Genomic DNA, 72089 nt, shown 5'->3' with positions numbered 1-72089 from the left:
GCCGGGCAGTGGACCCGTTGGGCATCCACATTCGAGCCTCTCGGGGGCCTCTGGGTGGATCATGCAAATCTCCCCTGGGGGTCAGGAGCACAAGATTCACCTGTTTGCGGACAACCTTCTCCTTACCCTTGCTCAGCTGGCGGTTCTGCTCCCCACTGTCATAAACAACCTACACTCCATCGCAGATATCTCTGGCTTCAAGGTCAATATGACTAAGTCATTTATTCTTAATCTTAATGGTAATGGTAAAAAATGGTAATGTAGTTTCTTATATAGCGCACGTATCACCACAAAGGGTATCTCGGCGCTTGCTTTGGGAACCCGTCCTGGTTTTTCCCTGTGGGATCGCCCAGCTGGGCACCCCCAAGGTGAAAGCCAGGCATCCCGCCACGGGGGCCGTAGTGGAGATTGAGCAAGCTATTGCCCAGAGTTACAGAGCCTGAACCCCTGATTCAAGTAGGCACCGAAGCAAGAATTATCAGGTCCGTGGACATTTGGGCTCCAAACCCTGCCGCGTCGGGAATTGAACCCTGGTCCCGGGCTGACCTCTGCTTCTGGGTCTGCCTCCTCTATCCGGTGAGCCACACTTCTCCACTTCTTACCCTCCCCACTTTGGTTTTATCCCATCTGCTATCAAACACTTTCCCTACTGTTGCACTCATTGGAGTGGGAATAGTAATGTATTCCCCTCCACTATCCAACACTTTCCCTACTGTTGCACTCACTGGATTGAGAATAGTAATTTTTACCCCTCCACTATCCAACATTTTTCCTACTGTTGCACTGCCTGGAGTGGGAAAAGTAATCTTATTCCATCCGCTATCCACGCTTTCCCTACTGTTGCACTTGCTGGAGTAGAAATAGTAAATTATTTTCCATTCGCTATCCAAATTGTTCCCTACAGTTGCACTTGCTGGAGTGTGAATAGTAATGTTTACCCCTCTGCTATCCAACATTTTCCCTACTATTGCACTCCCTATAGGGGGAATAGTAATTTTTGTGTCTCGGCTATCCAACACTTCCCCTACTGTTGCACTTGCTGGAGTGGGAATTGTAAATTCTTCTTCTCCGCTATCCAACTGTTTCCCTACTGTTGCACTCGCTGAAGTGGGAATAGTAATTTTTACCCCTCTGCTATCCAACATTTTCCCTACTATTGCACTTCCTAGAGTGGGAATAGAAATGTTATTCCCTCCACTATCCAACACTTTCCCTACTATTGCACTTGCTGGAATGGGAATAGTAAATTATTTTCTGTCTGCTATCCAACACTTTCCCTACTGTTGCACTTCCTGGAGTAGGAATAGTAAATGATTCCCCTATGCTATCCAACACTTTCCATACTGTTGCACTCATTGGAGTGGAAATAGTCATTTTTATCCCTCCGCTATCCCACACTTTCCCTACTGTCGCACTTAATGTAGTATAGAATGTATCTTTAACTACTAATACATATTTTGTAGTAATTAATTTTAGAATATATATATATATATATATATATTTATTTTTAATATTACAGGTGTATATATATTAATATATATATTCACTGACAAAACTATAGGTTTTACACCAGTTATAGTTAGCTGGAAATTTTACTGACATAAAACCATTGAAATTCCCACGTTATAGTTAGTTGGACTCACTATAACTTCGCGCCTGCAATGCACTGCTGATGACGTCACATATTACATCACTCATGACATGGTCAGTGACATCACTCATGACATCACTGATGACACCATCCTTGTGACAGAGTGACAGACCTAATTTCAGTGTAATATAACGCTTGAAACACATATTCAAAAATAGAAACAAACATTTTCAAAAAAATGGAGATACCCAAACCAGTAACAACAACCAATTCAGTAATTCCACCATCTATATACACATCCACTCATTCACCAACAGTTCTATATAGTCACTCATATATATACTCACTCATCATATGTAGTGATACACCTATACATCCTGTTACACATCAGCAGTCATCCAAAAGTTACTCACACACATACTCACACATGCAAATAAACTATTGAACATCCATTTATTTGCATATACATTTATACACACACTACCACCTTACTTCTAAGGAAACTTACACATACTTACTCTCTTAAACAATCACTTATAGAAACACATACTTATTTAAACAGGAACTACAATCTCTCACTATATATACTATACTCACCTATATACATCAATACTCACATATACTAGATTGAAACATATGTCGTTACTAATGAAGACACTAGTGAGACAGTCATTCACTCACTAACACACACATATACACACTCATCCACCCATACAGTCCTGCACGTATGCTGTCTTCAAAACACATACAAACAGTGAGTCAGTCACCAACCCCTGCAGCCACTTATACACAAAGAGAAACACTGATACAAACATTTAAATATTTAAACAATACTCGCTAATATATGTATTCACTAAGATACACGTAATAAGCCAGTTAACCAACCAATTTTTTTTAAAAAAAACATCCATTTACACACTTATTTAAACATTTATTCTTCCATCGACCTTTACAAATACATATATAAAACAAATGTATTTTTCAGAAAGACACACATTCACTGGATGGTGTCATCAGTGATGTCATGAGTGATGTCACTGACCATGTCATGAGTGATGTAATATGTGACGTCATCAGCAGTGCATTGCAGGCGCGCAAGTTATAGTGAGTCCAACTAACTATAATGTGGGAATTTCAATGGTTTTATGTCAGTAAAATTTCCAGCTAACTATAACTGCTGTGAAACCTATGGTTTTGTCAGTGAATTTAATAGGTTTTTTAAATGCTAATTCCTAACTATAACTGGTGTGAAACCTATAGTTTTTTCAGTGAATTTCAAAGGTTTTTTAAATGCGAATTCCTAACTATAACTGGTGTGAAACCTATGTTTTTTTCAGTGAATTTCAAAGGTTTTTTTAATGCTAATTCCTAACTATATAAGACCTGAAAGCCCACCAGGAATCTCCAGTATGCGCCAGGGGACTGCATTGCAGAGAGGTGTAATGAAGCCACAACCCTTTTTACACCTCTCTGCAACGCAGCCCCCGTGCATGTTTGAAGAGGGGGAACTAATTCCCCTTGTATATTGGGGGCCCCTGGGGGCCAATTAGCCCACCTGGAACCTCCAGTATGCGCCAGGGGCTGCATTGCAGAGGTGTAATGAGACTATGCCCCTTGTTACACCTCTCTGCAACGCAGCCCACTGCCGCGTTTGCAGAGGGGGAACTAATTCCCCTTGCTTACTGGGGGTCCCTGGGGTCAACTAGTCCACCAGGAGCCTCCAGTAGGCGCAAGGGAGCTGCATTGCGGAGAAGTGTAATGAGGCGACACCCTTGTTACACCTCTCTGCAATGCAGGCCACTGGCGCGTTTGCAGAGGGGGAACTAATTCCCCTTGCATACTGGGGGTCCCTGGATCATATCTGCCCAAACACCGATATTCCGAACGATTGTAAATGACTTTTCTTGAGAAACATTTGGATTTGGATTATCATGTCTTATACTTTGGAATTTTTGAAAGACTGACTTTGAGGATGCTATAAATTACTCAAGTCTGCCCGAATTGTGTGGGTAAAATTGATACCTAGTCTCTTGGAATAAGAATATACTTATGTCTCGTCTAACATTTGGAAGAAATATCTAGTTATATGACAACAGGATACCAACATAACTTGAAGGAAATAAGAACGCCCTGAAGAAGTTCTGTTGTACAGAACGAAACGTTTCGGCTGGCTGTGGTACATAAACTTAAGGAAAATAAAAGCATTTGAATATACACCAAGATTCAGCGCTTCAATAAGGACTCTAAGTGATATGATTTGATTCGACTCATTGTGAAAGTGGTGCTGTGCCAAACTTTGGAATATTCTCCACTACTCTCTACTACTTACTCTCTCCTACTCCACTACTCTCAAATACTCACTGTCTACTACTCATTCTCTACTACTCTACTACTCTCTACTACTCTCTCTCTACCACTCAATCCCTACTACTCGCTACTCACTACTCCCTACTACTCACTATCTACTACTCTCTACTACTCACTCTCTACTACTCTCTCTCTACTACTCACTCTTTACTACTCACTACTACTCTCTACTACTCACTCTCTACTTCTCACTCTCTACTCCTCTCTACTCACTCTCTACTACTCTCCCTCTACTACTCACTCTCTACTACACACTCTCTACTACTCTCTACTACTCACTCTCTACTACTCTCTCTCTACTAGTCTCTACTACTCACTCTACTACTCACTCTCTACTACTCACTACTATTCTCTCTGCTACTCATTCTCTACTACTCTCTACTACTCACTCTCTACTACTCACTCTCTATGACTCACTCTTTACTACTCTCTTCTACTCACTCTCTACTGCTCTCTACTACTCACTCTACTACTTACTCTCTACTACTCTTTACTACTCACTCTCTACTACTCACTCTCTACTACTCACTCTACTATTCACAATACTACTCTCTACTACTCACTCTCTGCTACTCTCTCTACTGCTCTCTACTACTCTCTACTACTCACTCTCTACTCTCTATTACTCACTCTCTACTCTCTACCTCTCTACCTCTCTGTTCTTCTCTCTCTACTAATCTCTACCTCTCTACCGCTACCTCTCTACCTCTCTACCTCTACACCTCTACCTCTCTACCTCTCTCTACACGCACACATATACACATATTTGCATATATATATATGCATATGCATTTATATATATATGTACGTGTATGTATAAAAAAAACAACAAAACATTTTTTTTTAAACAGCTACTTTTAAAACTGTCATTCTTTTTCCCCATGGTACGCTCCCCGGTGCGCGTACCGGGCGCTCCCCCCGCAAAAATCTAAATTTTTTTTTTTTTTTTGCCCCACAGGGCCCTTTTATGGCCCCCACATCAAACCTAGGAGGTCAAGGGGGGGTCTACTCTGCCCCTTATGGTAATTTCCCTCTTTGTTTTGGCCACCTCTCGTGTCTCGATCCTACCGAGACACAAGATGGCGGCCGCTCCGGACTGTTTAGAATGTTTACAGACACCCCAGAGCGTGGCGCGCCCGGTGCGCGTACCGGTGCGCGTACCGGAGCGCGGCTATAGATATATATATTTTTTTGAACCTTAATTACTCAAAATCCACTGGAGCACATATCTTGAGACATAGCAAAGGCACATCGGGCTACCAGTCCCTACAATTTTGCCAAACGCACTACATTTTAAAGACATCATGCATGTGTTGGGGCTCACAATTCTTACGAATGAGCCCACACATACAGCGGGCCATGTGCTGGACTGCATCTGCACAAATTTGAAGTCAATAAACGTCTCTACGCCCCTACTCCAAACGTGGACTGACCATAAATTCATTTCCTTTTACCTTAAAACGGAAGAAATGAAAACTTCAAAACCAGCTAAAGTTAGAGATGAGAAGCCAACTCCTTGCTGGACCAAAATCATTGAGCACCCTGACCTACAAAAATTGGGTTAGAGAGAATAAACCAGAGTCAGTAGGAAACGCTACTATTGACAATCTTAGTTATGATAAATGGATGAGAACCATAGGTGAGAAACTGACGTCAGGAAGAAATAACAAAAAATCCACATCTAAACAGGGGAAAACATCAGCTCCCTGGTTCACAGAAGAACTGAAAGACACACGACGCACAGTTCGTAGACTTGAACGTAAATGGCGTAAACAATACGACGAGGTAGATCCGGTCAACTTTAAAACTGCAAGACATAATTACCACGCACTTATAAAAAAACTAAAACAACCTATTTTACCAAAAGAATAGAAACCTCACAGAATGACCAAAAAGAAATTTTTCATATAGTCACCAGTTTCCGAAATCCAAAAATACTATCTCACGAGATACCACCATCACAAAGTTTCTGTAACGATATTGCAGATTACTTTGAACAAAAGATTGTAAACATCACCAAAAATGTTCCTGTAACTATGGAAAATAAAGTACACAATTCGCAAGAAAGTAACCCTGAGATAACAGTTAGATGGAATACTTTTGACCCGATTGATAAAGCAGACACCCTGAAAATTCTGTCAAAAATCAAATCTGGATCGCCACTTGACCCATGCCCTCCCTCACTAATCCAGGCCATTAAAGAGGACGTAACCCCCATGATCAGCGACATCATCAATGCCTCACTAAAATCCGAAGAAGTCCCCAATGCGTGGAAAACGGCCATTGTAAAGCCACTACAAAAAAAGGCTTTACATGATCCATCTGTCCTAACTAACCTACGCCCGATCTCCCAACTCCCTGCATTGTGTAAATGCACTGAAACCCTGGTCAATAGACAGTTAACAACGTTCCTGGAAAACAAATAACATCCTACACCCCAACCAGGCTGGTTTCAGAGCTAACCACTCTACCGAATCAGCCCTGCTATACACAACAGAAACCATAAGAACTGCACTAGACCAGGGGGGCAAGGCTGTCCTTGTCCTCCTTGACTTATCGGCAGCTTTTGACACAGTGTCCCATACCATCTTATTACATCGCCTAGCTGAGGCAGGTATAGGGGGCACTGGTTCACAAACTTTCTGTTAAACAGAAAACAATTCTATTTAAAGGAGAAGGAGAATGGCTCAGGGGTACCTCAGGGCTCCAGTCTGAGCCCTACCTTATTTAACTTATACATGGCTCCCCTGATCAATCTAATTGCATCCTTCAACGTAAATACGGTCGCATACGCCGACGACACCCAACTGGTCCTGACTCTGGACAAAGATACAGCTAAAGCAGAACGAGACCTAAAAGAGTGTCTGACGGCGACTTTTAAGCGGATGCACGAAAACCATCTGAAATGCAACTCTGCAAAGACAGAGATCCTTCCATTTGGAAAATATAATCTTTTTTCCCCACTCACCTGTTGGCCACCTGATGCGGAGGCTCCTACCGATACCATCAATGCCACGCGAAACATGGGCATAAAATTTGATAATCTGCTCTCTTTTAAGCAACAATCCAAAGAAATAGCAGCTGCCTGCTTTAACATCATGAAAGGACTACGCAAATTTTTTGACTATCTACCATTGCCCGCCCGCCGAACAGTAGCAGTTGCCTTAATAACATCCAAAATTGACTACTGTAACTGTCTGTAAGCAGGAGTTACAAAATCTACCCTACACAAATTACAGACTATTCAAAATGCGGCAGCGAGACTAGTCCTAAGGTTGCCTAGAAGATCATCAGCATCAGCTGCCCTAAACAAGCTGCACTGGCTTCCTATTCAGAAGCGGATCCTATTTAAAATCATTGTGATCACTTTCAGATGTTTTCACAAACGGGGCCCAAAATACCTAAATAACAGATTTCACAGGTATTATCCTTCGAGAGAACTCAGATCAGCCACAGCCAATCTGATCACTGTCCCCAAGTTTAAACTTGCCACCAAGGGGGGAAGATCATTGGCAGTTCTTGGGGCCAAGGCCTGGAACACACTCCCCATAGAGCTCCGTTCAATATCCTCAGAACAGACTTTCAAAAAATCCTTAAAAATTTGGATCTACGGACTCCCAGAATCCAAATGCAAAACTATGGTCTAAACTATTCTCAAATTTCCCAAATGCAGTCGAAACATTGTACAACCTGTCAGCAATGAAGACAAAGCGCCAGGATGCTCCCTGGAGTGACAGAGCACTATACAAAAACCACCAAACATCAAAAATCAAGTTTGGTGATAATCCATTCAGCCGTTCGGGCTAAAAGTGAAATCGACCGCCCTATGGAAATTAACATGGGGAAAACGCGTTTTAGGACCCCCCTTTTATCTCGGCCCCCGTTTGACGAATCCCCCCCAAACTTGCAGGGAAGGACCGGAACGCCGCGAGGCCATTTTGAGGAAATTTTGAGGCAGATTCATCAACCGGCACCAAAGTTATTCCAAATAGAATTTTGAGATTTAACATTGAAAAAAATCCTAACTATAACTACCTACTGGCGACCGCCAGTAGGTAATATATATATATATATATATATCCCATGTGACCAAGGCCTCTGTGTAGGACGAAACGTTATGCCGAGGTGGGCCCTCCACGCCACTAAATAAAATCACTGCTCACCTGCACTTGGGTCTTCCTCTCTTCTTCTGCGCCGCTGATATCCTGAAATTGGGCTCCTGGTGAGAGAAAGCTGAGATTGTGCATATATATGTATATATATATATATATATATATATATATATATATATATATATATATTAATTAAACACACTTTCACCCCACGGAGAGAGGCCACTGCACGATGATAGTTCGAACTCTTTTTAATTGCAGCTTGCCAGCAGGGATTACAAACCAGCACACAGCAGAAAATAAATGTTGCCAAACGCGTTTCAGAACCCATGTTCTTTCTTCAGTGGCAAGGTAAAAGTTACTGCAGTTGGGAAAGTCGGCAATATCAGTTTTTTTAGTCCTGCCTTAATAGGCGTGGCCAAACACATGGCCTGCTGGATCTAGTAGTCAAACATTATTTCTCCAGTGAGTCCGTTATTTTTTCATTATTTCCCCAAAGCATGAATTTTGATTCCAAGTGGCACCGTGGCAAAGGTTTCAATCACCTGCTGCTGCTTTACAGATGCAATTGCGAACATCCCGCTGTAAAGCGCCGTGCATCCACTTGAGCAAGCACCGAGTGGCGCCTGCCTGGACCCGTAGGTACACGATGAGCCTCTCCCAACAGCAGCTGGGCGCAGCTGCTAATTCAATTAAACACACTTTCACCCCACGGAGAGAGGCCACTGCACGATGATAGTTCGAACTCTTTTTAATTGCAGCTTGCCAGCAGGGATTACAAACCAGCACACAGCAGAAAATAAATGTTGCCAAACGCGTTTCAGAACCCATGTTCTTTCTTCAAAAAGAAAAAAGATCCAGCAGGCCATGTGTTTGGCCACGCCTATTAAGGCAGGACTAAAAAAACTGATATTGCCGACTTTCCCAACTGCAGTAACTTTTACCTTGCCACTGAAGAAAGAACATGGGTTCTGAAACGCGTTTGGCAACATTTATTTTCTGCTGTGTGCTGGTTTGTAATCCCTGCTGGCAAGCTGCAATTAAAAAGAGTTCGAACTATCATCGTGCAGTGGCCTCTCTCCGTGGGGTGAAAGTGTGTTTAATATATATATATATATATATATATTTTTATATATTTATATATATATATATATATTTTTTTTTTTTTTTTCACGTTCACAGCGCGTAGCCAAAGCTACGCAGATGCACTCTTCTTCGGTAGATAATAGACCACTCTAATCACCGTTTGCGCTTTCCAAAGATGTTTATTGTTTCAATTTCTACATGTGAAATACGGACAAAGGAACAAACCCCAACGCGTTTCAGCGAGGCACTCGCCTTGGTCACGGGTAGTTTTAGTGAATGTGCTCAAACAATAAATAAAGTTACACGTGAAAAATAGTGAAAATAAACAAGGGACTCTCGCCCACACTATCGCGGCCATCTTAGAGTGGTGTAAGTGTACTTATTATGACATCAGATCGGCTCTCTTAATGTCACAAGTGTGAATGATTTCCTGTGTTTATCAAACATAATTGATACTAGTAATGGGGAGCGGTTCACATGACTCCAAAGACCTTCTAAGTCCCAAATTAAATGCATAGTTAAACTACGACATAGCATGTAGTAATCAAGTTTGCATAACGTTGTGACTCGTATCCTTTTGAGAAGTCATAGCATAAATTCATAACATGAGCAGTATATCAAACTTGTCAAGTAAAGTAAATCATCCCCAGTGGGCAACGTTCATTATGATAACATTACTACATGTAGTTTGATATGCTGCTCATGTTATGAATTTATGCTATTGGAGTGGTCTATTATCTACCGAAGAAGAGTTCATTTGCGTAGCGGTGGCTACGCGCTCTGAACGTGAATTCAGTTACAGGGTTACCTCGGCCCCTGCGATGCACCGCTGTCCTGGTGTCCCGGCGGCTATGCGGAGGATGTGAACTTCATATATATATATATATATCTATATATTCACTGAAAAAACCATAGGTTATAGACCATATATAGTTAGGAATTCGCATGTACAAAACTTTATTTTACTCACACAAAACCATTGAAATTCCATATATAGTTAGTTGCTCTAACTATATATCACGCACCCGCAATCCACTGCTGATGATGTCACATATTACATCATTCATGACATGGTCAGTGACATCACTGATGACATCACTGATGACATCTCAAATGACATCACTGATGACATCACTGATGACAACATCCAGTGACTGTATGTTTCTGTAAAGTTAAAATATGTCTTACATATTGAAGAATGAGTGGATGTATAAGTGTCTGGATAAAGGATTTAGCAGGTGCATGACTGACTGTATGAGTGAGTGATTAAATGTGTCTCACTGAGTGCATGGGTTAGTGACTAAACTGTCTTAATTTGTGCATCATTATGTCTGTTGTTCTGTAAACTGTTGCATGTGTTGATAAGTAGCTATATGAGTAACTATATGGGTTATTGATTGGTTGCCCAAGTATTTGTATGGGAGACTGAGTGTGTGTGTGGGTGGCTAGGAGGTGTATGACTCTGTGCATAGATGTGTGAGCAGTTGATTCACTAGATGTATGGTTTCAAAAGTGCATGTGGAAACAGCTGTATGGGCGGTTGACTGTGTGCATGAGTGTATTGGTGAGTGAATGGATATCTCAGTGCTACATGTCAAAGTAAGTACATATGTAAAACACAGTACATGTGAGAGTTGACATATATAAATATCTGTGCATAAGAGCCAGTGAATGTGTGAGTGGCTGTATGGATCATTGTGAACTTGTATCAGGGATTGTATAAGAGAGTAAATATGTGTTAGTATATGTTTGAATAAGTAAAGTTTGTATAACTGTATAGTTGAGGAAATGGAGGTATGATTGATTCTTTGCATGACTGACTAGGTGTGTGAGTAACTCCATGGATGAGTGACAGTCTGTGAGTGTCTGTTTACACTGATTGCATCTAAGGTTCTATTAGAGTCTGAAGAGGTTCATCGTATTATCACATGAATGATATCATCAGTGATGTGATCAGTAATGTCAAATGAGATGTCATCAGTGATGTCATCAGTGATGTCATTTGAGATGTCATCAGTGATGTCATTTGAGATGTCATCAGTGATGTCACTGACCATGTCATGAATGATGTAATATGTGACATCATCAGCAGTGGATTGCGGGTGCGCGATATATAGTTAGTGCAACTAACTATATATGGAATTTCAATGGTTTTGTGTGAGTAAAATAAGGTTTTGTAAATGCGAATTCCTAACTATATATGGTCTATAACCTATGTTTTTTTCAGTGAATTTCCAGGTTTTGTAAATGCTAATTCCTAACTATATATGGTCTATAACCTATGTTTTTTTTAGTGAATTTTCAAGGTTTTGTAAATGCTAATTCCTAACTATATATGGTCTATAGCCTATGGTTTTTTCAGTGAATATATATATATACATACATATATAAACATATATCATCTGTATATCTATATAAATACAAACATAAATGCATGCATACATATACTTATATGCATACAGATGCATGTTATTTACATGAAAGTTGAAAAAACACTAATAAAAGCAAAGCTAAAAAGCCACCTCATTACAAACAGAATGGCTTTAACTTAAACGAGGGCGAGATCTATTGCATTTTCAATGCTTGTTTACTTTGGTTCCATCAAGAAGGCATTCAGATGTGTCACACATTTGCCATAAATTCTGAATGTTAGCACTCTAGTTGCACATTAGATCACTGTAGTAAAGCTACTGCTCACCAGGGACGTCTGCTGCTGGTATTCAAAGTGCATGTTTCAGTCTGCATGTCAGAAATTTTTTAATGAAATAGAAGAGGATTTGAGAAGTCACTCAAAATGATCCCTAATTTTTCTTTCTGAAGCTCTAATCATACATTCTATGGCAAAATTAACCCCCTCATGTTGTTCCTTTTTAAATTGAGTGTTTTCAGACTTACCACTTCATTCCAATCAAGATGGCTTCTGGTGTGCCATACCTTTGTAATAAGTAGGACTGTTAGCGCTCTAGTTGTTCTTTAGAACACTCTGGGACATTCTGTCATTGGGCTATACTTGGGCTACATCTGGGTGATATTTGGGCTACATTTGGGCTCTTTTGTCTCTGGTGGCCATTTTGGGAGACTGCATGTCAGAATTTTTTAATGAAATAGAAGAGGATTTGAAAAGTCACTCAAAATGTGCCCTAATTTTTCTTTCTGCAGCACTAATAATACCTTCTATTGCATAATATACCCCCTCATTTTGTTCCTTTTTAAATTAAATGTTTTAAGAGTTACCACTTTATTCCCATCACGATGGCTCCAGGTGTGCTATACCTTTGTAATAAGTAGGACTGTTAGCGCTCTAGTTGTTCTTTAGAACACTCTGGGACATTCTGTCATTGGGCTATACTTGGGCTACATCCGGGTGATATTTGGGCTACATTTGGGCTCTTTTGTCTCTGGTGGCCATTTTGGGAGACTGCATGTCAGAATGTTTTAATGAAATAGAAAAGGATTTGAGAAGTCACTCAAAATGTGCCCTAATTTTTCATTCTGCAGCACTAATCATACTTTCTATGGCAAAATATACCCCCTCATGTTGTTTCTTTTTAAATTAAATGTTTTAAGAGTTACCACTTTATTCCAATCAAGATGGCTTCAGGTGTGCCATACCTTTGTAATAAGTAGGACTGTTAGCGCTCTAGTTGTTCTTTAGAACACTCTAGGAGGCTGCAGTAGAACACAAAGGAATCAACTGACAGTCTCTGTCCTTGTTGGATGTACATGTTTTACTGAGAATGTCAGACTTCATTTTCACATGACTGAGAAAGATAATGTGAATTTACAGAAAATATGCTTTCAGTTTAGCTTATAGATCCCCTTCCAAACCACTGTGGGAAAATCATGAGATATTAGTTTTCTTTCAAACAATATTCATGATATCACAGCAGAAGGTTTTTTCACATGGTAAAATCACCTTAGAACCCACCACAATTCCTAAAACGAGTATGGTACCATCAACAAATGATTTATAATGTAACTAAAGTCCTAAAACCCTCTATTAACTACAATGCTTTTTAATGAGGTGCTATCATGTATATTGGTCCCAAGATGGCTGCCAACACTTCTTGGATGAAGTGCTGACAGCCAATCAGATCAAATGTGTGGTTAGGCTCCGCCCAGATATATATCTTTTTTTGAACCAAAATTACTCAAAATCCACTGGAGCACATATATTGAGACCTAGCAAAGGCACATCAGGCTAACAGTCCCTACAATTTTGCCAAGTTTCGTGCAAATCCATTCAGCCGTTCGAGCTAAAAGTGAGGCCAACCACCCTATGGAAATTAACATGGGAAAAACGCGTTTTGGGACCCCCATTTTTTCTCGGCCCCCCCTTGATGAAACCCCTCCAAATTGTCAGGGGCTGCTCAGAAACAAAATGTTCAATTTTCCTGAAAATTTCAGCCAATTCCGTCCACAAACGCCAAAGTTATTAGACATAGAATTTTCAAAAATCCCATAGAGAAAAAATCCTAGCTATATATACCTACTGGCGACCGCCAGTAGGTAATATATATATATGTATATATATATATATATATATATATGTATATATATATATATATATATATATATATATATATATATATATATATATATATATATATATATACTACTATTATAAAGGACGAACTTTGAACCTTTGAGGCGGGTAAACTCGGGAACCACAGCGCCAATCCACACACCCGATACATCGTTGAAATTATCAGGGTGTGCAGATGGACATTGGCTATATAAATTAAAAAAATATAAGTTATTTGAACAATTTAGGAGAAAAAAAAAAGTAGTCCCATTGAAGAAGCGCTGGCTGCGACGTGCGTGCTGACAAGAGCGCGGGGAGGAGCGGCGTCCAGGAGCACGAGGAGGAGTGGCGGACATGAGTGCGGGGAGGAGCGGCGGACAGGAGGGGAGGAGCGGTGAGGAGCGGTGGACAGGCTGGGAGGAGCGGAGAGGAGCGGAGAGGAGCGGCGGACCGGTGAACTCAGGAGCGCCGGGAGGTGCTGCAGATGAGGTAAGGCTCTGGGGGACACACAGACATTTTCGAGGCGGGTGGGGGCCCTGAAGCCAAGGTCGGGACAGGCTGCTACTCCGGGGGACCACGGACAATGTTGGGGCAGGCGGGGGCCCTGAAGCCTGATTGCTCCCGGACAAGGTCGGGACGGGCTGCTAGTATATATATATAAATTCACAGAAAAAAACATAGGTATCAGGGCTGTTATAGTTAGTTGTACATTTCACTCTTACTAAACCATTAAAATTCCTCTGTTATAGTTAGTTCTGCTAATTATAACTCGCACACCCGCAATGCACTGCTGATGATTTCACATATTACATCATTCATGACATGGTCAGTGACATCACTGATGGCATCAATGATGACATCTCAAATTACATCATTGATGACATCATCCAGTGAATATGGTTTGGTTCAATATTTAAATATGTATTATATATATATTGCAATCTGCATTGAAAAATTAGTGGATGTATAAGTGTCTGGATGAAGGATTTAGAAGTGTGGTTGACTGTTTAAGTGACTAAATTGAAGTGTCTCACTAAATATATGGGTTAGTGACTAAACTGTGGGAATGTTTGTATCACTCTGTCTGTTGTTGTGTAAACTGCTGCATCAGTTGGTTACTAGCTACATGAAAGTGTTTATTAGTTATTGATTAGTTAGCTGAGTATTTATATGGAAGAGTGAATGTGTGTGGTTGGGTGGGGTCGGTGTGTGACTGTGCAAAGATGTGTGAATAGTTGATTCAGTAGTTATATGAGGTTAAGAGTGCATTTGGAAACAGTTGTTTGGGTGGATGAGTGTCTTTATGGGTGTAGTGATGAGCAAATATAACTCTCAGTGGTACATGTCCAACAAAGTAGAAAAATAAAAGGCAGTGTATGTAACAGTTGTTGTGAATAAGTAACTATACATAAGACTCAGTGATTGTATGAGTGACTGTATGGATGACAGTATACTTGTAATAGTGATTTTATAGGACACTAAGTATGAGCTACTATCTGTATGAATAAATGAAGTGGTGTTTGTATAAGTGTGTAGCTGAGTACATGTAAGAATGATCGATTGTTTGCATAAGTGAATAGGATGACTGCATAAGTGAGTAGGATGTGTGCTGGTGTGTAATGTCGATATAGGTGTATAAGTGCATTTGATAGTGTTCTATTGATCAGTGACAGCATGTATGAGTGAATCTATAGGTAAGTGATTAGATGTGTGTATGGATCTAGGAATCACTGAGTGGGTTTTTAGAAACTTGCATTGGTGTGTTAAGGGTTTAAAAAATGGTAGTTTATATTTTATAGTAAGTGATCAAAGGTTATACTACTGTGTGATGCGGTGTATCAAATTGTCACGAGGATGATGTCATCAGTGATTTCATGTGAGATGTCATCAGTGATGTCATCAGTGATGTCACTGACCATGTCATGAATGAATTATTATGTGACATCATCAGCAGGGCATGGCAGGCAGGCGAGTTATAGTTAGCAGACTTAACTATAACAGAGGAATGTCTATGCTTTTGTCCGAGTCAAATGTCCAGCTAACTATAATAGCCCTGAAACCCATGGTTGTTTCAGTGACTTTCTAAGATTTTTAAATGCTAATTCCTAACTATAACATGTCTGAAACCTATGATTTTTTCAGTGAATTTCGAAGGTTTTTAAAATGATAATTGTTAAATGTAATAATAGTTATATGTATTTTTTTTTAAATACTGATTTTCTACAGTTTTCTAACTGTTTATTTTTACATATTTTTTTAAATTACAATATATATTTTTAATATAAATGGGAAAAAATATTGAAACTGAAATATTGTTTATTTTTTTATTTTATATTTTTATTTTAATTTATTTATAATATGTTCTGTATTATTTTTTATCCAATTTTTTGGGGGAGTCGTGCACCCAAAGCGTACCTTTCACGATCAGTGTGCGGATTCTAGCTACCATCTTAGAAATGTTGTGAAGAATCCACGTATGGTGTGCGATGAATGCGTATTTTTTAAGATGTGCGCGATTGCTATGCAACAGGTACGCGACTCCAGCTCCCACGCATTGGCGACACATGCGCATTACTGTGTGACGTCATATATGTGTTCGGCACTATGGGTGCGCGACTCCTGCGAATGTGTTTTTATGTTGAAAATGATATATATCTATATATGATATATATGATATATATATCTATATATATATATATACTAGGGCAAAACATTATCTAAGGTATTCATAAAAATAAGATATTTTTACTTGTAATAAACTTATATTACTATGGGTGTGCGACTCCTGCGAATGTGTTTTTATGTCAAAAATAATATATATATCTATATATGATATATATGATATACATATCTATATATCTATATATCTATATATCTATATATATATATATATATTAGGGCAAAACATTATCTGATATATATATCTATATATATATATATATATATATATATATTACGGCAAAACATTATCTAAGGTATTCATAAAAATAAGATATTTTTACTTGTAATAAACTTATATTACTTTTAAATGCAATTTCGCGAAGTCACGTAGGGTGGGTGCTGCGTATGCGCATGGTCCGCGGATCCCATGTGACCTGAAAAAAAAAGTTTGATTGGTTCATAATATTTCCCATTGTAACTATTGAAGGACCCCGCCCATTTCAATAATTCTTCTTTGAGCATCTTTGGAGAGTCATCTCTGTGCTTGGAAGAACCCTTATTTCATCATGTTTTGGGTGTTTCTCAAAACAAAAAAAGCACATGGCTTCAGGACAGCAGCCACGGGAGGAGGAGGAACATTCTTCGGAGGAAGAAGGTTTGCAAGAAGCTCCACGTCCTCAAAGGCCAGAGTCAGTGGTATGGAAGTTCTTCATTTTTCAGAAATGCAGAAGAAAGAAAATGCCACTAAGGTCACCTGCTGGATTTGTCAACGCATCCTATCTAGAGGCAGTGCTGAAAAGAAAGATTCTTGTGGTACTGCTTCCATGTACAAACACCTAAAGACCATACATCTGGTCAATCTAGCTAAGGAGGAGTGTAGGAGAGCAGAAAAGAACCCTCCACCTGCAGTTGCTAGAACTTCCAGAGCATCAACAGCTGCATCACCACCCGACATACTCCCTGAGTTTGCGTTTCTTGAACAGCACTGCGTCAAGTGCAAGAAACTTATTTGTTTTGGGGAGCAATCTGTCGAAGCAGTTTGTGCTGCGCAACTCATTTATAGTTGCTAGACTTTTGTTTGCTTTTTTTTTGGAATGCCATATAATTCCTGAAGTTTGCTGCTTTTTTCGTTCTTATTTTTTATTAAACACCAAAAAATATTCAACATTTTTCAGAAAAATATAGAAAAGAAAAAAGAAACAAAAGAAGAAAAAAAGTTCTTATCAGAACTAACTTCTCTGGTTAAAGAAATAACTATATGTGCATGTTAATGTGTTAAAGTTTGGTTGAATGTATGTGCAGAGCATAATTGACTGAAAGGATGTAGTAGTGGTATGTGGTGAATGTATAAGTGCAGAACTATAAGGAAGTGCTGCAGCGTGACACTCTAAGCTCTTTAGCTGCACTGTGCTGTGGTACTTCTGAAGCCCAGGGATGCAACATATGTACATAAATATGTTGCAACTCTATGCTTCCCTCTGCACTGCAGCACAAACTGCAGACAAACAGTGACACAGGCATTCTTGCACCATGGTGCAAACATGTCTGTGTCATGGAGAGATTGTTTTTGTGCAGTAAGGGACACCTTCCTGCACAAAAACAATCAGTAAAGGCATTTTCCTCTTTCAATGTATGCTGTGCAATGCAGCATACATTGAAAGAGAAAAAATGAAGAGAAATGAACACAATTCTCCTTGTTGTGCCTTGCTACACCAACTGGAGAATGGTCGATCATTCACACACATCTCCAGATTAATGATTTATGATTTATGAGGAATCTGGAGATGTGTCTTGTTCTATGAGTGTTGTGTGGAAACACCCACAGCAACAACTATGGAACGCCCTTTCAATGCAAAGTGGTGTGTATGAAGAGGTTGTATTTACAAGGAGAAGAAAAGCTACACAGGGTGCCTTTTCCTCTCCTTGTAATTATGAAGGAGTGTCTGGTGCCATCACTATGTTACAAAAAGTGACATGTTGTTGGTACAAGTGCTTAGGTATTGGCAGACTGTTACAATAAGAACATATTGCTAGTTGGTTGATTGAAGAATTGCATGAGAGTGACAGGAGGTAAGTACAGAGATATCTCTCCAAAGATGCTTAAAGAAGAATGATTGAAATGGTTGCAGTCCTTCAATAGGTACAATGGGAAATGTTATGAACCAATCAAATCTTTTTTTTTCAGGTCACATGGGATCCTATGGCAGTGGGATCCCAATACTACATAGGTATTAACTGGGCATTTTGAAGAGTGTTTTATTAATTTGTAGCTTCTTGCAGGTCTGCATGCATAGTATATAAAGAAATTGACTTGTACTATGGTCAGTAGCTAGGCCAATCCTTAAGTATATGACTACTAACTGGAGTAATTTCAGTCCTGCAAAGAGAGTACAAGATACATTTATAAGTACTTAGGTTTTGTCAAAGTGATAGGATACATACGTAGTGCTGGATGGATGAATGGAGAAGTGGTTGGGACAGACAGAAGGTTTCCTACACTGCTTAGTTACTGAGTGTTTAAAAGAGTGTATCATTTCTATGTAGGTGATTAGAAGTTTGCATACATACTGGACATTCCTTTCATACCTGACTAGTTAATAAAATAATGTAATTGTCCTAAAGAGAATACATGCTCCCAGTAGGCACCACTGTGCTGCGTTGTAGACAGGTGGTCTAGGTCATGCCCTTTTTTACATCTTTCTGCAATGCAGTTCTGTGGTGCTTACTGGACATACTTAGTGGGCTAGTCGGACTCTAAGAACCCTCAGATACAAGGTGACTTAATCTCCAAACATAAAAAGGTTATAGGGTGTGTTTACACAGTGGTAAAGGGAGTGGATGGGGACTAATGTGACATGTGCAAACACACCCTGTGGTGTGTTTTAAGTTGAGGAATTAAGTCCCATTTAATCCTGAAAGTCCCTGGGTCCTACTAGCCCACCATGTCCCTCTATTAAACATCATAGAGCTGCGTTGCAGAGAAATGATCCGAGGCCATGCCCATTTTACACCTTTCTGCAATGCAACTCGCTGGCACTCACTGCACATACCTGGTGGGTTAGATGGGCCCCAGGGACACTCAGGATTCAAGAGTACTTTATCCACTAACTTAAAACGCCCACAGAGCATGTTTGCACACATGTCAACTCAGTCCCCCCCTTTTCTTCACCAGTGTGCAAATGCAGCCCATTGTGCGTTTTAATACTTAATCTTACCTTGACAGTAGTAGATATGAAAAAATGACAAACATATTTTTCAGTTTTTTTTATAATTACAATTTCTGAAAATATCATATCTTAGCTTTAGGACCTATGAAAAAGAAGAACAAATACAGTTATAATATATAATATTATATATTTTACAACACAACATAATTTTAACATTATATAAATTACTTTGTTTGTCTTTTTTGCTGTTCTCAGAATATATTTAATTTCACTACATACAGTGATTTGAATTTTACTCATCACATGACAGCGAGCGAAAAAAAACAATCAATAAGATTGTATAAAAAAACAAATCTGTGTCAAAAATATTTTTATTATACTCAACTATTTCTAAACAATCGATAAAAACAACATCCTCAATAACATACCATATAATACAAATCACACATATATAAAATGCTTTTTCTAAGAGAATTTTCTTACTTGAATATGAAAGAACTGAAATAATAATTCAATGTACAATTCTTTATAATTTCCGTACACTGTAAATGATGTTCTTTAAAAATATATGCGGTGAGAATGTCCAAGAAAAAGTCCTTAATTCAAATGTATACCTTTCCTCTAGGCCAAATGGTTTTCCTGAAATACTTTACACTGAATTTGTCCAATAGTAATCGTATTAATAAATTTAAATATTTTTCTCATAGGCCAAATTATCTTCTGAAAACTTTGGCTTTAGAAATATTTGGTAGGAATTTGGTAATTCGTTAGGCAAACATTGTTTAAAAACAAATTGAGCATCATTACAATATGTCCATCCTTTATTGTTTTTTAAATAGACAGTGTAATGTCCATATGTTGTAGGAGGACCATCATGGAAAATAATTGCTACTGCTACAAAAGTTCTTCCTGTATTGATACTTGACTTGCTACAAAATGTTTAATTAAAGTTTTCAATTTTCTTCCATCCAATGTTCCAACATTGTATCATTAAAATTATATATTGTCCAAATCTTTGTATAAATAATACTGATAAACATTTCTGATTTGCATTGGCTACACTCCATGTTTTGATTTGCTGCTTTAACTAATTTCTTGAAAGACAGTCTGGTGATGTCAAATATATAAATCTTTCAGTATCTATGTTAGTGCTACATGTAAACATACAATTTTCACAATCATGTTCCCATTTATAACAAAGCCCAAAAAGATTTTTAATTTGTATTTCTTCATTTTCCAATACGGCAAGCACATACATTAGAAATTCCTGAGCATCTTATTGGACATTCTGAGTAAATTGTGTAGAACCTGAACATACATCCAAAAGATTACGAATATCAGAAAGACTTTCTATTTTCCTTTTATTAGTTCTCAATTTTTCATAAATACAATGCAACAAGGAATACATTTTCTTTTTACGCTTCTCCATAATTTGCTGTTGCAAACTTTCTAGAAAAAAAACAACATTGACCACTACATTAGCGTAGCGGTTGATACCTGAACTATTTGCTAACTGATACCCAACAATCTCTTCAATAGTGTCCTTTTTCTTTTTGCTTGCCATTTCAACATTATCTTGATTTTTTTCCTTCTCCATACCTTCACTACAGATATTCTCATATTTTCTTTTTCGACCTACTACATGCTTCTCAAATACAGGATATTTATCTAAATTGGGAGCATACGCTCTTCTTAACTGATTATACTCTTTTACACAGTTTGCATCTGCACTAATCTTTCTCTCATCAAAATCAATCAAATACAATCCAGGTAAAGTTCTGACTCAGGACAAAGCAACATATGCCATACCCTCTTTAAACATGGTACTTCCAATGTTCACCACTTAAACCTTGAGATTTATGAATAGTCACCGCGTATGCCATAAAAAGTGGAAACTGTTTTCTACGGACATATACATCTTTAACAAGCAAAAAATGAATTAAACAACAACCAATTTGTTTTATTTCTTCAATTTTAACAAATTAGATTTTTAAAAATTCAATTCCGTCTCTATTTTGATAATTAACAAAATCAACAACTTTACCCATTGCTCTATTTACTAAACCATTTTCCACATCCATATTACGCCATAAAATCACCAGGCAGTTTACTCATACATGTAGATTCTTTTCTAAACCAGCAGTTTTAGATATAGATTTTTCTAGAGAATCCAATTTTGTTTTCAATTTTTCCATCAAAATATTAGTGATCCCTTCATGCATTAGATAATCAATTGTGTCCAATTTTATTATTTGTTCATTTTCTAGCTTCAAAAGTTGTTATTAGAATATAGAACACTTCAGCAGTGTTGGCATTAAGCAGATTATGGATTTATTTTCTGCAATTTTCATATATATTTTTCCAGGAACTATATTTTCATTTGGAAACAAGTTTGTAAGTAGTCGTCGACTTTGCAAAGCTTGTTTGCCATGTTCTGTCAGTACTCCAATTCTTATATCTTGAAGAATAGTTCCATAATCAACATCATTTGCCTGTCACATATTTTTAATGAGTTCTTTGTATTCAAAATATGACCAAATGTTAATGTTTCCAACACTTCCCAAAGACTTTCTGTTTTTTTGATGTTGTAAATACTAGTTGTCCTTTTACGGGAGTAAGTTGAAGTAGATCTCCAAAAATGATTACGTGTTTTCCTCCAAATAAGACATCGTACTCTGTTTTAAGAATTTGCTGCATTCTTAAATGCATAAACGCAAGCATTAAGTTTGAGACCATGCTTACCTCATCAATAATCAGAAGTTTCATTTTCTTTAGCACTCTTGAAACGTCATAGCAAGCTTCTCCAAATAGTTTATTATATTCCAATTCATTTTCATCCTCTACAGGTAGCATAAGTAAACAATGTGATGTAATTCCTTTAACCCTTTTGCTGCTGGCCCGATTCACCCGCTGTGCTGGGGGGAGGAGGGGCGCGCACAGCTCTCTGGTGCTCATGACGAGCTCAGCTCGTTATGAACCACGATTATCATGTGCTCATGACGAGCTGAGCTCGTCACGGCCACACCCATGTACGTGGAACGCTCAGCATAGCAGGGGAATTATCCCCGTGTGCGAACATTCCACGGCTAATGATGATCTCAGCTCGTCATGAGCACACGACAACCGTGACTCATGGCGAGCTAAGCTTGTCATGAGCGTGGCAAGGGTTAATGTTGTGTGCTGCCAACAGTTGGAGCAGTTACAACACAAGACAAATGTGAGTCAGTTGTTTTTTGTAGATAACTGGTCAATACTTTAATTAAGAAACTTTTTCCTGTTCCAGCTTGACCACTGACATACCTTTGGATAGGTTGAAATGATGTGCATTCTTTCTTTTCATGAAAAAATCCATGGTCAATCTGTTGTCTCACCTGGTGATATATTTCTTTCTGTTCAAAATGTAGTTGTTCTTCCAAGTTTCCTGAGTCCATAATATCTTCTTGAGCTTCATGCATTGCTGTTTCCACTTCATTCATTGCAATTGGTGCTTCATTTTCAAGAATTGGTTGTCCTAGTGGATCGTGACTTAGTGGAGCAGAACTTTGACTGTCTTGAGAACTGTCTCTAGCAATCTCAGCTGCAACAGTAGCTTCTTGGTCAATTTCATTGTTCAACATTTTGAGATCATTTGGAAAACCAGTACATTCTATGGTATCTTTACAAGCCTTGAAGGAATCTTCATAGCTCTGAAAATATCCAAGTAATTCCAAATCTGTACGCCACGGTTTGAAGAGTTGCAAAAGTGTTAAATAGTAAAATTCCCTTTTATCAGGAGTATCACAACTCAGTATTCTGTGATTAATGAAATGTCCGTTATTTTGTTTCACCAAACATCCTTCGTAACTAATCACTGCATATTTTCTTTCATTTATGTTTTTTGTAGTATTCTGTTTCACAGTGTAATATTGCAGCACTTCATAAAGACATATGTTCAAAAGATGATGACTTCTATTTGGATAATATGTATCCAACATGTTTGTTTTGACAATATCTGTACTTTCCGGTTCTTTTTCTGCTAAATATTAGATTTCTTGTACAGATGTAAGTACTCGATTTCGCGTTGCAGCAAGACATAGGCTCACCCAAATGATTCTTCTAGATTTTGAGCATAAACTAGCAGATGATAACCAATCAGAGCATTCATACGCTCCAATTTCTCGACGGGACAACAACTTCAAACTGAAACTGTACAATTTATTACTAAGACTCTTCTCATGAAAAGTTTCTTCCCACATTTCTTTTAACTCTGTCTTTTCTGATTTTGATATATAAGATGTCACATATCGGGCAACAGCAGTGGAATTATCTGCAACATACTGAATGTCCATATTAGCATTCCACATTGAGAGAAGAACTGGATTATAATCATTGATATATTTTTTTTCTTCACTTCTTCTCAAATTGTATGTATTTTTGGGAGATTTTCTAGTGATGGTATGTCTTACAGCTGACATAAAACTCATTACTCTTCCTTTGGATATTACAGGACATGGAAATCCAAAACGACATTTGGTATAAAACTTTTCCTTAGACTTGTATTTTCGTCGACAGTATTTTCCACTTCGATGACTTTGGAATCATAAGACTTGTTGCCTTAAGGTGTTTTCTTCTGTTCTTTTTGGTATAGCACATGTGGCATATTCTTCAATAAAAGACGAAACAGTATCATCTGAATCAGTTCCGAATTTGTGTGCATCCTTGATCCATAACAGCATATGTATATGAAGAGCACCTCTAGCTTGATACTCCTTTCTCCAAAAAAAATCCACTTCTCCAAGAGGAGGATTCTTTCTATTGCAGATAAAAGACATCATAGCTTCACACCTATGATTGAAATATCTGCATACATTAACAGGATCCAAAGAGCACAATTCTCCAGGTACCTTGTATTCAATATTTTTTATATTCAAATTTGCTTCTCAAAGAAATTCAAGTAAATCATCCCAAGTGTATTAGGGTAAGAAACCAAGTAGGAGTTCCTAAGTTCCTTAGCATACACATATGTTATCCATGACAATGGTACCACTACAAAAGAATACCACTCTGACATGCCATCAAATTAATCAGCTTCTAAACGATTGTCTCTCTGATGTACTTTATCCATTAATTCCTTTGCAGAAACATTTTGAAGATGTACTCCTGTTTTAATAGGTGGTTAACTGCATATGAAAGTCCAGACAAGTCACTCTCAAACAAAAGATGAAATATATATGGGATATATTGTCGAAATCTTTGATCTTCTGAATACAATCTTGTTGTCCAACATTCAGATGCAGGAATCTGCACTAATCGGTCATCATATCGTCCACCTTTTCGAGTTGGGAACAGCTGCGGAAAACCTCAAGCTTCCAAACTTTTTTTCCATACACTTATGTGAGTCCCCTTTGCTTTTTTCATTTGGATTTAATTCAATAGTATTACCCATCACTTATTTCAAATGAAGTGGACATACACTATAATGTTCATAGATTTCTTCACTTTTGGACATGTCTACCTTTTCAATTTGACCACTTGACGTTTCAGTATCATCTCCTAAAAGTATTTCTTCTTCTTCCCCATACACTTTTTTGTAGTACTCATTGTTTTTTATAAGATATAATGTTGCCTTTTGCACTTTCCTAACATCCACTAACTCTTGTCAGATTTTCTTACTCTTAGTAGGAACACCATTAACTAGAATAACTAGTGGGGAACTTTCTACATTCTCTATACCAATAGTTTCAATATGTTTCTTTAAATTTAGAGGTAAATATACAACTCTTCCTTTTAATCCTCTCTGTAAATCTGTAGAAGGCAATTTACCCATTTTAGGCTATATACGAACAATTGCTTGAAAAGGGTGCACACATTGAATCATAATAGACTCATACATATTTAAATCTATCAGTTCTGGAAGAGTAGTTACCAACTCTAGACTATTGTGGACAGCACTAGCAGGCATTTTATTCTCGTCTAATTTGTTTTAACAATATGTACAAATACGCTGATCAGAACCCAAATCAAAACAATTCTCTATCAACAAATAAGTTGCAAATTCCTTCCACTTATCATTATTTTCCCTTTCACTTTTTAAATACAGATCAACAGTCCTCGTCTGATTTTTATAGAGAGTTCGCCGGCAACGAATACAAGAATAATTTGGACTTTCACCTGAAATCACCTTAAACTTTGTAATTTGTTCTTCAAAATTTTTTGTTGTACTATGTTGCATATTCTCTTCAACATTTTCTTCTATTAATGTGTCAGTTTCTGCACTCTCTTGTTCAGGACCAAAGTAACAAAACTCAATTTCATCACAAACCTTCTTTACATCTGATACTGACGCACGCAAAAGACCATTGTTCAACTCATTTAACATCAGTGCTGCACTTTCTGCATAATACAATCTTCTGACTAACTTCTGCATTTGAAAATGATGTCCTGCAACATCCTGAAATGATGGAAAACACTTTGACATACTTTCCTAGAAAGACAAGCCAGAGAATGACCTTGCAAACCAGTATTTTTTCTCACTCTGCAAGGATCTAGTCCTTGCAACATTTTAATCTTTTGTTTAACACTTTTGTTTACTGTATTCTCATAAGAAATTGCATAAAATATCAATAGATTCCTGTTGTATACTAAAAATACTACTGCAATCCCAAGTATACACTGGGGCTTTAGGGTGTCTCCCTAGAACTTCATCAGCTATCACTATTTCTAGGAACCATCTTCACTTTTCTCAATTGGACAGCCATTTTTAACCTCATAAGCTCAACCACTGGTATCAACTGCATGTAATAAATTATTGGTCTGAAAATAACTGTCTTCATTAAAGAAAGGTTCTGAACTTGAACTGTGTTTCCGTTCACCCTAAACAATTTCACAAAAATTAGTTCTGCTAATTACACTTTTCTTCTTACGCTTGGCCTTCATAAAATTAATTGGTTTATCTAGTGATTGAATTAAATTTAGAACTAAAATGAATAATTTCCTTTTTAATTCAAAAGACTACGCCACAATAATTACTATTTCCTTATCTTTTTATAAAATAGTGCTCTTTTTTGCATTTCTGCACATCTTTTAACATATTAAAGACAACTCTATTGTAAAATATCCTCTTTCTTATTTCCTCATACTGACTCTGCCGCCTTTTACCACACAATGTGTCTTTTGAAGGTAATTTTATGTACGTTTCTTTTCTTATCATTTTTTTGTTGTTGAGGCATTCTTTGTACTTTCCTCAATGTGCACACTGTTTGTAGGCTTTAAAAAATTTTTAATACATTTTTACTGGAAGACTTATTCTTTTTCCCCACATCATGTTGTTGGTCATCAACACTTGTTGAATTTTCTTCAAATATTAGTCCTTTTTATGTTCTTATTTCTTTTCTGTTTTTTAGTCATGATAAGTTTATTTTAATGATGATAAACAATATCTGTAAAAAATAAATATATATGCAATTATTTCAATAAATCTATAGAATATACTTTTCTATTACTAAATAAACACATTGTATATTAAAACCATTTAAACACACAGACTCACAGTGTCTTTCAAAAACCATGACTATTTCCTGGACTTTTCCAAGACCGACTCAATAGTCTACAAGAGATTAGGTGACTGTATACATTATGCCCATTTGACTGTACCACTGCTTTTCTGGAAGCCTAATCATTCTTCTAACACATACACAGTGACTGGGCTGCTAGTAGTTGATAGCAAGATAAGTTGATAAACGCTTATGTGTCAGCAGAAAAATTAAATAAGGACATGCTTCTGTCAGGCTGATTCTAAGACTAGACACAGAGTCACAGTGTGATTTCTGACAGGCAAAATTATTCCCTGGACTTTAGTAGGAGAGACTCATTAGTCTGGAACGGGTTAGGGAACTGCATACATTGTGCTCATTTGACTGTTCCGATGCTTCTCTAAATTCCTGACTCATTCTCCAAGTGCCTACACAGTGACGGAGTTCTCATAGTGCTAATACTTATCATTACAGTAAGTTTATAAGCACTTATATGTCTGCAGAGAGATTAAATAAGCACATGCTTTTGTTAGGATGAGTCTGAGCCTAGACACAGACTCACAGTGTGACTGCAGACAGGCAAGACAATTCCCTGGACTTTAGTAGGAGAGACTCAGTAATCTGGAAAGGGTCAGGGGACTGCATACATTGTGCTTATTTCACTGTACCATAGCTTTTCTGAATGCCTGACTCATTCTCCAAGTACATACACAGTAACCGAAGTCTCATAGTGCTAATAGTTATCGTCACCATATGTTTCTAAGCACTTATATGTCTGCAGAGAGATTAAATAGGCACATTCTTCTGTCAGGATGATTCTAAGAGTAGACACAGACTCACAGTGGGATTGCAGGCAGGCAAGACTATTCCCTGGACTTTAGTAAAAGAGACTCCTTAGTCTGGAAAGAATTAGGGGACCACATACATTGTGCTCACTTCACTGTCCCATAGCTTTTCAGAACAACTGACTCATTCTCCAAGTGCATGCACAGTGACTGAATTCTCATAGTGCTAATAGTTATCATCACAATAGGTTTATAAGCACTTATGTGTCAGCAGAGAGATTAAATAAGCACATGCTTCTGTCTAGACGATTCTAAGACTAGACACAGACTCACAGTGTAATTGCAGACAGGCAAGACTATTCCCTGGACTTTAGAAGAAGAGACTCAGTGGTCTGGAAAGGGTTAGGGGACTGCATACATTGTGCTCATTATACTGTACCATAGCTTTCCTTAACGCCTGACTCATTCTCCAAGTGCATACACAGTGAATGAATTCTCATAGTGCTAATAGTTATCATCACAAGAAGTTGATAGGCACTTATATGTCTGCAGAGAGATTAAATAAGCACATGCTTCTGTCAGGATGATTCTAAGACTAGACGCAGACTCACAGCATAATGCAGACAGGTAAGACTATTCCTTGGACTTAAGTAAGAAAGACTCAGTAGTCTGGAAAGGATATGGGGTAAGCATGCATTGTGCTCATTTCACTGTAACATAGCTTTCCTAAATGCCTGACTCATTCTCCAAGTACATACACAGTGACTGAATTCTCATAGTTATCATCATAGTACGTTTATAAACACTTATATGTCTGCAGAGAGATTAAATAAGCACATGCTTCTGTCTGGATGATTCTAAGACTAGACACAGACTCACAGTGTGATTGCAGACAGGCAAGACTATTCCTTGGGCTTTAGTAAAAGAGACTCAGTAGTCTAGAAAGGGTTAGAGGACTGCGTACATTGTCCTCATTTCAGTGTACCATAGCTTTTCTGAATGCCTGTCTCATTCTCCAAGTGCATACACAGTGACTGAAATCTCAGAGTGCTAATAGCTATCATCACATTAAGATTATAAGCACTTATATGTCTGCATGGAGATTAGATAGGCACATGCTTCTGTTGGTATGATTCTAAGACTAGACACAGTCTCACAGTGTGATTGCAGACAGGCAAGACTATTCCCTGGACTTTTGTAAGAGAGACTCAGTAGTCTAGAAGGAGTTAGGGGATATGCATACATAGTGCTCATTTCACTGTACCATAGCTTTTTAACTGCCTGACTCCTTCTCCAAGTGCATGAGTGAATTATCATAGTGCTAATAGCTATCATCACAATACTTTTGTAAGCCCATATATGTCTGTAGAGAGACGAATAAGCACATGCTTCTGTCAGGATGATTTTAGGACTAGACACAGACTCACAGTGTGATTGCAGAAATGCAAGACTATTCCCTGGACTTTAGCAGAAGAGACTCAATTGTCTGGAATGGGTTAGATGACCGTATACATTCTACACATTTTACTACAGTACTGCTTATCTGAATGCCTGAATCATTCTGCAAATGCATAAGTAGCGACTGGATTCTAATACTACTAACATTTGACAACAAGATAGGTTTTTAAGCAGTAATGTGTCGCCAAAAAGATGAAGTAACCAGATTCTTCTGTCAGAATGGTTGTACAAGTGGACTCAGACTCACAGTGTGATTCCAGACAAGCAGGACTATTCCCTGGACTTTAGCAGGAGAGACTCAGTAGTCTAATTAAAAACAAAGGCACCACATACAACACCTCACAAAGTAATAACTCACATTTCAAATTGATTTGAAGATTATGAAGTATCTGAATCACACATCAGATTTTCTTATGCACACAATAACTGTAGTGCACTGCTCTTAGCAAAACCAAAAAATTGCAAACTTTCCCTCTCATTCTGCACACATATACATGTAAATATCAAATTACATTGCTTCCCACATTAATTCAAAAGCTAGCACATATTTTTTATTGGTTACACATTTCAACCCTTACCAATTAACATAACTTTGAACCCTACCCTTATTCTGATTAGTAACAGTTCATGGAACACTCAACTTAACACACAGGTCACAAGTTCAGCACACAATGTTACAAATTCAAACAGCAAGTGTGCTTGACTTTTCAAAATATCTGCTTATCCTATCTAATGTTCTTTTCAAACAGATTTTACTAACCAATAAGAAACATGCTTTTTTAAACTCAGAAACATGCACCCTATTTTTCAGGCTATGATGTTCTCAAGCAGCCAATCATTTCTCTTCTTTTTTTTAAACTGCATCTCGTCCACCATTTTAGATAAATCGTATTTCACAAACTGCCTATTTCACCTACACACATCTTTTGAGTGCATCCAGACCTCTCTTCAAGATTATTAGAGTGTGGATTGTGTGACACAGCTATATTTTCTGAAGCAAAAGGTATGCTAAAAGACAGAGAGGATTAAAGTGGCACCAGTTGATGCCATTTGTTGAATCCTTTTTGCATCTCCAACACCCTGACCTCATAATTGTACACTGTGGTGGCAAAGACCTAGGCACTTTGACTGGGGTAGGGCTGGAAATGCTTATGAAGGACACCTTTGCAGAATTTATGTTACTTTTCCCCCAAACTGCCTTTGTCTATTCTAACATATGTCAAAGACAGTAATGGAACTGGTCCAATCAAATTTGTCCACAGATTGAGAAAGCTAGGAGACATTTCAATAAAGACGTTTCTGCTTATCTCAGAGATTACAAGATGAAGTCAATTTACAACCACAATCTGCGTTTTAATATGGATGGCATCTATAGGGGAGATGGGTTCCATTTTACAGATGAGGTAACAGAGTCTTTCTCAACAACTTTAGACTCTGCATGGGTACTTACTTGTAGGTACCAACATCTCCCAATAAACACATGGGTTCTTTTTAGAGCCACCCAAGATGTAGACATGTAAGCTTGATGTATATTTAAAAAATAATATTATTTTTTGTTTGGAGTCGCACAACCTATGTGTTCTGGAGTCGTCCACCCAACGCGTTAACACCAGGGGGCCGAGCTGGGAGTAGAGCACCCAACACATTCACACTAAAGGGCCACGCTGGGAGTCATGCACCCAACGGGTTCACACCAGGGGGCCGCGCAGGGAGTCGGGAATCCAATGCATTCACACCAGTCGGCCTCGCTGAGCACCGTGCTGCAGACGTGACTCCAATATTTTCAGTTAAAAAAATGAGCTCCTATTACTAATTTATATTCTCTCCGCAGATCCAATCCCCCAGGGCCTATACATAACGGTGGAGACCGTGAGGGAGCCCCAATGCCCCTAAGGTCCTTTGGGAGCCGGCATTGTTTTTCCACATGGGGAGCTGCTAACATGCAGCTGCCCTTGTGGAAAATCAATCTGGTTTGCATTTTTGAAGAGTAGAAACATTTGAGGTTTGCAGGGGATTCGGGACAGGGAAACGGTGCAGGATCCACGCAAGCCATACCTCCCAGGACTCCCCCGGGAGTCTAGTTTTCAGAAATGTATACATTTTGTTAGTTTCCCTAGATGGCCGCCAAGCCCAGGACCAAAAACTCATGGGACCCCCTTTGCAAAACCAGGTTGTTTTCGGATACATAGGGGGCATCTGTGTTTTGGTCCCATGGTCGGGAGCCATCTAGGGAAGTGTTATAATTAGTCCTCTCTTAATCTACCCTCCATTCCTTCCTTGTCCCATCTCCCATTTTCTCTGCCACCCCTTCTTCTGTCACCATTGGAATGTTCCTTTGCCTAGATTCTAATCGTACAGTTTAACAGCCAGTTGAGATTGTAAGCTCATGTGGCAGGAGGTCGTATTGTTTATTCCAATAAAGTATTTGGAAGCTACTTTGACTTCTCAATAAGAAGCCTACCAAACCCACACATTTCTGAATACTAGAGACCTGGGGAAGTCCAGGGAAATATGGCTTACGTGGATCCCCAAAGATTCCCTATCCAGAATTCCAGGCAAACCTCAAATTTTGATGAAAAATTCAAATTTTTCTCAAATATTAGTGTGAGAAAGTTGTAGGATCACCGGGCTGACACAAATTTCCTACCACCCAGCGTTCCCTCAGGCCTCCCGATAAAAATGGTACCTCACTCTTGTGGGCGGGTCAAGTACCCATGACAGGCAAGGGCCCAAAACGTATTGTGGAGACACCAAGATTACCTATCACAAAACAATCTGATATTGAAAGGGGGGTAACGTGTTTTTTGTCTCGGGCTTGGTGGCCATCTAGGGAAACCTACCAAACCCACACATTTCAGAAAATTAGATACCCAGGGGAGGTCAGTGAGGTATGGCTTATGTGTATCTCCCAATGTTTTCCTGCCCAGAATCCCCTGCAAACTCATATTTTTTCACATGTCTGTGTGGGACAGTTCTGGAACCTGCATGCATCCACACATTTCCTACCACCCAGCGTTTCCCCAGGTCTCCCGATAAAAATATACCTGACTCGTATGGGTCGGTCAACTACCAGCGACAGGAAAGGGCCCAAAATGTTTTGAGGAGACATCAAAATTACCAATCACAAAGCAAACTAGTTTTGCAAGGGGGAGTCACCTGGGTTTTTGGCCCCGGGCTCGGGGGCCATCTTGGGAAACTACCAACCCCACACATTTCTCAAAACTAGATACCCGCGGGAGTCCAGCGAGGTATGGTTTGCTTTAATCATCCAAAATGTTCCTACCCTGCTAATGGGTAGATCACTGCTGGGGATCACCCTCCTGGGGTGATCCCCAAGGAGTGATCCACTAGGGAAGGGTACCATTGGAAAGGGTGATTGTCCCCCAGTGCTCAGGGTGTTGAGATTGCCCCACAAGCCCAGAAATTGTGAAACCAAACCTAAGTTTCAGTTTTGTTTTCATTGTAATGACGAGAGCGCACCATGCACATGATTGTCATGGAAACACCTATAAGGCCTCGGGAGGTTGGGGAAGCTCTTTGTCACCTCCCAAGAAAAAAAAAGGGAAATCCTTCTGCTGTCTGAAGCAGAGGGAGTTTCCTTGCCTGTACTCATGCTGGAATGGTTCTGTCAGGAGCACCCTTGAACTTGTGCTCATGACAGAACCATTTTGTCATGTGCATGGAAGGGGTTGAAAAAATGACTTTAAAGGCATCAGGTCATAAAGTTAAAAGTCTGGTTTGCATGCCCATAACTTGCTATGTACACTGCCAAAAGAAAACTCCTCTGGAAGTTGTATTTATGGGGCTGAGAGCAGGCACCTCAATGTCCGGACTGGGGGAGTCCTAGTGTTTATGAGGGGAGAGTTTGGGTGTTTGAAGGGTGTGTTTGGATTTGGAAGGGGTGGATCTGTATTTGCAAGGGGGATGTTTGGATTTGGGAGGATTGGATTTTGATTTGGAACGGGTGGATTTGGATTTGGGAGGGGTAGGTTTGGAATTGGGTGTGGGAGAGGTGGCAAGACATTTGGGTGGGGTGGCCATACGTTGAGGAGAGGTAGTCAGGGATGAGGAAGGGGTCAGAGCCAGGGCAAACGTCATATCTTCCTTTGAAAAATGTATAGGTCTTCAGGAGGGAGTTGGGTTTGGGAGGTAGAGGGAGTGGCAGTGACTACTGTGCATTTGTCTGTTGATGGTGTGATGGGTGCCTGAGTGCCTGGTGTATGTGGTGGGGGTTTGGTTTATGTTTTTTACTGGGTGTCTTTTATGTGTGTGCATTTGTGTACATTATGTGTGTGCATATGTCTGCTGTGGAGGTGCTGTGTGTGGTTGTGGTGCCTGTGGATGTGCTGGTAGTGGGTATGGATGTTTGAGTTATGGTGGGTGTGGTGTTGGTGTTGGTGGGGTGATAGTGGTGAATGTACATGTATGTTGCAGTTGGTATGGTGTTGGTATGGTGTCTTTGGGTATACTTGTGTCAGTGGTGGGGTGTGTAGTGTCTGCATGTGTGTGTGTTTGTGTGTTTGTTTCTTGCAGTGTTTCTATTTATGTAAGGATGTGCAGCTTGTGTGTGTCTGAGTGGGTGCATGTAAGGGTATGTATGTGCGTGTGCTCTAAATAGAGCTGGGAAGAGGGATTTATTATGGGGAAGGGGTGAGATTTTGAACATGTGGTTGTGGTGGGTGGGAGACTGCGGTCAAAGAGGAGAAAGACCCTGGCATTACCACTGTAGGATAGACATGGCAGTGTAATGCCTTCCAGGTATGCCAGCATCTAGGTTATCTGAACAGTGAGCCCCTGGATGGCATTCAGTAATGTGGTCTGGCCTACTGCGATAGTATACAATAGATCAATGGCCTCCTCATGGAGGTAATCTGGGAGACAGGGGCATAGGGTAGGTGCCGGAGGCAGAGGTGACACCACACCTTTTAGGGGAGCATCTACCACCAATTGAGGGGAGGGAAGGTAGAGATGGAAACGTGGGTGGCACACAACGATGCCAGGGGAACTGTAGCAGTAGTGTATGCTACCACTAGGGACTGGTCGTCAATGCCTCTGAAGATGATGTTGAATTGCTTGTGGACTCCACGCCAGTTCCCTCAACCTCCATGGCACTGGCTCCCTCAATGTCTGTGGTGTCTGCATCAAGGAGTACAGTGCCCAGCTTCTTACGCACCGCCGTGGCTACTGCCACCTTCCCCTTGCCCAGATGATACTGTAAAGACAGATACAACTGTTTGAGGGTATCTGGGTAAAGAGATTTGAACATTAATTTTGTTCACAAATTATTTGCCAAATCTACATGGTACACCAGCTTCAAGGCACTCAAACTTGGCATTTAAACACCAGTATCTCATGCCCATAGGAAAGAATTCCATTTGCTCTAGTCTAGAAAATCCCCATGCTAACTTCCATATTATGTGTGTCTTTTGCCTCTGATCCACTTTAATTTCTCTGCATGTCCAATGACTTTCACTGTATTAGTAAATACATAGGTAATTGGATACATTTTTAAACCACTTCAGTATACAGCACAGACATGTACACATATGCAAAAGAGACATGTTTTGGGCCTGATATTGACTTTTCAAGATGGGATACTCCAACATCAATATGATGGAAACTTCCATCTGCAATTGTCCTTTTAAGTATTGTTTATCTCAATAGCTTTGCTTTCTCATCTAGAGATAACTGAGGGCACCTAAACATATTTGGGGTGAGTGTAACTCTGTCATCGATGTGGAAACATTCTTGTCTGTTTCAATCAATTCAGTCTGGTATGAAAACTTATGTTGGTTGACTCAGACTGGCTAACATGCACAGTAGGTAAGGATTGAGGATTCATGACAATCTGCTACTGTCTACATGAAATTAATTGCATTTTGCTAGTGAAACACATTTCAGAAATGGAATGATGCCAAAGTACACATGTTTCCCGTCCTTTTGGGGCAGATGCTCATTAGCATATTTTCATTGTACCAACTTACCAAAGTAAAGTCTGAAAAATAAATTGTCTCATAAGTGCTTACTATGCCATGTAAGCAGGAATAGGGCCTACATAACCTATTCACATTTTTGATGGAGCATCACACCTGACCCAATCCTCAAATGTGGAATGTTTGGTACAATTGCTCTTCATAACATAGAGAAAATACAGGTACCCGTTTTTGCATGCAGCCATGTGTTAGCTCAAAATATTACTTGGCTTGTGATGAGGAATCTAGTGCCAACCTTTAGCATAAAACAAGACACCAAACACAGCATCGGACACCATCTGAAAACGGTACACCTCCAGAAATCCTCATCTGCTTCAGATGTGTGATAACTGTCATGTTGATGCCAAACAATATTGCTGTAAATTAAAAAGCTTAAACAACAAGATTAACTACATAATATGACTCACCCACTTGATGCTGCTGTTGGGACTTCAACAGCCCATTAAGCTCTGGATAGGCCACTGCAAGGATGTGAGCCATTAGTAGGGTCAGGATGCAGCGCACACCCTTGCCTCGTTGGGAGGCCTGGCCAGTCTGTACTTCTGCTGACTTCCTGTTCCAGTGTTGGAGGTCCTCCCACCTCTTCATATAATGCAGGCTGCACCACTTAAAGACCCCCAGGGTCCGTACCTTCTTCCCGATGGCCTTCCACAAATCGCACTACTGATGGGCTTTGATCTATATGGATGAGAAAAATGATTTCTAGACAATCAGTATAGATTATTTAAAAACATTTTAAAGTTCCTAAGAAACACTTTCTTTCTCCTCATGTTATCAATCCAAGGCACAAACTTCATCTAAGCCAGAGATTGGACACTTTTCATGTAGTGAGACCCACTCCAGATTAGTCCAGCTCATTATGAGCTACTAAAGGCTAAACAACCTGTACATTATTTGCACATAACCACATGCACAGCTACATGTTTTTCATGCCTTACCTTCTAAGAGTCAGATACTATGGTGTGCACTACGTACAGTGACTAAGGGCAGTAAGGTGTGGCTAGCATGTGTCTATGAGAGCATGGTGTGTTGTAATGGAACATACTTGTCTGGCTGATTGAGAGACTGGGTCATTTAGACTGGCAGCACAGGAAATACATTTCCCCGTATGGCACAATGACATGTCGGGCACATGAAGATACTCATACTCCAAAATATGGGCTGTATGTACACTTGACAGGACAGAATCAGACAATTCCATAAGTTTGGAGATTTTACTTGGACTTTAAATGTCTCTCAATTTAACAAAGGATGTATGTTTCCACATAAACTAGTGGCACAGTGGCTACTAGCCACTGGAAGGAAGGTGCCTGCAGCTTCTCTAATTAAACCTAGAATTGTCAGTAACATGTACTGAGAACCCAGTTAATACTTTCAGGTTAATTGACATTTCAATGCACATACATTTCTACCTTCCTAATACAATACCCTGTACCTAACTAAATGCTTCCATTCACTGCTCTCCTATCAGTACACTTCACTCATGAACAAAAAGTAAGCAAATAGCCTGTGGACAAGGAGGGAACAAGTTACTTTGGCAAACATTTCCCATTCAAACATACCTGTTCCTCTCGGTTCCCATAGAGCTGACTGTACCTGGACATGACCTTCCTAGTGAGAACCTCCACCTCCTTAGGGAAGAACTCAGGGGTCCTCTCACCTATGTTGCCCAGCATTCTGTCTCCCAGAGATTAGTAACAACAGCACAAATGAAGGGGAGGTCTCATTGGCTGAAGTGTTAGGAGGCAAGTGAGCTTTCATCAAATCACCGTGAACAAGTACATGACGTACGCGATCCGCCACAGAGACGGACACTGCCATTGGCTTTCAGGTGTACCCGTCCTGCACGTAAGCCAATGGCAGGGCCCGTTACACCAACTATGCGGTCAACATCCGACGACGGCTGTCGGATGGCCAGTGTATTAATAGCAAGGTGAAGCACCTCCCATTTGAGGACGTTTAGCTGTGTTTTTTTAAACAGTTTGTGAATTACCAGTACTTTAAAAGGTGACTACTTTGTATACATATCTCAGATACTTAAGACACTTGGGCATATTAACAACGGACATATCGCCGCTTTTCCGGCGCATAGTGATGGAAATGCGGCAATCAGAATTTAGCGATATTTACAATGCACCGCTAACATGCATTAGCGCATGTTAGCAGCAGTTTTCTTAATGCCTCGCCTTGCATCGCTAATTAGATGCAAAGTAGGCATTCCTGAGGAAAGCAGCATTGCAATACGTGCTGACACAGCTTCGCCAAAACAACAAGCCAGCAGTGCACAGCAAAGTGATGCCTGAACTCGGGCTAAGCCCCCATTGTCGCCAGATTTTAAAGTCTGCAAAAAGCAGACTTTTAGCAATATGTCCTATGGGCGGTGGATTGTGAAGTTAAATCCACACTTCAGTATCAGCGAGCTCTGCCATTATCGCTGATCATTTATCTCCGGATTTCTCATGCTGCAGGGATTTTTGGCCACTATTGTTGGATTTTATATCACCAATGAACAAAGCGTTGTTAATACAGCGCTATCATGGCGATGAAATCCAGCGATAGAAAAAAATTAGCTAAAAGCGTTTAGCAATAATCATCGCTATGTGAATACGTCACCACCGAAGGCCCTGAATTTATATTAAAAACAGAGTTTTGGACTATACCATTTCATGCTGAAAGGCAATATGTCTCTCTATGTGTTCCCATACCTGGTGTATCATGCAGTTTGGTGGTTACTTTCCCTCCATGTTAAAGAACAGTAGATGTTTCAGCACCCAGGCTAATGTGCTGCATAGCTAAATATATATAAGGTCCTAAAGGAATGACCGATTGCATTGCAAATGTTCTTTTTCTTTTACTGATTCAATACATTTCCAGTTTTTCATGGCACTTATTTTAAAAGGCACATAAGATAACACTTTTGTGTAAAAAGGAAGCTTGAGTGCACATTAGAGTCACACATTGTTAGATTCTTTAATGTCACACCAGGTGTTCATAGCACTTATTTTAAAAGGCACATCAGATAACAATTTTTGTGTAAAAAGGGAGCTTGAGTGCACATTAGAGTCACACAATGTTATATACTTTAAGGTCACACTGGGTGTTGAAGGGATTACTTGTAAACCTCAGAAGCCACAAATGTTATATTGTATATTTGTCTTCTTTCTGTTATCCCTTCCCAGTTCTAGGTCTAAAGTAGATCTAGAAATTGTTCCAAAATTAGAGCAATGTGTGCATACAGAAGAAGATTTGTGAGTGACCAAATGCTCACAATTTCTGCTTGTTACTGAAGCACCCTACAGTTTAGGTCTTCAACTATTTTGGTCCTGATGAAAGCCTAGTGACCATTTAGGGCTTATTTTAGCAGAAACATGTTGACCTGATTACCAGGTCTTGTGAATTATTACACTCCCCATACCAGCACCACACAGTTTTTAACCTTAGCCTTGACCAGCTTTTTATTAAATGTTGTACCTGTTGGACAAGAGAGAATTTTAAGCACATGCCACTGTCATCACACAGAGAGTCTCCCTACTGGTGGAGGATACAGTACCAGTTGGAGAACAGGACCCCCTAAGTAGTAAAGACCCGATGATGAGGCTATCCACCTGATCATGGTAGCAAAGATAAAACTGTGGAATGTATCAGCGAAGTTGAGGATACTTAAGAAACTGTTAGTGGCAAGATATGACACATAAAACAGTGAACCATTACTGTGCTTGACATCGATAGTGCTGCGGTGTATGTAAACTTTCAGTTGATAAAAATTTCCCCCAAAAAGTCTTAAGAAATTAAAAATTAGCAAACTCCAAATTTCAAAAGTATTTAACACATTATTTGTAAAAATATGTCAGACATGTAAAAAAAATATAGATTTGCAGTAGAAAAGATGTTTGAAAAATATGGTAACATACATGTATGTATGTATGTATGTGTGTTCTTATATAGCCCTCGACTTACCCTAGGGCATCTCGGCGCTTGCCTTGGGACCCCGTCCTGGCTTTTCCCTGTAATATAACCCGTACTGGGCATCCCCAAGGTGAAAGCCAGGCATCCAGCCACGGGCCGTTGTGGAGATTAAGCAAGCTAATGCCCAGAGTGTGAACCCATGATTAGAGTGGGCACCGAAGCGAGAATTATCGAGTCCTTGGACAATTGGGCTCAAGACCCTGCCGCGTCAGGAATTTAACCCTGGTCCTGGGTCTGACCTCTGCTTCAGAGTATGCCTCCTCTAACCAGTGAGCCATACTTCTCCACATAACACAATAAGATCGCTTATCTGTGTGCCCTTTTTGACAGATTTGTTGTCTGTTTGCCCTTTATATTATTGGATTAAAATCTGGTCAAGCGACAGGGCTACCCTTAACAAATAGATATTAAGAGACTGCCTAGGCCTTGACAGTGCTCCTGATATTCCTTGATTTATCTACATACGGGAAGGATTAAGAAAACTAGGCAGTCCAGACCTTTTATTGCACCACTGATAATGACTGTAGGGAACACCTATCTTGGGTAAAAGAGTCAATTTTTTGACTGAGGATGCTGGAAAGAGAAGAAAGTGTGCTAAGGAAGCCCAGTGTACATAGACATAACTTTTTGAAAATGGCCCTCTCTACGGAATCTTATCTCCTAGGATCCCCAGTCACATGGCCGCTTTTTATTGACTAGAGTTCGACTGGACTTATTTTATATTTTCCTTGCACATCCCAGAGGGAGAAAGAAAGGTGAGATTTTGCTGCCCTGTAGCTGCGACAGAATGTCTCCTCAGAACAGGTTTCATTTTTTAATGTTGTACAGCAATTACAAAGTGACTAGGAAGTCCTTCTTATTCTCTATTTTAAAACAAGCCAATTTTAATCAAGAACGACCTGCTTTTATCTTTTTAATAATGCTTTCAGGGAGCACGGTTTGGTATGTCCTTAGCTTTTGGAAAAGCTGCAGTAAGGCTCAGATTGACCTGCAATTAACTTGAGGGGGTAAGGAAAAAATGGGTTCTGGAGCAAATTATACTTTTTAAAACTTTTTACCCTATCTAAACTGTAGTATTTATGTGTGTTGTGATGTATTTCCGTCTTTTATGGTTTTCTTTCAAAAATCCGAATAAATTTCTTTTTGATTGATTGATTGAGATCTCTTATCTAACCTAGACAAGGTATGTGCATTGACTGTGAAAGTCTCTGGTGGACAATTTTTATTGATAGGTTGTTTTTCTTACATGCAGACATATGAACTCAGGGATGGGTAGAAGAAGGCATCTTAAAGTCTGCAGGCTGTTTCCAGACCTTGTCACCACGGAGGAATGGGACATTAATAAAAAATTCCTGATTGAATAGGCAAACTTAATTGAATATCTTTCAGCAGCTGGAACTTGGTGTCATGCCTCTCAATAGAAACACCACAGCAATAACAACAATAGTCAAACTCATGCCAGTACTTCATTTTGTGGCCATTGTCTCTTTTCAAAACACTGTGGCAGCATCTGCAAGCATGTCCTTAATTCATTGATCAAACACATCAGCAGTTTCATCCAGTTCAGGATTTGGCCAATATGAATAAAGATTTCTATGATTTGGCTGGCCCACCACACGTGGTTAGTACAATTTATGGCACACATATTGCCTTGGTGGGGGCCACCACATGCCAGAGACCAGATCCACCACAATTGGAGGAATTTCCATTCCATCAATGTGTATGTTGTCAACTTACGAGATTTATACATCTCAAGTGTGTGTGTCCGCTATCCTGGGTCAACACATGATTCCTTTGTATTGCGGAACAGCACAATACCCCTGCTAATGTCACAACTTTGAACTAAGAGGACCTGGCTTGTTAGTAAGTGCAATATGACTTGAGTATCAGTGGTTTTAATTCTAGTTTTCGAATGTACACTGACCTGATATGATATTAATCTATCAATGTCTTAAGTCAATGCAGGAGACTTAGCGTATCCTACCTGACCATGTTTTTTTGTACCACTGAGGAATCTGGCTACGCATAGGGAAGTCTGCTTCAATGAGGCCCATGTAAGAACACAAAGCCAGTAGAAAAGGCTTTTGGGATCTTGAAGGCCAGATGTAAGTGTCAGGACAAGACCGGTGGAAGCCTTCTCTAATCACCCGAAGAGGTGTGCCAAATAATGGCAGCCTGCTGGATTCTGCACATTATTTCCCTGTGACTGAACACCACAAATATCACAGAGGATGGACACCGTCAAGAGCCTCCGGATGAGTACGCTGAAATACCCAATGAAGATGACAGTGTGAGGAGTAAGGCAATGACCTACATCAAGATGTCATTGACCAGTTCTTCACCTGAATGTTAGTGTACCCTTACATATTGTGACATCAAATATCAGAACAACTTGTGACATAGAGAACATAGCAGTATGCAATGCGAATTTGATAGGAATGGTCAGTTCAGGGTAGCCCAGGGCAAAGATGTTTGTCGATCAGAGTTTCCCTACATTGACAATTGTGTCTATTGACATAGATTAATTCTTATTGTGCTAAGTATGTGTGTCCTCCTAGCTTGCAATTTGAGTCGAATTGTAAATGGGAAATCATTAAGTTTTCTTTGTTATTCTGTGTCAGGGTACTTCACCATGTCATCTGCAATTGAACATTTCAAAGTTGTGACAGTTGCAGTGATATTTTGCTCTTGGGTAATACAAAGGGAACTCGTGTTGTTCCTGGGACAGAAACACAATTGGGAAGGACAGATCATGTACAGGGGCAACTTGCACTGTGATTGAATGGAAGTTCTGGAGATTGTATCCAACCTGTTTCCTGTGGAAAGTTGCTATCAAGCAATATGTGCTGCTTAACGTGCTCTAACCACGTTTATATCAAGCCAAAGCATACTCGTTTCCATTCATGTTGGATCCCATTGGTGTGTCTCATCATAGTTGAAAGATGCGTTTTAGCACACCACTGGATGGTGGTTGTGACATGGAAACAAATACTACCACATTGTTAGGAAATGGTACTCTGGCACCCACATGTTCTATACTGCCATGATGTGGACTATTAGTGTTATTGATGTAGGATTCCTATTACAAAGGCATGGTGTCTGGCTCCAGATGAGGTCATACATCAATAATAGTTGGCCTAGTTATGTAACATTCTCTTTCTTCCATTATTTCAAGGTTCTGGATTGTCACCTTCTAAGTGACACAGACTATTTGGCTTCTGCATGGCTTGTGGTATGCATATTTGATTTTTCACAAACTTGTTGCCTAAATATATACAACACCAATACATTCAGATTCCATTGTTTCTTTTTCCAACTTATTTAAACATAGGAAGCACATTACCAATTAGTGTCATAATGTTTGATGAATTTCAAAAGTGATGATGTACAGAAGACATAGAAAATGTTTTACCACAGTAAATACACCAGTCTTTCACTTTGTGTTATGTGCATTACTTCAACAAATTGATGAGTTCATAGCTGTGAAACCAGACAGATAATAGAAGAAGAATGAAAAAGTAATTGTAGATGAAAATATATTTACTGAACACACATTTTCAGGAGTCCAATATACAAAGTAAATCTCTTTTCAGAAAAGGAAAATGTGTTGATGAAATAGTCCACAGAGTGAATGGTAGATATTCACTGGAGGAAATTAGGTGTGTGTTTCTTGGAGGTGGTGGTGGGGGTCTTGCCATCCTCTTCTGGTAGTCCAGATGACCGTCCTCTCTGCGGGGGGTGGGGGGGCACGGGTTAAGGGACTTGAGTGGATGGATCAGGTTCCTGTTGTGGCTGGGCCTCCTTGTCTGTTGCTGTGGAATGTATATTGCATTCTGATGTAGAAGGACCACAGACAGGGGTCACTAGTACAAGAAAAGCCATGCACATGTGCTGATAAATGTCAAACATGATCTCAGTCAAGATGCCCAAATTGAAGGTCAGATCCTGTAGCTCACTATCAAGCTCCTTTTGCACCTGCTTAAGGTCTTTGATTTCTCTTAATAATGAGTTGGGACTGTTGTTTTGCTCCTAAGACTTGGTCTATGTTGGTCTGGGCGACAATGATGCCAATGGCCTAACTTTCCTGGCTTACTCATTTCCCCCACCTTTCCTGGACCACTTATCCCTCCCACAATTCCTATACCCACTTCACTGTGCCCTTGAAGAAGTGTGGCCCATCCCACTGGGGCCTGGCACAACTGGATGTGGCAGTGGTGGTTGCTGAACTGTAGCCAAGACTGAGTGGGCACAAGATGGGAGTTGTGTCCCTTTGGACATAGGGAGCAGAGATTACCATTTGTGTAGTTGTTGTAGAAGCTGGATGGGAGGTGTAGGTGTGGGATGAGTGTGACTCACTAGGGTTTCTGCCCAGACAGACTGGACGGAATAGGTATCCTCTGATCATCCAAACTTGAGGATTGGTGTCCTTACTGAAGTCTTGATCATGGCATAGAGTGGAGGTGTCTTCAGTTGCAGACAGTGGTCCAATGGCCCTGGGTGTTGGTCCTAATATGAATTACGAAATATTAAAACGTTAAAGATTTGTATTGTACCTCAAATCTGTCTTCAGCAGCAGATGACGCAACCTAAAGAAAAGTAAACCATAATGATTAATGGGATGTTGACACCTTTGTGTAATTTTTACTTTTTACTCAAGCAGGTTAATATACACAGAGGTAAACCTCAGTAACAGTGATGGAGAGATGTCCTGAAATGTATATTATTTAGAAAATGTATATTCCATGTACCAAACATGCAACCCAACACAGTAAAGAGGACATTTGTGAGCTGAGCCATTTCAAGGCATAGCAGCCTCCAAACAAACCATGGTACAACCTATTAGATCAAATGGCATTGGTCATCATGTGTTCTCTAACAAGTAAATACTGGAACAATACCTATAATCAGCATGCCACAGAACATGATTGAAAACCTTTGCATATACACACTGTGATTTCTGCAAGCAAATCTATTCACTTGGAGTTATAAGAAGGTGACAACATACTGGATCAACACAGCAGATGAACCTTTTATACATACATGAAATGGTGAATAACAATTATATAAAGCTTTGTCTTTTGTGCATATGTGGAAGTAATGGAATGTTGGCCAACATACCAGAGACAAAAGCAGGGCAATTATGGTAGTTGTAGTAATTTGTGGCCACTTTTTCCAATACTTGTGAAACACTGAGTAACACATACCCATGTAATTTACTAAAGTGAAAATTAAACACACATTTACAATATGTACAAATATGCTTGTCATGTGCATAGGTTACAATACAACGTATAAGCACTAAACCTTAGTGTGCATATGGATGGAGTTTGGTAAAAATATCGAATTGAAGGTAAGTAATATAATATCGATTGTCAACATATAGAAGTCAAAATAATCAAAGTATATAATATAGGCATTAAAATATATCACATTTTTTATAATATCGAATTTTTAAGTGTTTTGTATGTTAATATATGTGTGAAAAGTGTATATTATTTTTGTAATGTATGTTTAATTTATTTTAAGTAATGAATTTTATGTTATTTAATTTTTGCGTAATTTAATTCTGTAGCGGGTTGTGGGTTTATAGGGGAATAGGGTGGAAAGTACTTTATTTGTAATTAATTCAATATTTGTATTTATTTATTGGTATTTATTTTGAATTTATTGTGAAATAATTTTTAATCGGTAATTCATTATTATTATTTGGCAATTCATTTTTATTAATTGATTATTTGATAATTATGTTAATTTACTTAATTTATTTTCCGTAGTGGGTTGTTGGTTTATAGGGGAATAGGGTGGGAAGTAATTTAATTGTAATTAAGTAAATCTTTTTTTTTTTATTTATTGGCATTGGTTTTTAATTTATTGTTAATTAATTTTTAATTGGTAACACATTTTTATTAATTAATCATTTGAAAAATATATCAATTTTATTAATTTATTTTCTAAAGTGAGTTGTGGGTTTGTAGGAGAATAGCCTGGGAAGTAATTTGATTGTAATTAATTCAGATTAAAAATACTTTTTGTGTATTGATGATTAATTTACTGTTAATTATTAATTGGTATTAATTTTTATTATTAATTAGTTGTTGTTATTGACAATTAATTAGTTGTTAATCATGAATAGGTAATTCATTTTTATTAACCAATATTTATTTGAATTTCTAATGAATTAATTATTACATAATATTACATTGGTAATTCATTTCAATTAATGTTTTATTGGTATTGATATTTAATTTATTTTTATTAATATATTAGATCATTACTTTTTTTACCCTTACGCTACCCACCGCTTTCCCTACAGTTGCACGCTCTGGAGTGGGAATAGTATTTTTTACCCCTACGCTATCTAATGCTTTCCCTACTGTTGCACTCTCTGGAGTGGGAATAGTATTTTTTACCCACAGGCTATCCAACACTTTCCCTACTGTTGCACTCTCTGGAGTGGAACAGTAATTTTGACCCCTACGCTATCCAACGCTTTCCCTACTGTTGCACTCTCTGGGGTGGGAATAGTAATTTTTGCACCTACGCTATCCAATGTTTTCCCTACTGTTGCACTCTCTGGAGTGAGATTAGTAATTTTTACCCTTCCGCTATCCAATGCTTTCCCTACTGTTTCACTCACTGGAGTGGGAATAGTAATTTTTACCCCTATTCTATTCAACGCTTTCCCTACTGTTGCACTCACTGAAGTGGTAATAGTAAATTTTACCCTCCCGCTATCCTATGGTGAAACTATTGTATATTGTTTATTATTATTTCGATAATAAATATATGTATTACAAAATAAAATTGTATGTTTATTTATTTTACTTAAATTAATTATGTATTAATTTTAAGGTTATTTAAGTATTTTTAAGTATGTTTTAGTTAATTATATTTATTATTTCATTAATTTTAAATTACTTTTAAGACATTTAAAAAAATTCTATATTTTGACTAACTATATTTTTTACAACAATATTTTTGATTCAATATTTTTGTACTTACGTGTTTGTAGATAGGAATTTGATATTTTGGTATTCTATATTTTGTCAACAATATTTTGGTAAGTCTATATTTTGGTATTCTATATTATGTCAGTGATCTGGACTAGACACATGCAAGGGGTGATCCATAGAGGAGAACACACAATCTTTCAAACACATTGGTAATTGTTAAACAGATTATAACAACCATCATGCTACTGATTTGGATAACACAAGGTATTTTGGAAAATCCAAGGTATTTTGAAAACTAAAGTTTTGGTAGGTGTCTAGAAACATTCTGAACAGCTAAATTAAGGGTAAGGACTTAATTTGTGATTACATAGGCAGACATAGGTGTAACTTAGTAGTCTCCACTCAACCAGGGATTCCTGTCAATTCTTCGGGATGTAGGTTCTCCAAGACCTTCTCCTTCCAGGGAAATAATTGAAATGGGGGTCTGGGAGAACTACTTCCAGTCACCTGGGGCTCCAGGTGACTCTTGGAGGAGAGGGAACAGACTCTCCCCTGCAGGTCATTCTACCTCTTCCTAATTTCCTCCAGTGTGCTCAGATTGTTCGCTTCAGCATTCATTCTGTGGACTACTCTGTCCCACATGTGCCTTTTTGAGATATGGTATTTGTGCCCCAAACAAGTGTGGCTCTACTCTAATAATTGTGTCCACCATGACAGTCAATTTTCCCTCTGTAAAATGTGGGTTCCTCCTCCCTGTCATTGTGATAAAAAAACAATACTAGTGTCCCTGAAGTCGTTAAAAAAAATGGAAAAAACAAATAGAAAAAACGGGGTAGAACAGGAAAACCAAAAGTAACCTGGATGTTCAGTGGCAAAGTCATCCTCAGGACGTTGTTTAGAAGTGAAATGGCAAAGAATCGTGGTGCTGAAATAGAGTGTGTTTTATAGTGTGCTTTGCAGGTGTTCACAATTATCCAATATGCACCAGGTGTGGGCTCCTAACATCCCTCCAAAACCTGCAGCCATAGTCCAATGCTGAATAGGTCATGGAACGGACAGCCGCTTTCATGGGTCACCAATGATACACCGCCAGCTCAACTGTGCTATCTAAATATGGCCAGTGCAATGCTGCCATCCTGACAGCAACATAGTGCTCAATGGCATCACTGAAATCTGTTGCGTTGGCTGCAGGTTACAGCTAGCATGTCATGGTACATTCCGTCAACATGGATAGTGGCTGTACAGTCATTAATCTAAATACGGTGGATTGTAACTTGTAACACTGTCTACTTGACGGAGAACATAGGACCGCCGCTAGGGCAAATTGCCGGTAATATGGTGAAGATCTAAATCAGGCCCTTATTTTCAAAAATGCCAGTCCAAAATCTGCAGAGTGGCAAAGCAACAGGCTGTAGGTGAAGAGGCTCAGATAGCTGTCAGACGAGGTCCCCATTAAAACCTCAGTTTTTTTGGTGAGGAAACTCTGAACAGGCAAAATTTAAATTTACCATCCATGGACGGTTCCTCCCAGGGAGGATACTATTTCCTCCTTTAAGTCGAGATTTCTTCATTCACTCATTGTCTCATTTATGGAACTCTGATTTTCCCAGTGACATAAGGCTGCAGGTTGATTCTGAAGAAGGCACAACAGAGTCAGATCCCATTGCAAAGGATATGCTACAGTGAATAATCTCCAAACAGCAGACATATGAATTTTTAGCCTAGTCAAAAAGCACCATAGTTGAAACAGCTTGGCACATTTGCCCAGGTCTCCTGGAAGTGTTTCGAGCCAAAAAGTGTCCAAGTCCCAGGTTTTCAAGGGTGGTAGGAGACGTCCCACTACGCACAGGGTTGCGATTGTTAGGACTTACTCCAGCAGTGCAGAGGTCATAAGTAGGGTCAAGAGCATGTCCAGTTGGAACTGGTCTGCTGGAAATCTACAGGAACTAATGGCCTCACAGCTTATTTTATCCCTGTTAAAACGACACCAAAACAAGATATGAATGTTTAAACTTTGAATAACATTTTTTGCAAAAAAGCAGAAAGTGGTAGCCACGGTTATCTGGTCATGTTAGATTGAGTCAAAAGTTAAGGCAGACAGTGTTGGAGAATGGGTCCAGATTCCTACTTGTGGAAAGCCCACCTGTTGACTTAGAAATGTTTGCTGAGAAAAAGTGATCATTGACAAGTCACTAGAAAGAAAAGCTGCAAGCCGAATCCCAAGTTGGGCTTGATGATGGTGGATTACTGTAGAATTAGGTCCCAGTGGGTTCATCAATGAAGCCAGGAAAGCTCCTAGTGGGTAAAGCTCAAAGTAGGCACCCAGAAAGGCCTCTACAACAATGGGTTGCTGCGTGGCATCCATCCCAATCGAGCCCTCTGCATTTGATTTATGAGACTTTTCCGGAAGTTAGATCTCTTTCAACTGAAGCAAGCCAGCAAGGTGAGGCCAACCAGCAAGTCAATGTTGATGGCTTCAACCGCAATCTTGGTCTCCACCATTTCTCCTGGTAGAAAAATTATTAAAGGTTTCCAAGCACCTGTTTTTGAAATGTGGACAAGAGGAGTACACTGCAACAGCAGCCACAGGTCCAGGACCTGTGAGCACAATGCGGGGGTTAACCAGCAGCAGGGTTCAAGGTAAGTCCATTTGGAATGGTCAAGCTGGGCAGTTGCTGGGCAAGGCCTCATGGAAGCATATTGTCTTCCTATTACTCAAACTGGAGGTCAGCCAACTGGTCACGGGACAGCAAGGCAGTCTTCCTTTTGATTCTTCGTAGGTCCAGAAGTGTTCTGAGGATGGTACTGGGAGATGCTACATGTATGCCCAGTGCCAGTCCTGTGGGTTGGTGAAACTCTAGGCAAACTCCAGGCAATTCCCTCATCAATGGGTTAAGAGTTCCCAGAGGGGACTGTACCCACTTTTCTGCACTTCCTGTGTGCTTTACTATATGCTATCCCACAGCGCTCTCTCTGCCAATAAAAAGCACCCTGCTTTCCCTGGTCAGAGCTCCCTGTGCCCATCCAGAGGTACCCATAGGTACCACCCAGGGGTACAACAAAGATTTTTTTCACTGCTAGGACATATCCATGCCCGCTTTTTAAATACTCTGCGCCCTGCCTTATAATCATTTCGGAAAGCTTAGGCCTGTTAAAATGTTTATTTTGCAAGATCAAAATGGCTATTTTAAACTACACATTTACGCTTAATACAATCTTAATAGAGGGCTACTTTAGTGTGTGACACAATGAGTAATTAAATCCACTGGTAGTATTTAATTTACAGGGCCTAGATTAATTAAGGTAACATTCATACAGAGCTGGGGCTATGAGAATGGGCAAACCTTTTCCTGATGGGTTTATCCATGACAGGCATATTTGATTTACTGATAAGTCCATAGTAGAGGGCACCAGGTACGCCCATGGCCTGTGGATCAATTGCTCTTAGTGATCCTGCAGCACTGACTATTCCTCCCACATGAGGTACCCCAACAAACCTGTTCCTGTCCTCCAATTGCAGTGTCTGTAAGTGCAGTTTTACACTGTCATTTCGACCTTGCAAGTGCACCCACTTGTTATGCCCAAACCTTTCCTTTTATTACAGGTAAGGCACCCCTAGGATAGGCCGAATGTAGCCCCATGAGTAGGATGAAGTGTATTTAAAAGGAAGGGCATGTACTGTTCTAATAGTGAAACACTTCTAATTGTATTTTTCACAATTGCAGACCCAGCCATATGCAAATAAGTCTTCACCCTGTTCTTCACTAGATCAGTCCAACTCAAACTGCCAAGCAAGATACTCCCTGGACCAGAAACAAGCATTCTGGGACCGGTGCCACCAAGAATCTACCTTTAAGATACCATTCATACAGGAAACTGAATATGATCACTGCTGTCAGCTGGGAGGCTGCCTTAGCCACAACATCAGACAAGAGACAAAATATCCTACCTTATGCAGCAGAGGGTTTCGGGGATTGGTTAATCAGGGCTCTAGACATACATGCCCCTCTTAAGAATTGCAGTATGAAAAGGAGTAAGCCCTCCGCCCGTGGTTCTTGGGGGAACTTATAGCTCTGAGACTTCAATGCCACAGACAAGAGTGCTAATGGCGCATTAATACCTGCCCTCAAGAGAAAAACAAACATCCCTCTATGCTAAGGAATTACAAGGATGCTATCTTCTAGGCAAAATTTTGTTAACTCACTGGGAAGATAAGGACAGCTGATAACTCATCCAGTATGCTGTTTAAAGTAATCAAAGAAATTTCTGAACCTCCCCAGCAACTGCCCAGGACCCCCTCCCAAGATTTCTGTGATAAGACAGCAACCTATTTTCAAGAGAAAGTTCTGCAGATTTATCAGGAGTTTGCTCCTTCCGCTAACAAGTTTACAATGAGTAAGAAAGTCATGGTTGCTGAGCTAAACTGAGTATGGTAGAGCACTCTCTGTCAAAGCCCAGCTCACCTGAGTTTCTGTTTAGTTCTGATGGAGGTTGAAGACCATCCGACCCCACCCTGAAACTGCTTGTTCCAGCACACTAGTTTTAAAACAGTGCACTAAGAACCAGAAGCTCAAGGGAAGGGGGGAAGTGGATAAAATAAAAAAAGAGAGACAACACCGTTTTTGCGTTTCCACTGTAGAAGAGCTGCTAAAATCTGCGGCCCTCTCTGAATTCTGTAGAAACTGGTGCCTAATGAAACATAAACAAAGAACAGATGAGTGCAACCTATCCCTAAATGTGTTCCTGACTAAACCTTAATCTTATTAGAAATTCTCTTCTAAAAGTACCTCTTGGATCCTGGTCTCACGCTTCCAGGTTTGGAATGTGTTACTGTTCTGGGATGTGCTTTCTATTACTGTAAAACTTCTGTAAAATCAAACGAATATCATAATCAGAATTACCAACGTCTAACATTCACTTTAATATAACTAAAGCCTAAATTCTTAATAGCAAACTCACTTTTCACACATTTCCAGACTTTTTATAAAACAAATACTGTACTTGTATATCAAAATACAGCAGGTGATTAGTGCAAGTCCTTGATGTACTGTTTGCCTTGCTGTCAATGGTTTCCTCTGTTCCATTCTTAATAAAGTTCCATGTAAAACAATGTTTATTTCACAAAGTTCCACAAAGTATTCTTGTAACAAAGGGTTTGAACCACAAAGTTCGTGGGAGATATCTTGTTCCAAATTGTCTTTACATGAATCCAGAAATCGTCTATAAAGTTCTTTCAGGTAATAAAAAGGTTTTGCACCTACTTGTTGCTGAAAAGGGATACTGATCAGTCTAACCTTGACCTCTTTCTCTTTTGCAGGTCGATTGCAGTGGACAGAAGAGGGGCTGATGCAAGAAGTAGCCAGGTTAGTCAACCTAAATGGGAAGCGCCCTCTGACCCCTGCACACCCACGATTCTTAAAATGGCACTTGACTTAGCAGCCAATTTCTTTCATAAGGTATACAATTAAATGCTTATGTCCGGCTGATATCCAACTATCTAGAAGGAAGCAACTGTCCTTCTGCTCCTTAAGCAACTCAATGCCGACCCTCTGGAACTAAAGAAATTCCGCCCTATCTCCCTCTTTCCTGCTCCTACCAATATGCTGGAAAAATCCATTAATACTGAGTTAATGAAGTATTTGGATGCACTGGAAATTCTGGACTGCTCCCAGAATGAATTCCGTGTTGGTCACAGCACATAATCTGCTCTCATTACGGCCTCTGAGCATATTCGGATGCAGGTAGATCATGGGGCTTCGGCGGTGTTGATACTGCTTGATTTATCAACAGCATTCAACACTGTCCATCATGAATGAATGATCCAACGCCTGTGGGAAGCGGGGGGTCATGTGAAAAGCTCTGCAGCTTCTCCAGTCCTTTCTTACGGACAGAAGGTGCTCAGTTAGCAGTGGCGGATTTCAAAGCATAGCCTTCACATTCCCATATGGGGTACCTTAGAGCTCTTCGCTCATCCCTACCCTTTTTAAGCTTGATGTTACCCCTCTAGCTGAACAGGTGAGAGCTTATAGATTTCAGGTGCCCTCCTACACTGATGACACCCAAATCATTATGTCGGCCATCAACAACCTGAAGATAGTCGCAGAAAAGTTTAATGCATCTACGTTAAACATTATTTGCTGGATGAAGAGCAGTTCTTTAAAGATTAACACAGATAAGACAGAGGTACTGATTTCTGGACAACAGAGGTCCATCTGGTATAAAGCATGATGGCCTATAGAATGCTGTCTTCTTCCTGTCCCCGTAAAAATGGCTTTAAATATAGGGGTCTTTTTGGGTGAGGGTGTGTCTTTTGATGCCCACCTCAATGGTACATTTAGCACATGTGTTTATTTCCTCAAAACCCTCAGAAATTCCCTTCCACACATTCCTCCAGAACTGAACCAGTCCTCTATCATCGCCTTGATTACTTCTCGGCTGGATTATTGGAATGCCCTCTATCTCAATATCAGAAACATAATAATAACAATAATAATAAAAAGACTCCTTGAGAAAGATTACAGGCCATGTTTTTATATTTTAGAAATTAAATCCTTCCTATTGTTACATCATATAATCAGCTGTGCGTGTTTCATCCCACAGTCGCTCATGCCCAAAGGCCGTGAACGGCTGGGGGCAGGGTGCCCATCGAGGGGTTGTGTGCAGGGTTTGGCTGTGTCCAATCCCATGCATTCACTGTGGAGTTTTGGGCATCTGTGGGAGTTAGGTGCTGTGCATGGCAGCAGGACCTCTGCCCAATCCCATTCTCTACACACGTGCCCATGGGGGGATGGATGCAGGGAATTACCAAAGGCCAGGCCCTTTCCCACTCCAAAGGCCATGCAATCCAGGGGGCTGGACAAGCATGGGGTGTTGGGCTGAGGGCCAGGCCCGGTACGGAGCTCATGCTGCATATGGTGACATCATCAGCAGTGCATTGCGGGCGCGCGAGTTATAGTTAGCTGAAGTACCTATAACGGGGGAATTTCATTGGTTTTATATGAGTGAAATGTCCAGCTAACTATAACATGTGTCAAACCTATGGTTTTTTCAGTGAATTTCATAGGTTTTTTAAATGCAACTTCCTAACTATAACATGTTTAAAACCTATGGTTTTTTCAGTGAATTTCATAGGTTTTTTAAATGCTAATTCCTAACTATAACGGGTTTAAAACCTATGGTTTTTTCAGTGAATTTCATACGTTTTTGAATGCTACGTCCTAACTATAACGGTTAGGTTAGGTTTTTAAAATGCTAATTAATAATTATATCGTGATTACAACTTATACTTTTATCAATGAAATTCAGTAAATGTTTTTATCAGAAAAAAACAGTTTTGTTGATTTGCAGAGTTGTTTAGGGACTCCTTTTAAAGCTCTAGTGGATTAGGGAGTGTGTACCTTGCCTTTTTTTTAACGTTTTGAAATTTGTCAGTATTTGAAACAGATCGCCTTTGTAAACTTTCGTGCGCGACCGGGTGCGCGCACCGCGCTATATATTTCCGGAAAACATTGCAGTTTCGACTATTCTAATTTCTTCATAGACCCCCAGAGAAGTTATAATAGGTCAAGGAGACTGTACCTTGCCTTCTTTTTAACATTGTCAAACTTTTGACTAAATCGAACATGACGCCTTTTTCAACTTTCGTGCGTGACCGAGTGCGCGCACCCCAGGGCAGAAACATAAAAAGTTTTATACTTTCACAATTTTGAACTTGGATCCTCTAAGAAGATGTACAAGATCAGGCTGTGTTTATCTTTCCTACTTTTTACGTTTTGAAACTTCAGTGAATTAGACCGATACTTCCAAATGACGTACGTAACCAGGGAAATGTCATCGCGTACACGTCCTAATGCGCGCAAGTCAAGTCATGTGACTTGAAAACAACACTTCCAATTGATTCTTAGTAGTTTCTGTTCTGGGATTTTCTCGGACCCCACCCACTTCCCTCACCATCTTCTTTACTCTCAAGAGAGAAGAACATTATACATCTTTCCGAAGACTTTGGTGAAATGGCTGCCGCACAGAATTCATCGTCAGAATCTGAAGAAAATTATCGGCTACCTTTAACAAAAAGGAAGGAATCTTTCATCTGGCAATTTTTTACTTTTCCTAAGGAACAAAAAAAAGTGAATGCTCCCAAAGTCACTTGCACAATTTGTGACGCAGTTCTTTCAAGAGGAAATCCTTCCAAAAAGTATTTGTTTTCAATACATACGATGATGAGGCATGTGAGGCAAGTGCATCCTGAGAAATTTGCACAGGCATCAACAAGAGCTCTGGCAACACAACTACCATCAGCTGTGGTCAGCACATTTTCTGGTGGACGACCTGTATCTCCATCCAGTGCAGAGATGGACTTGAGACCATATTTGTCAAAGGTGCACATGAAATTCAACTTGTGTGGAGAAATTATTGTGTACGGAGAGCAGAGCCTCACTCATTAAAACAAGAATTGATACTCATGAATGCTTCGACAGAAGATGATTTTTATCATTTCATTTTGATCCAGTTTCACAGTTTTAAAGTTCAAAATTTCGTTTCCAGTTTTAAAAATCAAAAACAATATAACACTTGTTAAAAAAAAAAAGTTATTTTCAGAACTAACTCATTTTACCAAAAAGAGCTCTATTCACAAGCTGAAGTATTGACACTTTTTTTTGGGACAATTATGCAAAAAAGCAACGATACTTGGGGCATATTATGAAGGAGACGTAATACATTATCATCGGTTTCAGTGACAGGACACTGCCGATAAAACGACGATAATAGCCTTCATAGTATGTTCTATGAATTGCAACCGAAACCTGCGTTAGTTGTCTATACATCTAGCATTAGGTTCGATTGCAATTCATAGAGCATATTATCAAGGCTGTTATTGCCGCTATATCTGCACTTTTCTGCCGATAAAAGCGGTGTTAATATTTTACCTATCCTTGAAAATACTCTCCAGCACCTTCTTGAAAACGCCATTGCATCGCCTGCCGTAAGACCACTTTGCATATGTTGCGCACAGTAAGTTAATGACATGCAAAGTGGGCGTAGGTCAAAGCACATGCAAAATGTGGTTGGAGGGGAAAACACTGTATCACGAAAAGATGCATTGCGAGAAAAAGAGGTGGAATAAACTTGTTTATCGTAGGACTGTTAAAGCCTGCTCTAATCAAGCTTTCAGGCAGCGTTAACATGAGGGTGTGGAAAATAAAACTAAATCCACCCCGTCCCCTAATTACAAGGCACACATTACTGCGTGAAAACAACGTTTGTTTTCACGCGGTAATGTTAAGTACCGCCGGCTGTTACAGGATTTACTATCACATATGTATTCCCATTGAAATTAAAGCACTAACACCGCGGAAAATTCCGCTGATAGCGTCGATATTTAGAACACCGAGCAGCTGCGATTTTTATCACTTACGAGCCTTGCTATTATGAAGGTTTATCTCCTAAGACTCTGATTCTCAAACTATGCACCGCGGCTCCCCTGTGCGCCGTAATGAGGTGCCAGGGGCACCGCGCACACTCTAGAGTGACTAACCGTCCATAAATACCACGGACATCCATACCCTGTTATCTGCAATTGTGGCCATCAGAAGGAGCTGTGCTGCTCCCCTCTGAGAGGCCTCACTCCCACTGCTGGAGCGGCCTCGCACTCCTCCAGCAGCACAGGAGCAGCCCCTCCCACCCATTGAAGTTCTGTATCGGTCTCATTGCTACTTACTGAATGAAAATGGGGCACTGAAGGATGTTCAAGTATGTAGCGCTACTCCTGCTACAGCGTACAGAAGGGATTGTGTTAGGTATAAAAAAGTGAAACGCCCACGCTACAATGATATAGAACACTTCCTTTAAAGAAGCCTGTGAAATAAGTTTAAAAGGTCAGGTTAACCTTCTTTTACTCTCTCATCATTCTTGAACATAAGTATTTACAATACTATATTCAACAATGCCATGGTTGCTGCTTTTTTATTTTAAGAATTTAGCAATCATTCACAAAGCCAATAGTCATGGCTTCTTTTTCATGAGAAAATACTTGCTATAATATATATCTGCATAGAATGACAGAAACAACTGGAAAGGGGCGACCACTCGGTCCCCCCGAACGTATGGTGGAGTACCCCGATCCCCCCGGGAGGCCATCTTGGGCGGGAGGCGAGTCTCGGCTGGTATGCCCGAAGCGGCGTAGCCGGGGCGCGCCTTTTCCCGCCCTGGAGTGGGTTGTCCTAGACGCTGACGCCGCCGGCCACGCCCCCGGAGGCAGGCGGAGGCGGGTTTACGCCCGCCCGAAGACGGATAAAAGGAGCAACAAGCCAAGAAAGCATCCTCTTGTTCCTGTGCTCTGAAGCTGCACCTCCCCGCTGCACGTGAGCTCGAGACGGAACGAAGAGCCAATTTTGAGCGTTGTAATTTTTGTCTTTGCTCTTTCAGATATCTTCGTTGGAGAATGCCGGGCAAGAAGGTCGGAAAGCGGGTCGGTACCGATCAGATGCTCCGCATGCTCGTGAAGGAGGTAGCCGAGTTGAAGAAACAGATGGCGGTAAAGAACGGGGAGGGAGGCCCGAAGCGAATCGTCGGACCAGCATTGCCGGGAGTTGTCCCTAGCGGGAGAGGCAAGAGGTCTAAGAGTGGGGCACCTGGGGGGGAGGCCCCGGTTCCCGATACACCGACAGAGGAGCCAATCCCGGTTCCGAAGGAGGGGCATCCGATCCCAGTGGTAGTCACCCCCGTGAACGGGGAAGATATGCCTCCCGAGTTGGCTGCACAACTGGCAGCGTGGTTGGGGAAAGATAGTGAGGGCACCACGGCGGACGACGCCAGGGCAGTAATGAGACAATTGCGGGAATCTAGAGAGGCTGCGAAGGCACCATCTTCTGTTCCCCCACAGGTTCCGGTGGCTGAGATTGCAGCAGGCGCGAGTTCGGCAGCAAGTACAGCACCTAGTTCAGGTAAGCGGCTACTGCCGATTGCGGGGGAGGGGTCTGTACCCTCACGAAGGGAGAAAGTGGCCCAGCATGTTCCACTCGAAATTAAGGAAAAGATTTGGGCTGATAAGTATGTGAACATGTTTTCTTTGCTTACTGATCATTACGAGATCGAGCATGTGAAGGGCCAAAAAGAGCTTATGCATCCGAGTGTTTGGCGCGCAAAAATGGCCGCCTTTAAGGTCAACGAGAACATAGGTACTTGGGGCAGAGCGTTTGGCATTTTCACCTCCATTATGGGTGAGCGAAGGCCTGAGTTGTTGACGGAATTACCTATTTATCAGACACGTATCATGGAATATTCTCTAGCATACGAGGGCAATCAGTGGTTTTGTTATGACAATATTTTTAGGAAGGCTAAGGAGCACGACCCAGCCCTAACTTGGGATTGTTATGACTCCATTTCTTGGCAAAAAATGGAGAATTCAGGCATGTTAAAGGTACCATTGTTGGGGGGTATCGGGGGTGAGTCTTCCCGCCAAACCTCTGGGACACCCTTTCGGACGGGTGCAGGTAACGAGCATCACTCGAAGTCGAGTGGCAACGCAGGTAAAAAGGGTATTTGTTGGAATTTTAACAGGGGAAAATGTACAAGGCCTCAGGGGTCATGCAAGTTTAGACACGAATGTGGGGGGTGTGGACAGTCCTCTCATCCCGAGACCATGTGCAGAGCCAAAACGGGTGATAACGGTGGTAGGGGAAGTGCCAAACAGGTCTGAAATAGTCCGAGGGGCGCCTTTACCTACCCCGGTTGATACCATGGCAATGATTCCTTGGCTCAATGAATACCCGGATCATGTCTCCGCTGGGGTGTTGCGAGACGGGTTTTCGTATGGTTTCCGCATTCCGGTGGGGGATTTTCAGGGTAAAACAAGTTGTAAGAACCAACTGTCGGTCCTGCAGCATACGGCGGTGGTACAGATAAAGATTGGGAAAGAGGTGACTCGAGGGCGGGTTGCCGGTCCATTCGAGTTACCACTGGTTGCTAACTTTGTTTGTTCCCCCTTAGGGGTGGTCCCCAAGAAGGACCCGGGTGAGTTTAGGCTAATACATAATTTGTCAGCCCCACGAGGTCTTTCCGTAAATGATGCGATAGACCCGGAAGTGTGTTCGGTGCGGTACGCATCTTTCGATGAGGCCGTCGCCATGTTGAATCGCCTGGGGCCCTGAGCGCTGATGGCCAAATCGGACATCGAGTCAGCGTTCCGGTTGCATCCGGTACACCCAGACGATCAGCGTCTCCTTGGTTTCATGTTTCAGGGTCGCTATTACATGGATAAATGTATGCCAATGGGTTGCTCCATATCTTGTGCTTATTTTGAAAAGTTCAGTTGTTTTTTGCAATGGGTATTCACAAGAAAGACGGGTTTTCAGCATGTGATGCATTATCTCGATGACTTTCTGTTCCTGGGGGCAGCCGGGGATCCGGAATGTGGACAGGCTTTAAAAGAGTTTTGTGTCTTAATGAATCACTTTGGCGTGCCATTGGCACCAGGTAAGACTGTGGGTCCCTCGACTTCACTCGAGTTTCTGGGGATCGAGCTCGACTCGGAGGAAGGTTGTTTTCGGTTGCCCAAAGAGAAGGTGTTGAAATTCAGGGCATCCCTTGAAACATGTATTCGAGAGACTAAGGTAAACCTGCATCAATTGCAACAAACGGTGGGCCAGTTGAATTTTGCCATTAGAGTAATCCCAATGGCCCGCCCCTTTTCCCGCTCGATTGCACAAGCCATGGTCGGCCTTAAGGAGGGACATCACCGCACGAGGCTCTCGGCAGAGATTCGCCAGGACATGCGCATTTGGTTGGCATTCCTGGCAGATTTCAATGGTCGAGTTGTCTGGAACAAGCCGGCGGTGTCCTCCGAGGAGCTGGGGCTGTGGACAGATTCGGCGGGGAGTGTAGGTTTTGGCGCCATATTCGGTACGCAATGGTCGGCTCAGAAATGGCCGTCATGGTGGCACGAGTGCGGGCTGACAAGTAACATTGCTTTCCTCGAGCTCTTCCCTATTTTAGTGGCCCTGAAAACATGGCCTGAGGGGTTCCGAGATCACTCTGTGGTGTTCTGGTCTGATAACATGACCGTGGTTGAGTGTATCAATAGTCAGGCAGCACGTTGTAAATGGATTCTAAGACTGCTTAAAGAAATTGTATTGTTGTGTATGCAGTTGAATGTGCTCTTTAGGGCGCGACATGTCCCAGGGGTGCTGAACCAAGCGGCTGATGCGCTTTCTCGTTTCCGTATGCAGGCCTTCTGGGGTTTTCTGCCCACAGCAGACCCGGTGGCGGCACTCTTTCCCGAAGCTCTCTGGTCTCTCGGTGCCCCGAACTACAAAACCTCGTGGGAGAGAGCTTAGCACCCAGGACAAGGAAGGCATATGAAGGGGCGTTTCGTTCCTATTGGTCCTTTTTGGGTTCTGCTAGGGGGGAGCTTTGGGGCCAGGAAGAGTTTGTCGTAAAATTTTTGCTGTCCTTACATCAGGCAGGCAAATCAGTAGCTACGGCCCAGAGGCATCGGGCCGCCATTTCCTTTATGGCAAAGGCTCATGGGATCCAGGACCCGACAGCGTCTTTCGTGGTGCAGAAAGCGCTACGTGGGTGGCAACGCCTTGAGGGTCGCAGAGTAGATGAGAGACACCCGATAGGTCTGGATAGGTTGGCCCTGTTATTTTCCGTACTCCCTGCGACGTGTTCATCCCAGTATGAAACAGTGTTATTCCGAGCCGCTTTTGCGTTAGCATTCCATGGGGCTATGCGGGTAAGCGAACTGGTGGCAAAGAACAAGCAGGATACGGTGGGGGGACTGTGCCGAGAGCACATTCAGGTTAAGATGGAGAGGATGACTGTCTCGTTTGTCAGGTCCAAGGCCGATCAGGGTGCGATTGGGGACTGCATAGTCATACATAGGGTTCCCGGATCTCCCATGTGCCCTGTTGTTTGCGTAGAGGAATATTTAGCGCAGAGGGTGGCATCATGGGGGGGGACCTTGTTGAGACACTCTGACACTGACGAGGTTTCAGTTCCAGCGGGTGCTTTCGATGTCAATTTCGGCCGCGGATTTGAACCCCGGCGAGTTTGGGACCCATTCCTTTCGGATAGGGGCTGCTACTGAAGCTACAGCCAGGGGTCTGAGTGTGGAAAAAGTGAAACATTTGGGGCGTTGGTCCTCGAATTGTTACAAGAGGTATGTGCGGTTGCACATGTTGTGAAGCGGTAATGATGTTCTCACGCTTCTTGTTTTTGTTTGGTTTACAGTTTCGCAAGCTTACGAGGCGGGGCGGACTGAGCAGTCGACCCGACACCTGGGAACCACCGGTCAGACATCACCGGCTGCGGAAAAAGTGGTGTGGGTCGTGGGCCACTCATACGTGAGGCGTGCCGCGGACGTATTCGAAGCAGGTGACATGATTCACATGGCTGGGGAATACGGGTACAGGGTGACCTTCTATGGAAGGGGCGGGCTCTGTATTGACCAGTTTCAATCCTTTTTCGAGGGTTTGTTAGGGCGGACAAGGTCACCGCCGTCTATAATCATAGTCCATCTTGGGGGTAATGATTTGGTGACCACTGGTAGACGACTGCTTCTCGAGGCAATGCTTTCCACTGTAAGTTGGTTGGCGAGAAGAGTTCCAGGGTGCACAATTGCATGGTCCCATATGATTCCACGAAAAGTGTGGCGGGGGGCGATTTCGGTTTCTGCTCTGAATCACTCAGTGAAGAAAGTAAATAACAAGTTGGGTAGATTGTTTCGTTCAAAGGCACTGCATTCTATTCCGCATGGTTGTATCAAGGGGGACAGTATGTATTTGGGAGATGGGGTCCATTTGTCCCGGGTGGGGAATGAGTTACTCATAGGAGACCTCATAGCTTGGCTAAAGAGTTTGAAACATGACCTTTAGGCAGGAGTTGTTGTGGGGGGTCCGGATAGCCGGTCAACTATCCGGCCTGTGGCGGTAAGGTCATGATCGGTGAGCAGTAATTGGAAGATCCCTATGAGGGGGCGTCACCCATTACGGATGGGAGCGCCCGGGGGAGGTGGCCATTGGCCCCTCAACGGGGAGGCGGTCCCTTCTAAGGATGGGCCGCCGAAAGAAAAGGAAAGGCGGTCAAGGCCCCTTCCTTGATAGGAGGGGCTACGGGCCCCTCCTGGGGAATTTCCCGGGGCCAGGACACCTGCGACGGCAGATGTGGTAAGTTGTGTGGGGTGGGGAGGGGGTTTACGCTACCTTCTAGACACCTCACACGAGTCCTCGGACGACCTTTAAATGGCGTTGAGTTCATTGGGGCCCCCGTCAAGTCAAGGGAAATTGGTAGATGCATTTGAGGTACAGCCTCTGTGCGGTCGCCCCTCCCAAGTGGGGGGGGGGGTAATTCTGGTTTAGGGATCTGACACCGGTTACGACCTTGCCGTTGGCCCTTAACGTTAGGATGTACAATTTCAAGTTAAATGTTTTGTAGGATGTTAGTTCGGCTAGGAGAACCTTTGTATTAGAAATATGTTAAGGTTAGCCAAACATCGTAATGTGGAAATGAAATTGTACATAATATGAAACTGTTATTTTAATGTTTTGATTTTGTTTCATATTTTAATAAATACGGCCGGGAGGGTCACTCCCTCCCGCCTTCCAAAAGTTCAGAACCGTTTCTGTTTCCCATCCTTGGGGATTGCGTCGAGAGGGGGTGGCGGGTATCTCAGCCATATGGAAAGGGGCGACCACTCGGTCCCCCCGAACGTATGGTGGAGTACCCCGATCCCCCCGGGAGGCCATCTTGGGCGGGAGGCGAGTCTCGGCTGGTATGCCCGAAGCGGCGTAGCCGGGGCACGCCTTTTCCCGCCCTGGAGTGGGTTGTCCTAGACGCTGACGTTGCCGGCCACGCCCCCAGAGGCAAGCGGAGGCGGGTTTACGCCCGCCCGAAGACGGATAAAAGGAGCAACAAGCCAAGAAAGCATCCTCTTGTTCCTGTGCTCTGAAGCTGCACCTCCCCGCTGCACGTGAGCTCGAGACGGAACGAAGAGCCAATTTTGACCCACCCACCAGCCCCTGAAGACAGCAAGTGGTTTTTTAAATAAAGTTTTGATGTGGTAACTCTATTTCTTACAGGTTGTGAGGATTGACGTGTCATTTGTATATGCAATAAAGAGAATGATCATTTAGAGTATGTTTTTCGAATAAAGTTTTGCACTAGTGTTGATCAGTAATCATACGTGAAGTAGTTATGGTTGTCTTTTTACTTTAGTAATTTAGTTAATTGTCGTATTTATTTTGGTCGGGCGGTAAGGTCATGATCGGTGAGCAGTAATTGGAAGATCCCTATGAGGGGGCGTCACCCATTACGGATGGGAGCGCCCGGGGGAGGTGGCCATTGGGCCCTCAACGGGGAGGCGGTCCCTTCTAAGGATGGGCCGCCGAAAGAAAAGGAAAGGCGGTCAAGTCCCCTTCCTTGATAGGAGGGGCTACGGGCCCCTCCTGGGGAATTTCCCGGGGCCAGGACACCTGCGACGGCAGATGTGGTAAGTTGTGTGGGGTGGGGAGGGGGTTTACGCTACCTTCTAGACACCTCACACGAGTCCTCGGACGACCTTTAAATGGCGTCGAGTTCATTGGGGCCCCCGTCAAGTCAAGGGAAATTGGTAGATGCATTTGAGGTACAGCCTCTGTGCGGTCGCCCCTCCCAAGTGGGGGGGGGTAATTCTGGTTTAGGGATCTGACACCGGTTACAACCTTGCCGTTGGCCCTTAACGTTAGGATGTACAATTTCAAGTTAAATGTTTTGTAGGATGTTAGTTCGGCTAGGAGAACCTTTGTATTAGAAATATGTTAAGGTTAGCCAAACATCGTAATGTGGAAATGAAATTGTACATAATATGAAACTGTTATTTTAATGTTTTGATTTTGTTTCATATTTTAATAAATACGGCCGGGAGGGTCACTCCCTCCCGCCTTCCAAAAGTTCAGAACCGTTTCTGTTTCCCATCCTTGGGGATTGCGTCGAGAGGGGGTGGCGGGTATCTCAGCCATAATAACACCAGTCGAGCGCAACACTATGCTAAGCGCAGATTTTTAGCCTATGTGTTTTGAACTGCCCTCTAAATTACAACCAACACTCTCTTTGAAGAGACCCCCCCATTTATTTGACACCTCTTAAAGCCCTGGAAACAACACAATTTAACATTTAACATCATTTACCTCCAATGTTTTCATATATCAGCGTTGCTGAACTCACTCAGTGAAATGTCGCTGATTTCATAAAATCACTTTTAAGGCGCTCCTCATGACAGTGCACCCAATCCTGTGTGGAAGTGCTCACATAAAACATGACACTGGTATGACCAGGATAGACAAAGAAATAACAGAGTGATAGAAAAGTTTCTTTATTTTTTATACTTACCTAAGAAATAGTAACAAAGTAAAAGTACATTTCTTTAAAAAACATAGTATCTGTGGAAGAAAAGTAAAAATAAGGTTATAATGTACATTTCATAAAACAAAAAAAAGTAGGAATGAATGAAACAGAAAGTGAAAGAAAAAAGACTGAGGGAGAGTAAGAGACAGAGACAGAATGTGTAGTATATAAATCAATGAGTAAGATAATTAATTGAAGGAGATAATAGCATTGAAGGAATGAGTGTCTAAACAAAAGTAAAGTGAGAGAAAAAATAAGAGTATGATCAGTGATAGTACACAAAATAACCAGTCTCTTAAAGAAACACAGTAAGAGTACAGGAATATCTTAGGGAGATAGATAAAATAAAGGAAAAACAGTAAGAGAAACAGAGTGAAAAAGGGTGAGTAACAGAAGATGAACGGAGTAGAAATAGACAAGGACTGTAAGACACAGATAAATAGAAATGAAGTAGGTAAGAGAAGTAAAGTATGGGCCTTATTTTTGAAGGCCTTGCGCCGCCCATGCGTCACTTTTAACATCGGAAAAAGTGATGCATCGGTGACGCAAGGCTTTCATAAATGAGGCCCTTTAGATTTAAGTTTAAGAATTGAGCATAATTAATAAAAGCAGAGTAAAGGAACAAAGATTACGGTACGGTAAGACAAACAAATTAAGATTCTAGAAACAAAGGTGATACAAGGTCAATAAAGGTGAGTCACCATGAGACAACGGAAGAAACAAACTGAAGAGATAGATAGACTGAATACAATAGTGACAGAAAAGATGTTAGAGAAGCAGGAGAGAAAATTAAACAACGCAAAATGTGGATGAGTTAAACGGAATAAGCGTGACTGAACAGTACTGACAAAGGAAGGGGATGAAAAGATTAAGGATAAGAGAGAAGCAGAGGAAACTCTCGGATGTTATTCATTGTACTTACCTTATAAATGTAATATCTGTGGAAGACAATAAAAAAATCTGTTATAATACATATTTCTAAATCCAATGTAAGAAAATAACTTAAACAACATATTACATGGTTTATTTTTGCTGTCCTCAGAATATATTGATTTTCACTATAAACAGTGATTTCAATAGTAATCATCATGTAACAGCGGGGAAAAAAAAACACAATCAAAATGATTGTGTTTAAAAAACCTGTACAAATCTCTATACATAATATAAATACCTGAAAAAAACATGTCTTAAATGTTTTCTCTAATTCGCAATTTCTTGAGTAAGCAAAGTACATCTTCCACAGTTGCAAACTAATTAAACCATACCACTTATTTTTAAATACGTCTCAACAAAGCTCCGTGCAAGTATGTTCTTAAAACATTTATCTTAAGTACATATTTTCTTCTCTCATACCTTTCCACGTGGCGAAATAGTATAAGTTAACTCATATTTTTTAAATACCTCTCAACTAACTTCCGTTGAAATATGTTCTGAAAACATTTATCTCAAGTACACATTTTGTTGTCTCATATGTTTCCGCGTGGCCAAATAGTATGAGTTAAGTAGTTATTTTCTCATATTACTTAATCTTAGTGCTATCCATTCTTTTCTCAACCTTTCAAATAAAAATTCTAACGTGTTCTGTACCATCAAACATTAAGTAAACTTGTACCTGATGCTATCACTATGCCCAATATAAATTCCATTTCTAGATTTGCACACCCTCAGTCACATGATATTTCTAAACAACAGAGTTTCATATCTTTACAATATTAATCTTCCTACACCAAGTAATTTTACTGAAATTTGGGTTGCAAAAATAGCAGATAAGAATTAGTTAAGTCAAAAGGCAAACGTTTCTTAAAAGTCAATTGACTATCATTGCAGAGTGTCCAGCCTGTTGGAGACTTCAAATACGCTGTTTAATGTCCTGATGATGTTAAAGGCCCTTCATGAAAAATATTGGCTACAGTTACAAATGTTCTTCTAGAAATAGATACTTGAGAAGCCACGACATTTTTATTTAAAGTTGACAATTTACTCCCATCAGCTCTGCATTGTTGAAACATTAAAATTACATATTGTCCATTTCTGTGGATAAATAATGTTGATAACATTTCAGAGTTACATTGAGAGCAGACCATGTTCTGATGCGCATCTTTAACTAGTTTATCAAAGGACACTTCTTTACAGTCTGGTAATGTTAAATATATAAATCGTTCAGTGTGTATATCAGTAGTACTTGAAAATGAACAAATATCACACTTATGTTCCCATTTATAAGGAAGGCCAAAAAGACTATCAATATCTACACCTTCATCTTCCAAAACTGTAAGCATATACATAATAAATTCCTGACAATCTTGCTGAATATTCTGAGAAAATTGGTTTAGTCCTGCACATATGTCTAAAACATTCCTTAGTTCTGAAACACTTGCTACTTCACTATTACCACTGCTACATTTTTCAAATACAGAATTTAACGAACAACAAAATGTTTGCTCCCGATTTTGTACAATCTGTTGCTGAATTTTTTTTAGAAAACAACATTAACTACTACATTTGCATAGCAGTTGACACCAGACCTGTTTTTACACTTAAATCCAACAATCTGTTCAATACTAACCTTTTTCTTACTGCTACCAATGACAGCTACATCTTTTTTTCTTCGTTTCTCTACTACTTCGGTACATTTTTCCACATTTTTCTTTTTCTGACCAACCATACACTTTTCAATTAAAGGATATTGAGGTAAACTTGGAGCATATTCTCTTCTTAACCTATTATACTCCTTCACACAATTTAAATCTGCACTAATCTTTGTCTCATCAAAATCAATTAGATAAAGTCCACATAAAGTTCTAACTCGAGATAAAGCAACATACACCATACCCTCTTTGAATACAGTGCTTCCAATATTTACCAAAGCACAATCTACACTTAAACCTTGAGATTTGTGAATAGTCACTGCATATGCCAAACAAATTGGAAATTGCTTCCGACGGACATATGAGTCTTTCACAAGCATAAAACGAGTTGAACAGCGACTGAATTGTTGAACTTCCACAATTCTATCAAATTTGATTCTTAAAAATTCAATCTCATCTCTATTTGAGTAATTGACAAAACCAACAACATTACCCATTGCTCCATTTACCAAACCTCTTTCTGCATGTAAATTTCTCCGTAAAATAATCCGACAATTTAAACATACATACAGATTTATTTCTAAGCCAGCAGTTTTAGATATAGATTTCTGAAAAGAATCCAATTTTAACTTCAACTTTTCAGACAAAACAATAGTACTACCTTCATGCTCTATTCTATCTTTAGCTTCCAGTTTCTTAATTTCTTGATTTTCTAAGTTCAACACTTTTTCATTGAAAACCGAACATTCTTTGAGAGTTGGCATCAAGCATATGACTGACTTATCTGCTACCTCTAACCTATATATTTTCTCAGGTACATTATCTTCATTAGCAAACAGCTTGGAAAGTAATCGTGTTCGTAGAGTTTCTTTCGCATCTACAGTTAGTTTTCCAATCCTTATATCTTGTAGAATATTTCCATATTTAGGGGTCCATTAGGATGGCGGGCGGAAACAGTCCGCCCGCCACCCTAACGGAGATCGGGACCGCCCGCCTAAAGGGCGGGGGTCCCGACATTGGCATTAGGATGCGCCCGCCACTGTGGCAGGCGCATTCCTCAAATTAACATTGTGGCGGGCGGTGCTCACTGCACCGCCCGCCACAATGTTAAAAACAAATGCACGCGGTGCCTGCCGCTGCAATTATGCAAATGCAGGGGGGTACCACAGGTACCCCCGTGTGCCACCCCCCTTTGCCCGTCACTCTGGGGGCCCACAGGGGCCCGCCAGAGTGAACACCGCCTGCCTTTCCGTGGCGGCAATGCCTCCACGGAAAGGCATTGAGAAATGCCTATTCTAATATGGCTGGCGGTGTCTGATAGACACCGCCACCATGTTATCCCTTTTCCACCCCGGCCGCTATGAGACCGGGGCGGAAAACAGGCGGGCGGTCTTTCCGACCGCTGCGGTCCCCTCCACCATTGTAATATGGCGGGGGGAATGCAGGGAAGGATGTCGGGCAGATTGCCTCCGCCAGGGTGGCGGTGGCCACCGCTACCCTGGCGGAGGCAATTCGCCCGACATCCTATTGGGCTCCTTAGTATCCTTTGCCTGTCGCATATTTTGAATCAGTTCAGTATATTTGAAATGTTACCATATATTAACAGTTCCAATACTGCCCAGGCAGTGAAGTAGTGTGGCTCACTGGTTAGAGGCGGCAGACCCGAGAGCAGAGGACGGCCCGGGACCAGGGTTCGATTCCCGGCGCGGCAGGTTTCTGGACCAGGGTCAGCGGACTCGATAATTCTCTCGCCTCGGTGCCCACTCTGATCAGCGATCACACTCGGCAACTCTGGGCATTAGCTTGCCTCATCTTCACTAACGGCCCCACCAGACCGCCGGGGATGCCTGGTCTCACCCTGGAGATACCCATTAAGGGACCATCTCTCAGGGAAGCCAGGAAGGGTTTCGCAGCGGTCAAAGCGCCTTAGGACCCTCCGGGTAAGTAGTGCGCTATATAAATGCCTATACATACATACAGGCACTTTCTGGTCTCTTCATGCGTAACAGTTTCAAATACAGGTTGTCCTTTCACAGGAGTTAGCTGTAGTAGGTCTCCAAAAACGATGACATGTTTACCTCCGAATAACACATCATACTCTGTCTTGAGTATCTGTTTCATTCTTAAATGCACAAAAGCAAGCATTAAATCGGATACCTTGCTTACCTCATCAATAATGAGAAGTTTCATTTTTTTAAGGACTCTAGAAACTTCAAAACAAGCTTCTCCAGATAGCTTGTGAAATTGTAATTTATTTTCATGTTCAACTGGCAGCATCAGTAAACGATGTAAAGTAATACCTTTAATATTATGTGCTGCCAATCCAGTTGGAGCAGTAACAACACAAGACAGTGTTGACCGAGTTCTTTACTGTAGATATGTAGTAATTCCTTTAATTAGGAAACTTTTACCAGTTCCAGCTTCTCCACTTACATATAGTCGAATAGGTTCAAATGACATACATGAGCATTCTTTTTTCTCATGACGAAAGCCATGCTCAATGTGCTCTGTCACTTCATCATATATCTGTCTTTGCTCAAGATTAAATTGCTTCTTCAATTCTTCTAAGTTTATTACTTCCTCTTGACCTTGCTGCATTGCTCTTTCCACCTCATCCATGGCAGTGGCTGCTTCATTTTGGATAATTGGTTGTCCCAGTGGATCTTGACTTAATGAAGCCAAACTTTGACTACCTTGTGAACTGTCTCTAGCAATCTCCGCTGCAATTGTTGCTTCTTGCTCTATTTCGTCATTCAACATTTGGAGATAATTACTGAAAACAGGACATTCAATACTACTTTTAGATGCGTTAAATGAATTTTAAGAACTATCAAAGTCCCCAAGTAGTTCCTCTTCTGTACGCCATGGATTAAAGAGTTGCAAAAGTGCTAAATAGTAAAATTCTCTTTTGTCAGGTGTTTCGCAACTCAGTTTTCGATGATTAATCAAGTGTCCTTTTCTTTGTTTCACCAGACATCCTTCATGTCCAATTACAGAGTGTACACCTTTATCAATATTATCTGGAATATTCCTTTTAAAAATGTAGTTTTGAAGTATTTCATACAGACAAATGTTTTCAAGCAGGGTACTTCTATTTGGATAGTACGTATCCAACATATTTGTTTTCAGAATGTCTGTACTGTTTGGTTCTTTCTGTGCTAAATATTCAATTTCTTGCACCGGTTTCAGAACACGGTTTCGTGTTTCTGCAAGACCCAAACTCACCCACAGGATAGTTCTTGATTTTGCATAAAGACTTGCTGTTTGTAAGCGATCACAACATTCATATGCTCCATTTTCTCTATGAGACAACATCTTCAAACAGTACCTATACAATTTCTTGCTTAGGCTCTTTTCATGAGAAATGTCTTCCCACATCTCCTTCAGTTCCGTCTTTTCAGATTTCGTGATGTAAGACGTTACATATAGAGCCACAGCAATAGAGTTGTCTGCAACATATTGTATGTTCATGTTAGCATTATACTTGGACAAAATGACTGGGTTATAGTCATTTATATATTTGGACTCTTCACCTCTTCTTAAATTGTACGTATTTTTAGGTGAGCTTCTTGTGATGGTATGTCGCAAAGATGACATCAAATTGTTGACTCTTCCTTTTGAAAGTACCGGTCGTGCAAATCCAAAACGACATTTAGTGTAGAATTTAGTCTTTGATTTGAATTTTCACCTACAAAATTTTCCACAACAATGCTTTGAAAGCGTAACACTTTTCCTCTTAAGTCCTTATCAGTTGAACTATTAGGTATGTCACAAGTGGCATATTGTTCAATAAAAGACAGTACAGTCTCATCCGAGTCTGTTTCAAATTTAGGAGCATCCTTGATCCATAACAGCATATGAATATGAGGAGCACCTCTTGCTTGATATTCTTTTCTCCAAAAGAAATCCAGTACTTCACCAAGAGGTGGATTTTTCTTGTTTGTAATAAAAGACATCATAGATTGAAATCTATGATTAAAATATCTGCAAACATTAACCGGATCCAACGAACACAGTTCCCCAGGTGTCTTGTAGTTTATATTTTCCATGTTTGCATTCGCTTTCCAAAGAAATTCAAGTAAATCTTCCCAAGCATACTCTGCACAGCTTAGAGTTAAAAACCATGTAGGTGCTCCTAGGTTTCTAAGCATGCATTTCAAATCTCCATGACGACGGTACCAATACTCATTAGTACCATGCTGACAAGCCATTCAGTTAATTAGATGTGAATCCAAAGCACTATCTTTCTGTTGCTCTTTATCCATAAATTCCTTTGCTAAAACATTTTGAAGATGCACTCCACTTTTTAAGATATAGTTTACTGCATAAGAAAGACCAGATAAGTCACTCTCATACAGAAGATGTAACAAATATGGAATGCATTGGCGAAACCTCGGTTCTTCTGCATATAATTTTGTTGTCTGGTACTCAGATGCAGGAATCTGCATAGGTCGATCATCATATTGTGTACCTTCACCTGTAGGGAATAACTGTGGGAAACAACGACCTTCCAAACTTTCTTCCCATACACATAGGATTTCCTTTTGCTTTTTTCATCTGAAATAATTCAATAGTATTCCCTATTGCTTCTTTGGAATGCAGTGGATGAACACTGTAATGCTCATACATTTCTTCACTTCTGGATAAGTCAACTTTTTCAATTTGTCCAATAGACAAATCATTGTCCTCTTCTTCACTTACTTCTTCTTCTTCTACGTATACATTTTTATAGTATTTATTGTTTTTTTTACTAAATACAACGTTGCCTTTTTAACTTTTCTAACATCCACTAAATCTTGCCAGATTTTCTTACTCTTTGTAGGTACACCATTAACTAGAATAACTAGTGATTCCTCTTCATTTTCAACACCAATTGTTTCCATATTTTTTTTAAATCAAGTGACAAATATAAAACTCTACCCTTTAATCCTCTTTGTAAATCTGAAGGATTTAATTTGCCAGTCTTAGGCTCCATACAAACAATAGCCTGAAAAGGATGTACACATTGAATCAGAATAGTCTCATAAGTATTTAAATCCATCAGTTCCGATAGAATATTTATCAACTCAAGATTATTATGTACAGCTCTAGCAGGCATTCTATTTTCATTTAACTTATTATAACAATACTTACAAATACGTTGCTCAAAACCCAAATCAAAATAGTTTTCTACTAACAAATAAGTTGCAAAATCTTTCCATTGACTATTACTTTCATCTTCACTTTTTAAATATAAATCAACTAACCTAGTTTGACTTTTGTAATGAATGCGTCGACAACACACACAATGAAAATTTGGTTTCTCACCTGCAATGACCTTAAAGTTTGTTATTTCTTGTTCAAAATTTTCAGTATTAAAATTTCCAGCATTTTCTAACACATTTCCTTCTATAACTATATCAGTTTCTGCATTGTCTTCATCGGGACCAAAATAACTTACCTCAATTTCTGCACAAATCTTCTTAACATCTAATTCACATCCATGCAAAAGAGCACTATTTAACTGTTTAAGTTTAAGTGCTGGACTTTTTGCATAATACAACTTTCTCACTCATTTTCTCATTTTCGTATTATGCACTGCTAATATCCTGATGTGATGAAACACACTCTGGCATATTTTTTTAGAAAGAGAAGCCAGAGAATCGCCTTGCCTACCTATTTTTTCTCGCACTCTGCAATGATCTAATTCTTGCAACATTACAATTTTTTTTAAGACTTTCCTTAGTGTACTTACGTAAGAAATTGCGAAAGAAATCAATTGAATACCGTCGTACACTGCAAATGCTACTACAATTCCAACTGTAAACAGGAACATTAGGACGTCCCTCTTAAACTTCTCCAGCTATCACCTCTTCTGCATTTCTAACCACAATTTTCTCTTTCTCAATTGCAGAACCATCCTTCACCTCATATGCTCGACCACTGGTGTCAACTGCATGCAACA

Source organism: Lissotriton vulgaris, chromosome 6, assembly GCF_964263255.1.
Source record: "Lissotriton vulgaris chromosome 6, aLisVul1.2, whole genome shotgun sequence".
Classification (NCBI taxonomy): Eukaryota; Metazoa; Chordata; class Amphibia; order Caudata; family Salamandridae; genus Lissotriton; species Lissotriton vulgaris.
Note: the sequence above shows the minus strand (reverse complement) of the source record.